This window comes from Taudactylus pleione, unplaced genomic scaffold (genome assembly GCF_031769625.1).
Source record: "Taudactylus pleione unplaced genomic scaffold, aTauple2 ptg000117l, whole genome shotgun sequence".
NCBI classification, from domain to species: domain Eukaryota; kingdom Metazoa; phylum Chordata; class Amphibia; order Anura; family Myobatrachidae; genus Taudactylus; species Taudactylus pleione.
In genome coordinates, this window is record NW_028284519.1 from 21450337 (window position 1) to 21522425 (window position 72089).

At 44.7% G+C, this 72089-nt stretch overlaps 1 protein-coding gene across 3 annotated transcripts; it reads right to left on the reverse strand.

The window, feature by feature from the left end:
• Nucleotides 1-17475: 17475 nt before the first annotated feature.
• CBFB (core-binding factor subunit beta) lies at nt 17476-56836 on the reverse strand. Of its 3 annotated transcripts, none has more exons than XM_088471982.1 (6): nt 56637-56836; nt 51253-51339; nt 40613-40729; nt 24399-24515; nt 24047-24142; nt 17476-19636 (listed from the first exon to the last, which is right to left on the reverse strand). In XM_088471982.1, the coding sequence occupies exons 1-6, from the start codon at nt 56712-56714 to the stop codon at nt 19574-19576; spliced, it is 558 nt and encodes a 185-aa protein (XP_088328108.1). In that variant the 5' UTR covers nt 56715-56836; the 3' UTR covers nt 17476-19573. The 3 variants fall into 3 exon arrangements, with proteins under 3 accessions (XP_088328108.1, XP_088328110.1, XP_088328111.1); XM_088471984.1 differs by having other exon boundaries at nt 24014-24142; XM_088471985.1 differs by having other exon boundaries at nt 19601-19654.
• Between the last annotated feature and the right edge of the window lie 15253 nt (nt 56837-72089).

Sequence of the window (72089 nt, forward strand, 5' to 3'; positions counted from 1 at the left end):
TTAAATAGCTCCAGGAGCTCATTTCCGGTGCTATTGAATTTGCGTTGAATTGAATCGAGTCCAATGTCTTTCCCGTCTCCCTCAATTCCTTCTCTCTCTTTCCCAGGTCCCCCTCTTTCTCCTATGTATGCCCCTCCCATCTCCCCCTCCCTCCCCCTCTCCTATCTCTGACTCCCTCTCCCCCTCCCCCTTTCCTATCTCTGTCCACCTCTCCTATCTGTCTCCCCCTCCCCCTCACTCTCCCCCCTCTAGTATCTCTGTCTCCCTCTCTCCCTTCCATCTCCCTCTCCCATCTCTGTCTCCCTCTCCCCCTCCTGTTTTCCTCCCCGCCTCTCCCCCCTTCCTGTCTCTGTCTCCCCCTCCCGTCTCTGTCTTCCCCTCTCCCGCCTCCCCCATCTCCCCCTCTTCCGTCTCCTGTCTCACTCTCCCCCTCCCGTCTCTCTCTCTCTTCCCCCCTCTCCTGTCTGTCTCCCCCCCTTCCTCTCCCCCCTTCCTGTCTCTGTCTCCCCCTCCCGTCTCTCTTCCCCTCTCCCGCCTCCCCCATCTCCCCCTCTTCCGTCTCCCGTCTCACTCTCCCCCTCTCGTCTCTCTCTCTCTCTTCCCCCCTCTCCCGTCTGTCTCCCCCCCTTCCTCTCTCCCTTTCCCCCTCCCTCTCCCCCCCCTCTCTCTCCCCCCCTCTCTCCCCATCTGTCTCCCCCTCTCCCGTCTCTGTCTCCCTCTCCATCTCTCCCGTCTCCCCCTCTACCGTCCCCCTCTCCCCCTCCATCTCTCCCGTCTCCCCCTCTCCTATGTCTCCCCCTATTCCTCTTCTCTCTCCCAGCTTCCCCTTTCTTCTATGTCTCTCCTGTCTCCCCCTATTCCTTCTCGCTCTCTCGTCTTTCCCTATTCCTTCCTACTCTCACCCAGCTCCCTTCTCCTATGTCTTGCCCGGCCTCCCCAATTCCTTCTCTCTCTCCCAGCTTCCCCTATTCCTTCTCTCTCTCCCAGCTCACCCTATTTCTCCTATGTCTCTCTAGCTTCCCCAGTTCCTCCTCCCTTTCTCTCGGCTCAACCTGTTCTTTCACTCTCTTGCGGCTCTCCATTTTTCTGCTCTCTCCCTGTTCAACCTATACCTTCTCTTTCTCTCCTGGCTCTCCCTATTTCTTCTCTCTCTTCCCACTCCCCATATTTCTCCTATGTCTCTCCTGGCTCCCCATATTCTCTCTCTCTCTCTCTACCCCAGTTCCTCCTCTCTCTCTCCTGGCTCTCCCTAATTCTCCTATGTTGGGTCGCCCCTTTCCTTCTCTCTCCTGGCTCCCCCTTTCCTCCTCTCTTTTTCCTGTCTCTCTATTCCTTTTAGTATGTTCCTATTCCAAACCTGCAGATCCATGTAGTATTAATATTAATTGTATACAATATATTGTTTATTATATTTCTATTTTATAATATTTGTTATGTGCAAATATTCGTATATGTGTATGTGAATAAGGGACACTATTGTGTGACATAACGTGAAAAAGGGACACTACTGTGTGACGTAACGTGACTATGGGGCACTACTGTGTGACATAATGTGAAAAGAAACACTATTGTGTGTCTTAACGTGAAAAGGGACACTACTGTCTGACAAAAGGTGAAAAAGGGCACTACTGTTTGATGTAACATGAATAAGGGACATTACTGTGCAGTGTAGTGTGATGAAGGAACATTACCGTGTGGCGTAACGTGACTATGGGGCACTACCGTGTGACGTAATGTGAAAAAGGGACACTACTGTGTGACGTAATGTGAAAGAGACACTACTGTGTGACGTAAGGTGAAAAATTAGGTGGCTACGCACCTTCCCAGCAAAACTACACCTGAATTTTTTTGCGTGTGCCTTCGGCACGCGCTCTCCCTGCTTCCCCTATAGTTGGCGACACAAACGCTCTTTTGTTAAAATGTGTAGTTGTGGCTCTGCTTTGGTGTGCACAGAGGTGTCCTCTGCATTCTAAGAAGTGGGAGGGGTCAGGAATAGTTAGGGGAGGAGTCTATGCCAGGAGACAGATGCTGACGCGAGGTGGGCCTGTGTGCTCTTTAAATGCCAGGGCCTATTTTTAGTCCCAGTCTGGCCCTGGGTACGCCCCTTCAAGTAAGTAATCTCATGGAGCATATACTTGTTGCTTGTAAGAGAAGCAGTGTATATGTACAGACAGTATAGCTAATACATTGATAACCCATTGAAATGTAAATCACCTTCCTCCTAACTGGAGCAAACGTTAGAATATAGAGCTCCAACAGGACTGGGAAGAATATAACGCTCCCAGCTGAGCTATTCCCTGCTGCTGATATCCAGCATGGCCATGCTTAATGATCATAAGCTCCCTATGTAGAGCTTTCATGCGCTATCAAAGCTAGACAAAAATTAGATGGGGTACAGTATCCATATACATCTGCACAACCCACAAAGGCCAATCCCAATACACACACACTTTATTAAATGTATCACCATAGTGTTCTGCACAAGTAACTATATTGCAATGAATAAAACACTGGTGTGTACTAAGGGCCTGATTCAGAGCCGGACGCTCTGAAAGAGCACTTGCTCTGAATCAGGGCGTTTTTTTTTTTTGTGCGGCCTCCTGGCCACTCGCATAGCTATAGCGAGCGGCCAGGTTGATGGGCTTGCGACGAGACCCTTGTGGTAGGGTCTCGTGGCCGCAAGCCCCAGAGAGATTTCGGCTCTAATAGAGCCGGAATCTCTCCACTGACATCACTGGTGATGTCAGTGGGGCCGCCCCCAAAAGGCAGGCGTTCTCATGGGAACGCCTCCGTTTGGGCAGCCACCCCCCCTCAGCCCGCCCACCAAAGGAGGCGAGCTGTCACTCAACATCGACAGCTTGCCCCCTTTGGTGCGAGACCCGGAGCGACGGATTGCCAGTCGCTAGCCGGGTCTCGCGCATGCGCACGACAGAGCCGGCTCTGTCGTGCGCATGCACTGTGGGCCACCATCGACCCGGTTGCGAGCCTCAAGCGCTTGCAACCGGGTCTGAATCAGGCCCTAAATGTGAACTGGTACAGAGAAGTTCAGCAGCAATTACCATCCACTCCCATTTCCTATTGTAGTCTCATTGCTGAGCAGGACATAATCCCAGGACGTCAGGCTCAGTAATCATTGCAGGCACAGTGGAGACAATATGGAGGATAGAGACAGTTGGGTTTTCCATATAAATTACAGGGACTAATACTTTCACCTCTCATCCACATTGCTGCTATACATACTGAGAAATATGACATCCAGGTAAGCTGTGAGAGAGAATTGGAGCTGCTTAGATTAGCTGTCATTTCCGTAACTGATACCATGTGATAAAATCCCTAAATACCATCAAGGCCAACGTTCATATTCACAGGATCATTTCCCAGCTAGAGAGTGAGTGGCAGAGGGAGCCATATAGCCAGTGACATAGCAGCAATATGTTCCTCTGCAGTGCTATGTTACTGTTACACAGGGCTTCCTTACCATAATAACTTACCAGGCAGCTGGACGCGGACCGCTCTACCTCTGACATATGTGGCACAGTTCTGTCTGGGTGGGGACTGGTCAAAGGAGCTCTGTCTCGGGAGAGGACTGCAGTGCCAGGCTGCCAGCCTCTTCTGTGTGTATAGGAGGCATGCATATTAATACAACAATACATACATATATAGATCTGCCACCTGCATTGGTATTCATCTATGCTTTAGCTATTCCTTATGAATACATGACTGGACCAACTTTTATTTACAAAGTTAAACCAATATGTTAACCACCCATAATAAACCCTATAAAACTATCTTTATTGGAAAACCATCTTGGGGGGCTGACAACCTCATTACCAAAATAAAGACTAATAATTGCTCATTGTGATTGTGCAGGGTAAGCGCTGTACCCATACTCCTATACAATGATACAGGATTTGTAGACTCTTCATAAATGAATATTGTCAAAAAGACGAATTACAGAAGAAAACCATGTACAAATAAATAGGAGAATTACAGTATTATAATCAAAAACCACACAAAAGAAACGCACTGACCTGACTATAGAAAAAAATTTGCCAAAAGCAGGCTACTTCCAAAATACATATATGAGAATGGCAATGCATCCCAGAATAAATCAGGCTATTAAAGGATATTTACTTAGGGCCCGATTCCGAGATTTACGCTAATGTAATCACAACTGCGATCTCTTGCGTATCGCAATTGCGAAAATATGCAAATATCTTCTGAAGCTTACCCGACCATAGGGACGCCCACTGCTGTCTTCTCATATCTGTCCAACGACATACATCAGCGCAAACATCGGGAACATCAATGCAGATTGGGCAGCCACGCAGCTTCTAAGTGAAGTCTGACCAATCTCAAACACTACGTCTCTCCTGACACACTGAGAGCTCTCAGGCTACGAAGGAGATCACAATAGCTAATTTATGCACGCGCATGAAATGGCGCTAACATTCCCGACACACCTGCGTTTCCTTAGCCACCCCCCGTTACCTCCCCCAAAAGCTGACTACCTTTTACTCACTTAGTGAGTGAATCCTGTGTGCGAGTGTAATCGAAAATCAATTAATCTATGTAAATATCAGCATTGCTTAAATCTTCAATTAGGCCCTTAGTCCAGATCTTATGAAACAAATGCATCCTACTATATGACCTATCTGCAATATCCTGACCAGGAAAACTCTCAGACAACTCCTGGTTATACCCTCTGGTTTCTCACAAATCAGCATAATTCCAGGTTATAAACAGGCAAATCAGAAATGTAAATTAATCTGACAACTAAACATAGAACTAAAACTGTGGTCACCGGCCTGGAAATATCCTGCCTTGTAACTGCTCCAATTCTTAGATAGTAAACTCAGTTTGGCTGGGCCATATGTTCTTCCTGTATTATGTCATTATAGGTTTGCGTCACGTTCCTTGACTTGTACAGCACTTGGTAATATTTAAGCGTTCTCTTGGGCTGATTCAGGTTTGCACGCAAGTGCAATGCTGAACGCAGATTCCCAATGATCAGAAATCTGCGCGTGCCCATTCTGGTCCTGTGTAATCATAACCAGCCCATTCGATGCCTCTGCCTGATTGACAGGCAGAGGCATTTAAGGGGCGGTGCGGGGTCGGCCGGCATTGTCTGCTCCGCTTTCCAGGAGTGGCAACTCAAGGCCAGGGACTGCATCGCCGGATGCAGTTTCCTGGCCTCACAAGCCCTGCAGCCTTAGTAAGCTAAGGCTTACTCAGCTGGCCGGGGAGCCGGCGTCGTCCACCATCACCACCATTGATGGTCGCAATGGTGATCCCAGCCTGCGATCTGTGTCATACACCTCTTGCAGCATTTGCATAAAAGCAAGGACGTAATTGCAAAGCTGCCTGCATGCAGTTTTGCAATTCTGTCCGATGCTGAATCATCCCCTCTGTCATTACCCATTCTCATTTTATTCAGTCAGTGGTACACCATCAGCAGCAGCACGCAGTCAGCGTTACACCATCAGCAGCAGTGTGCAGTCAGTGGTACACCATCAGCAGCAGTGTGCAGTCAGTGGTACACCATCAGCAGCAGTGTGCAGTCAGCGGTACACCATTAGTAGCAGCACACAGTCAGCGGTTCAACATCAGCAGCAGCACACAGTCAGGGGCACACCATCAGCAGCAGCACACAGTCAGGGGAACACCATCAGCAGCAGCACACAGTCAGGGGCACACCATCAGCAGCAGCACACAGTCAGGGGAACACCATCAGCAGCAGCACACAGTCAGCGGTACACCATCAGTAGCGGCACACAGTCAGCGGTACACCATCAGCAGCAGCACACAGTCAGGGGCACACCATCAGCAGCAGCACACAGTCAGGGGCACACCATCAGCAGCAGCACACAGTCAGGGGCACACCATCAGCAGCGGCACACAGTCAGGGGCACACCATCAGTAGCGGCACACAGTCAGCGGTACACCATCATCAGCAGCACACAGTCAGGGGCACACCATCAGTAGCAGCGCACAGTCAGGGGCACATCATCAGCAGCAGCACACAGTCAGGGGCACACCATCAGCAGCAGCACACTATCAGTAGCAGCACACAGTCAGCGGTACACCATCAGTAGCAGCACACAGTCAGCGGTACACCATTAGTAGCAGCGCACAGTCAGGGGCACATCATCATCAGCAGCAGCAGCACACACTCAGGGGCACATCATCATCATCATCAGCAGCACACAGTCAGGGGCACATCATTAGAAGCAGCACACAGTCAGGGGCACATCATTAGAAGCAGCACACAGTCAGGGGCACATCATCATCATCAGCAGCACACAGCCAGGGCAGGGGTGTCTTTAGAGAGGAGGGGGCCCTTGTGCCTTCCCCTTCCGGGGCCCCTTCCTCTCTTCCCGGCAGAGAGTAGTGCTCCTTATTCACATGACATCACATAGTAGTGCTCCTTATTCACATTACATCACATAGTAGTGCTCCTTATTCACATGACATCACATAGCAGTGCTCCTTATTCACGTGACATCACATAGTAGTGCTCCTTATTCACATTACATCACATAGTTGTGCTCCTTATTCACATGACATCACATAGCAGTGCTCCTTATTCACGTGACATCACATAGTAGTGCTCCTTATTCACATTACATCACATAGTAGTACTCCTTATTCACGTGACATCACATAGTGGTGCTCCTTATTCACATTACATCACATAGTAGTACTCCTTATTCACGTGACATCACATAGTGGTGCTCCTTATTCACATTACATCACATAGTAGTGCTCCTTATTCACATTACATCACATAGTAGTACTCCTTATTCACGTGACATCACATAGTAGTACTCCTTATTCACGTGACATCACATAGTAGTGCTCCTTATTCACATTACATCACATAGTAGTACTCCTTATTCACATGACATCACATAGCAGTGCCCCTTATTCACATTACATCACATAGTTGTGCTCCTTATTCACGTGACATCACATAGTGGTGCTCCTTATTCACATTACATCACATAGTGGTGCTCCTTATTCACGTGACATCACATAGTGGTGCTCCTTATTCACATTACATCACATAGTAGTGCTCCTTATTCACGTGACATCACATAGTGGTGCTCCTTATTCACATTACATCACATAGTGGTGCTCCTTATTCACGTGACATCACATAGTGGTGCTCCTTATTCACATTACACCACATAGTAGTACCCCCTATACATGTTACACCACACAGTTTAAAGTTTATAAAGAGTTTGCCGAAGAAATAAGTAACAAAAACAATCAAGCTAGGAAAGTAGAAGGCAACCAATGTTATATGGTATGGCCTAGCATAGTACTACAATGGCATTCTGGGCTCACTGCTATTAGTTGCGAGTTCCCTCGCAGTGTAAGTGCGTCTGTATTCCTTACTTACGGTACCTCCGGACTCTCCGATTTTTGTTTGCAGCCTCATAGGACTGCCTACAAAAATCTGTGAGTCCGGGGTGAGACTGGGCTGGGAGGGGGGAAGTTGCTGTGCCGTTACTGGCCTTTCTTTGCAGTTGCAATGATAACTTGCCCCCTTTACAGCTGATAGGTTTGTGGCCTCTGTGTGAAACTTTTGCAGATTAAGTATTTTCTGAAGTGATAGATGAGACAACTGATGTGTCTGACAAAAAGCTTCTTACAGCCTGTGTTTTGTTTGGTAACAATAAGAGTGACTTGGAAAGTGATGTGTTAGATCTTGTGGGAATTGCTCTCTCTAGCTCAAAATCTGTATTTTTGGCAATGAAGAACAGTCTCTTCTTAGTGCCTAAGTTACACAGGGAAATTTGCTTGGTTTCTGCAGTGACACTACAAATTCAATGATGGGTTCCCATTAAAGTGTAGCCACATATATTGCAACTGAATTTCCTGTTTATTGTGTTTATTATCAAATGTGCATGTGACATAAGGCATCTTACAGGCTCCTATGCTTGTAAACAACTTCCAAAATCATTGGAGGATTTAGGTAGGTTTGTGTGCCGTAATTTCGGACGGAGTTTTAAAAGCCAAGAGAACTTGTGTGTATTTCAAGTTTTTTAAATGCACCAGTCCACAAAGTGTTGATAAGTGGTCAGGCTCGATGGCTCCTACTGAAATAATGTGTAGACCAGTGGTACCCAAACTTTTTTGAACCACGACGCCCTAGAGTATCAGCATTGTTTTCATGGCACCCATAAGCCAAAAGTTTGTTATTGAAAAATCAGAAAAAAATTAGTAAAGTGCAGTAAATTGTGCTGACTTGTCATCCTTAGGGTCAGTTATGTGGTGGTGGACAGGTTTGTGCTTCTGTTTGTCCACATATTTATATTACATTGACCATAAATAATATGATTTGGTGCTGGACCACCAACCTGAGTCACCGATTTAAGTGTTCCGAGGCACCCCAGGCTGCCACAGCGCAGTTTGGGAACCACTGGTGTAGACAGAGTATTGGAACAGTGGGCCGCATTACAACTGTATTTTACTGGACTTGTACCTGAGGATACTAACCATACACCAGAGCAGACCTTGAGAACTTTGTCATATCTGTACTTTTGGAGTTTGTGTCTTATGCTCTTGGTTTGATCACAGATTACAATTTGAAGTTTCAAGTAAATGAACCAATGTTTCACAGGCTGCAAAGAGAAACTGAGGGGGCGATTCAGTTGTTTTATTGCGGATGTGGTATAACAGATAGATCGTTAAAAGGTAGACAATGTCTAGATAGACACCAGATGTTAACCAGGCAATAGGTCAACAGGGACAAAATGTCGACACACTAAAGTTTGACATGAAAGAAGGTCGACAGGTACAAACAGTTGACATTTTTTTTCTAGCCCTAATCTTCACCCTAACCCTCCCTCTCCTTGTGCCTAACCCTAACCGTCGGGGTTAAATGCGTAACCCTAACTCTAAAAAACAAACAAGCAAAAAAACATGTCGACCATTTTACTGTCAACCCTTTGACCTTGTTGGCTTTCTTCCATGTCGACCTTTAGTGTGTCGACCTCTTGCCTGTCTAACATTTGGTGTCTATATAGACATTGTTGACCTTTTAACTGTCTATCTATAATCAGGATACCTTTTATCACACACTACCTCCCTTCAAAAATGACGGGAGATCAGGGTGCGATATTCAATAGCTAGTTTGGGTGCCTATGTATATCGCACATAAATAGACAGGGTTTAGCCGAGTAAAACTGCTAAACCCATCTAAAGTCTTGCTTTGGACGCCCGCGGCTGTACGCTTTGTGTTCCCGCGGCTGTATGCTCCCGAACAGAGCAACAATTGAATTGCTCTGTCGGGCACCTGGCACCATCAGCCATGGGCGAAAACAACTGAATCCCCCCCCACAAAAAAAAAGTCTGATCAAAACTTGGCAGTCAATTGAATGAAGCATGATTATGTTACGACAAAGTGTATTAAGGTCCCGCTGCACAGGCCTCACTTGCTGCTCTGATAGATAATGATGATGTCGGTCATGTAGCACCTGATGAAGATGTTAAGAACCTGCACTATTGGCCGACCAGTTTTTATGCTGAGACTGTTTCACAATTTCAGCGATCCCGGGATTCTGTGATTAGGAAGAAGTGGGTGCATTGCGGGCAGTCACAGTGTTGCTGAATTGTTCTGACCCTGGCAGCGGTGAGCTATTCCGACAGCTCAGTTGCGGCTCGGGCCGTGACCTATAAAAGACAAAATGTCGGTATGACATCATAGGTCACGCAACTGTACGGTGTCAGTCCAACCAGCCCACACAGTGCACTGCAGTATGAAGTGAGTGAATGTAATGGTGGCTGAGGGAGGCGGAGCTCCTTCTCTTCTTCCACACCGCGTGACACGTTGAAATGACTGGACGGAGACGTCTCTCAGGTGAGGTCAAGTCATTCTTCAGTAGTGGGCTGAGGCAATGAATCACAAATGTTTTTTTTTTTTTCCTGTGGAAGCAAATGTGTGCGTTTTGTTTTTTTCCAATGGGGGCCAATGTGTGCGTTTTGTTTTATTCCCTGTGAGGGACAATGGGGGCCAATGTGTGTGTTTTGTTTTATTCCCTGTGAGGGACAATGGGGGCCAATGTGTGCGTTTTGTTTTATTCCCTGTGAGGGACAATGGGGGCCAACGTGTGCGTTTTGTTTTATTCCCTGTGAGGGACAATGGGGGCCAATGTGTGTGTTTTGTTTTATTCCCTGTGAGGGAAAATGGGGGCCAATGTGTGTGTTTTGTTTTATTCCCTGTGAGGGACAAGGGGGACACTTCAATCCCAGGGTTGAGCTTTTTTTTTTCAATCCCAAATTCTGAGATTACAATAATGGGGCGGGATTGGCTTTCCAGTTCTGCAATATTGGCAACATATATATGGAATGCAGAATTCTGCACAGAAACCTGCATTTCCTAACTTGAGAAAAGTGGTAGTGTATTTACTGGCAGGTAGTCAAAATACCGATGGCCGTGATGCAGTCTGTTGGAATCCCGACCTGGGACTAAACATAGGGCGCTAAATCCTGAAGCCAGCCTACACACTGACACCAGAATCCTGACAGATGTCATCCAGATCGAATGTAAGCGGGCTGCCCTTAGCTGTTAGCCACGGGGGGGTGGGGGGGGGAGGGTTAGCATTAGGTACCATGGGGGGGGGGGGGTGGTCAGGTTTAGGCACCAAGGGGGGATGGTTGGGGTTAGGCACTAACGGGGAGAGTTAGGTTGCAAGAAGTGAGGGTTAGGAAGAGAAGTGTTAATAAATTTACCCGACCCCTGTCGAGATTCTGAGCATCGGGATGCCACTGTCGTCATTTTCTCAGCAGGCATCCCCATTGCCGGGATATCATACCCAACCCGTATTTACTAAGTTTGCCCTTTTGTAAAGCACATGTTAAACTGCTATTTATAATAATAATAATTTAGTAATTTGAATGGTGCGAAAACCAAAAAGAGAAACAGATTGTAAACGACATATTTTAAGGGTATATAGCAAGCTAAGATGGGCATGGAGCATTTGCACATTATTGCATCAGGTCTCGGTTTGGATAGTAAACTAAACTTTGTACTGCACATTGTCAGAGCACCTGATTCTTCTGAACACTTGAGTCTGATTGAGAAGGGGGTTCTCCGCTGTGTGTCCTCACACAATGTGACATGCACTGCTGCTATATGCTGCTGGCGGTGTATTATTGGAATCAGATAATAGCTGCTGCACAATGGTGCTGTAGTAAGTCTGATATTACTGTTCTGTTGGCTCAGAGTCTTTAAGCCATAATGTTGAAACCAAAATTTACATATCAATATTAATATTATCAATGTACCTAGCATTTACCTAGAGTGAGTTCAGATGTTTATGGGAGATTTTTCAATTATATCCTGTTCAATTTTTAGAACATATATATCACACAACAAGGAATTGAATCCGCACTAGAAAAAATATATTGGTCTATACAGATGAGCCTATAATCGGCACATAAATATTTGTTACACAAAAACCAACTCAAAGTATTCCATATACAGAAAACCTGTATTAAATCACAAGTGTTGGTGGTGCTCCCTCTGAGTCAGAATACACAAAACTGTACAAAGAGGAGAGAAAGCAGACTCTTTTTTTATGGGGCACTCATTGATTTGTATGATTCAGCTAAAATATAACCTTTATTAATGTATTAGTTAAAATGAATGAGTCAAAAAATGATTTAGACAGACTATGTTAATAATTATGCTTGGGGAATGCACAGCAAAATTTTTTTGTTCAAAAAACATCAGATCCACAAATATCACATGACATGAGTTTAGTTTCTCTCATAAATAATGTGCTACCCAATTCTGCCACTCCTACTAATCATCAAATATATAGGTAGGACATGCAAGCAACAGCGAAAGTCACTGGTGAGGAATGGAGCAAGCTGTTCAGGCGAAACGATCGTCTTCCATTTACCTTAGCCGGGACCAGCAGAGACGGGAACCAGCCCTACAGACACTGCGACTTATTAGACGGTGATATGCATTTGTTCCCATACCTACACCCACTAAACGAGCATTCATTACATGTCATACAGGAACTGAGAGTCCTATCTAAATTACAGCACTCATTAGCATGTGTGGTTTGATGTATTATATTCTGACATTAGGTTTATATATACGGGCATACTGAGATTAGATCAGATGTCATGAGAGTGGAGGTTGTTATTTCCTTTTCCCTTTATTCACCTACTAATAATATTGTGGCAATTGATATACGGACAGTAGTTGGAGGATGTAACACTAACGCACAAACACATGCTTTCTCTGTATAAATTGATACATATCACACCAGTACTCAGAACTAACACCGTAGCTCAGGTTTATAACGGATATATGGATGTGGTAATTGCATTACTATAAACAGGATTTAATCCTATGATAATGTACTGAGAACACTAGTTATTCAATTAACCAGCAAAAGTGATACATGTCACAAGTATAAAAAGTCACAGGGTATATTTAATGAATGTGATAAATCGGGTTGGAACTATGTGTCCATTACATGGTTTTGTGATATGATATAAATCAGACCTGCTCTGTCGGCCTATATGACTTAGTGCTGAACTGAAGGGTTTTGCACTAAAGGTTTTTTCTTTTGAGTTTCTTATTTTGTAATGAATACGCAAATTAATTACATGTGGGTGCATTTATGCAGAACTCGAAATTCGCTGTTGCTTGCATGTCCTACCTATATATTTGGTGATTAGTAGGAGTGGCAGAATTGGGTAGCACATTATTTATGAGAGAAACTAAACTCATGTCATGTGATATTTGCGGATCTGATGTTTTTTGAACAATAAAATGTTGCTGTGTATTCCCTGAGCATAATTATTAACATAGTCTGTCTAAATCATTTTTTGACTCATTCATTTTAACTAATACATTAATAAAGGTTATATTTTAGCTGAATCATACAAATCAATAAGAGTGTCCCATAAAAAAAAGTCTGCTTTCTCTCCTCTTTGTACAATTTTTAGAACATGTCAATATTTATTGTTGAACTTCTATGTATATTATCTGTTATTTAGCTATCTTAATGGTGCATACACACGATCAGATTTTTCCTTCAGATATGAACGATAACGATTTAAAAATCGTTCAATCGTTCATATCTGAAGGAAAATCGTTCATATCTGACATGCCTGAACGATGGACGATCAACGATGCGCGTTCCCGATGGTCAGATAACGATTTCTGACATCTGATGTGTTTGCAGTCAGACTTGGACGATTCCATTCATTTTAATGCAGTCAAAAATCGTTCAATCGTTCAAATCGTTCAAAACTTTGGTAAAATCGTTCAAATCGTTTAATCGTTCAATCGTTCATCTGACAAGTCTGACAAATCTGACCGTGTGTATGCTCCATAAGAACTGTTTTTTTGCTGTTGGGGTTGGAATGAGAGGGAGGGATTAAGTCCAGCAATAATGTATGTATAACAACTAGACAGCAGCTAGGATTTTCTTGCAATTAGCATTTGTGCTGAGTTCTAAAAATTGTTTGCAGTTATATCTAAATCTTGTTGTATTATATTTCCTACAATACTATGATGACTGAACTGTTCAGTAAAATTTGCAGGAAACAACTATGGTAGAGTGGCCAGACAGAAGCCACTCCTAAGTAAAAAGCACATGGCAGCCCACCTGGAGGACTCTGTCCATGAGAGACAAAGATTGAACTCTTTGGCATGAATGCCAGGCATTATGTTTGGAGGAAACCAGGCACCGCTCATCACCAAGCCCATACCATCCCTACAGTAATGAATGGTGGTGGCAGCATCATGCTGTGGGGATGTTTTTCAGCGGCAGGAACTGGGAGACTAGTCAGGATAGAGGGAAAGATGAATGCAGCAATGTACAGAGACATCCTGGATGAAAGCCTGCTCCAGAGCGCTCTTGAGCTCAGACTGGGGTGAGGATTCATCTTTCAGCAGGACAACGACTCTAAGCACACAGCCAAGATATCAAAGGAGTGGCTTCAGGACAAGTCTGTGAATGTCCTTGAGTGGCCCAGCCAGAGCCCAGACTTGAATCCGATTTGAGCATCTCTGGAGAGATCAGAAAATGGCTGTGCACCGACGCGTCCCATCCAACCTGATGGAGCTTGAGAGGTGCTGCAAAGAGGAATGGGCTAAGCTTGTGGCATCATATTCAAAAAAACTTGAGGCTGTAATTGCTGCCAAAGGAGCATCAACAAAGTATTGAGCAAAGGTTGTGAATACTTATGTACATGTGATTGCTTAAGGTGGCCATACACGGTGAGATTCAAAAGTTGGTCAGATCAGTTGTACGATTTCCCTTGAAAAAGACCATACGATTTGATCAATCACATCACATAATGTGTGTCAATTCCTACACGATCAGTTGAGATCTCTCTGCAAAACCATCTGATCTGCGATCCAATGAGACGACGTTAGGGACGCGCATCGGGGTCGCAGAAGACTCAAAATACAACTATTTTCAAATGATTGGTCTGTCCAACCTGTAGAAACTGCCCAAATCGTGTGATCAATCATCCTGTGTTTGGCCAGCATTAGTTTTTTTTTTCTTATTAAATTTGAAAAAATCTCAAAAAACTTTTTACATGTTGTCATTATGGGGTATTGTGTGTAGAATTTTGAGTACAAACTGAATTTATTCCATTTTGGAACAAGGCTGTAACATAACAAAATGTGGAAAAAGTTAAGCATTGTGAATACTTTCCGGATGCACTGTAAATAAAGAAACTGATGGGGGCTGTGTGCTTATCCACATTTGAAGTATAGTCTTGCAGGATACCGCTGAAATTATCAGCAACAATTTCTTACTGTCAATTGGTGCAGGGGCAAAATGCCTAATATTGCCCACTCTGCCAACAACGGGAGATAATTAACTAGATAAGAGGAAGCTAACCTATTAACAGATGTCCAAAATTGTCGTATTAAGGGGCATTCCCACATACAGTGTACAAACGTTGCATTAGCCGCTCCACATTTAGAACAATCACTAGTGTCAGACATACCCATCACGAACCTGCGGTGGGGGGGAAAGATTTTTAAAACTATGTTAAATCCTATACAGAATGTGGGGAGTCCAAAGGTTCCAGAACAAAACACTTGACTCTAAAGTTCATCACAAGTCATTGGGATAGATTTACTAAAGTGCATATTTTTTAGAAGTGGAGTTGTTACCCAAAGCAACCAGATTAAAGATGATATCTTCTAGAAGGTGCTAGATAAATAAGTAGAATCTGATTGGTTGCTATGGGCAACATCTCCACTTCTATAACCCCCCCCCCTTTAGTAAATATACCCCATTGTCTCTACTGTGGACCTACTTCTGAAAGCTACAATATCAGTCTTGTAAAAGTTAACCTGCTGAAAATGGAGCACATTATTCCTACCTTCTGATTCTGAGACAGTAAATGTCTTTAGTGAGAGAGGTGGTGAAAAAGATACCAAAAAGACATGTAGTTTTTGTCAAAGTTCTACAAGACTGCATTTATCTATACAGGTTGAGTCTCCCATATCCAAATATTCCAAAATACGGAATATTTTTAGCATGACTGAAAAAGTGAAATCTTTGCTTTCTGGTGGTTCAATGTACACAAACTTTGTTTAAAGCACAAATTATTAAAAATATAGTATAAAATAACCTTCAGGCTGTGTGTATAAGGTGTATTTGAAACATAAATGAGTTTCATGTATGTACACAAATTTTTTTTGCTGCACAAAATTATTAAAAATATAGTATAAAATTACATTCAGGCGGTGTGCATAATGTGTATATAACACATAAATGCATTCTGTGTTTAGATTTGGGTCCCATTCCCAAGATATTTCATTATTTTATGCAAATATTCCAAAATACGGAATATTCCGATATCCAAAATACCCCTAGTCCCAAGCATTTTGGATATGGGAGACTCAACCTGTATATCCAGATGTTCGTGTCCTCAGCATACAACTCTTAGACCAGGGGTGGGAACCTTTTTTTCTGCTGAGGGCCATATATATATATATCTCATTATTTGCAGGCCACGCCCCTCCGTGTGATGTTACAAGGGGTTGGGCCACAATCGCCGGTGATTACAGCAATGCCCGGAGCATCCTGAGGATGCTCCAGGGAGCTGTAAGGGCAGAGGTGTGACCATCTGAAGCATCCTAAGGACACTCCAGGCGGCACTGCTGCATAGATTTTGGCTGCAGGGTGCCATTCTAGGCACAGTGCTAGCCAGATGAGGCTAGCATAAAAAAGCTCAGAGGGCCAGACCAAATGATTCTGGGGGCCCTGAGGTTCCCCATCGCTACTTTAGACTAATTGTCAAATGGAAAGAGCTAAACCCTTGTTTGCCTTCCTGCCAATCACTTACAAACCGTTATTATACTTCCTGCACTTCCGAACCATTGTTGCAAGTAACTTAAAATGTTAATTGTAACAAACCATATCCAGCACCCACGGAAAGTTGAAGAGACTCAGACATGGGAAAAGATTCTAAATGTAAAATAGGAGATGACACCTGGCCAGCTACAGCTAATCTAAAGTTTTCCTGTCAATTTAGGAAGCGGATTCAAGATTCCCAGGTCCTTCTTCACGTTAGCACATTGTTTTACAATCTGACGCTCCGTCACATGGTGGCGCTGCATCACAATGGTACTTGCTTCATGCAAAATTCTCCATGCGCTTTCAGTTTTGCAAAAGCAGTCAAGATCATCACGCTGCTTCTAATTCATAACTCATTTATGAATGGCACGTTTATTAAATACAACTGGGCATACACTATACAATTATCTGTCAGCTATCTGTCCAATCTGGTTGGTTGGAATGAAAACCTGGTAATGTATGGGAGCAAATGACAGTCGATCATATGGTTTTAACACTGGAAAACGGACAAAAACAATTGTTCAAATTGGTTTAATTCGTGTGTTTTAACCAATCTGTCTGAACGACCATTTTTGTCTGTTTCCAGTGTTTGTGAGCAAATGGTCGTGTGTCATTTGCTCCTATACATTACCAGATTTTCATTCCAACCAGCCATATTGGACAGATATCTGACAGATAATTTTATAGTGTATGCCCAGCATAAGTCGTGATACACCCTAAGGCACTATGCATTTAAAGTGCATTCATTGGCAGTCATGGATCATGGAAAACGCAGTGTCTATCTATATAGAGATCTATGAGGTTCAGTCTCTTAGTAATTCTCAAGACAGAAACATAATGTAGGAGACGGAGTTTAATAATAACATGTGTACAGCTGCTTACATTGTGCAGTCCGTTTTCCCATGTATGGAGCAGAGTGCTGCACACATTGTTTTCTGAAAGTATATACATAAATAGAGGGGGAATTCAATGCGATGGACACTATTTGACATCCCAAAACAGCACAATTCCCACTCCGGCATCGCAAGTCTTCCATCATACCCTATAATAGATAGATCTATCTATCTATCTATCTATCTATATCCTGTAAATATAAAATATAGAAACGTGTATGTCCACATTAGTCTAGTTATTTTAGACAACACCAGATGTTTATTAAAACCAAATCAGGTGATCGATACATATTCAAGGCATACAGTATACACTGTGACAACATACAAACATACACGATTTAAAGCAATTAACCGTTCAGGTTCTGGGTGGCCTGCAGAGGACAGCAAAGATACAGTAGAGCCAGTTTTTTGTTATCCATTTGTGTTAGGCACACAGTTTCTGAAAACAAAGGAGATGCTGCTTTATTTTATAGAAATGTAACAGACAACCAATAGTGTATGCGTAAAGGCGGTATAAAAATATCAAAACCAATGTGACAAAATAAAAAAAACAAGCTGCCGATAAAATTAGCAAGTACATAAAAAGATAAAAAGGCTTAAAAAGTGTCCACTCAATTTCTGTTTAAATTCAAATTCTTTTCTTTCAGTTAATATGATTTGCAATTATTATTATTCATTTTCCTGCTCACTTATTTTTAAAAACAAGATTTTAAATGCAGCGGATCTGAGGTTTTACAGAGAGCGGCATTTAAGAGAAAAAAAAAATACAAAAAAAAAATCCCACCCCACCGAAAAACAGTAGTCTTGATTGTCTGTCTGGTTCTCTTGTAGTGAATAGTGAAGGGAGCTGTACATGTCAGCTTACAATTTTAATACATATATTTTTCACCAGAAAGCAGAAGAATTAATAAAAAATAATTTGCAATCCGCGTCTGAATTAGAGGCATTAAAGAGAAACGTGTGGATTTCCCCTCGGATTCTGTAGCTGCATAAACTTTGCTTGATGATATATGCTGGACATTCCAAATTCCTGGTGCCCTTTCCTAAGATTACCGTAAAGAAATGTCTCATCTACAATAAATCATGTAATCACGACCTCATGGAGTGTGTCCAGGGCTTAAACCAGCATGTGCTACCAATGATTATACTCGCACATTCTAAATATTGAAGAACTTTGCGATAGGCCACCCTCATTGTGGTGGTCTCACATTTAGGTGTGCTCGTTAGATGCCACTTCCAGTAGAACGCTGATTATCCAAGCTAATTGGGACTGAGGTTAGTTCAAATAATTGGCTATGTATTCAACTATATATGAATGTTCTTATTTTGCAATTATACAATACAATTCAATTGTAATGGACAGAGGCAAAGCCGGAACAGCGGCTAAGCTCACCTCTTGCTCGAAGTGACACTGCAAATAGTCAACAGTAGATATCCAGCAGCTGGCTTGGCACCAGTGGATCTCATAGGCTCCAGGGGCCAAAGGAAGGGGCGGTAGGCAGCTACACAAGCTAACCATACCAAAACCGTGCAGCCGACAGGTAGCCAAATACGTGTTCACAGGTACCAACTGAACCCCCAAGAGATGAGGAGAGCAATGACCTCCAAAACTCAGCCAGTGGCACGGAATTTAGCGGATTGGGTTGCTAGGGCATCTAAAGTTCAGCATCTAGAGCCACCGGCACCTTCCCCCACCCCTCCCCGTGCATTACAAACACAGACCAAACATTTTTGTTGGTACCCGTAGATCGTGCTTGGATAATTGCCATTCTACTGTCATTTTAAACACAAAGAAAACATGCAAAAGTATACAAGTAAAAGAATGTAAAAAAAATGCATTACTGTAATTGCAGGGAGCTTTGGTTATCCAAGCACAGCATTAACTGTTTCTGCAGAAATTGATCCTGTCAGAGACCCCCTGATTACCGTGGTGCTTTTTCAATTGACCCAACACCAACAGTCTCATACCGTTTGTCACTGGGTAGATTTCAGATCTAACAGCAACTAAAAGCAGGTAGCACAGGATAAACCGCAACAACAAAAATTCTTTAGAAAAACAAATTGACCTATATTATAATCATCAAAACGTAACAAAAAAACAGGACATCGCCTGTGTGCACATCACATGAGGCTAAGAGCTTGCATAGAGGGGCTTGAGGTGAACCGTTTGTTTAGGGCGCAGACAGCATGCATGCAGACAGAAGGCTCAGAGGTTGATGAGCGGAGTTTGCCACAGGCTTCTCTTCTCCTGGTCTTGCAGATTGCCGGCTCTAGAAGCTGGAGGAGACGGGGAAGGAAGCGGGAGGAGTAGGTTCAGAATTAGCGCAACTTCAGGTCATCCCCGCTGCCCAAACCGGAGTTGGGATCCTGCTGCCGGCGAACCTACACCAGACAGAAATTCTGTTTAAAGTTAGAACAGAGAGGTCGGCATATGCAACGGTTTAAAAAAAATCAGTGATTGACAGGGATAAAAGCTGCTGAATGAGCTACAGACATATATGAGCAAATAGAACAGGATAGGGGCAACAGATATACAAGCAGGTGACAATTGAAAGACAAGGTATAGAAATCATAATATATATAAAAAATATATATAGCCATTGCGCTAAAAAATGGAGCGCTATACAAATCTTAATAGAATTAATATGGGTGTTACCACGCAGCTGCTGAATTTCTTTTGGCTTGCAACCACAAGAAAAAGTGACCAACTGCGCTGATTTTGACAAATTATTTTTCACAGTGTCACATTGGTTATATATTTTTATAATTATTTGATATCAGGTGTATTCATATCATGGTATGTTACATCGGCCACTGTTATTTGTTTTTATTATTGTATTGTTTCTGTAATATTAAATTGTTACTTATTATATGATTTCTATCATTTATCTTATTCTGTTATAGTTTTATTAATATTGTGCTTTATTTCATATCATCATTTATTGATTTACATTGCAATTATAAATGTGGGTATTTCCACAGCGCTGTTGGTCACTTTTTCTTGTAGAAATCATCATGTCTAAAACTGTAAATAAGATTTTAAATATAAATACTGTTATTAGACTCATTTATACAGCTGTCAATGTTAGCTGTGTCACTACAAAGGGATGGGCATGCAATATAAACAATATCCCAAACATCCCCGCTGATCTCTATGCATTGTATACAACTGTGTTCAGGCAACTGTGTGTCGTAACCCAACGAAAATACACAAAAGACAAGAAGAAAACAAAAAAGCATGAAAAAAAATATATAAATCATGTATTTAGTAAGAGTTACAAGAAAGAAACTACTAGGCAATGCAGTGATCTGCAATGGCAGTAAACTCAATTAAACAAATTGCTAGATGGTTATGTGACGAGGTTAGCAACTGTGTGTGTAAATGCTGAATGTCCCTTTACATCTCATATAGTGTATAAACCTATACAGCTGAGCTACTACAGCCTTCTACAGGTGCTAAAAACAAAATACCACAATATCACTTCAAATGTTGGGTGCATGAATGTATAATTACAGTGCATCCGGAAAGTATTCACAGCACTTCACTTTTTCCACATTTTGTTATGTTACAGCCTTATTCCAAAATGGAATAAATTAATTTTTGTCCTCAAAATTCTACACACAATACCCCATAATGACAACGTGTCAAAAGTTTGAGATTTTTGCAACTTTAATAAAAAACAAACACTAAGAAATCACATGTACATAAGTATTCACAGCCTTTGCTCAATACTTTGTTGATGTACCTTTGGCAGCAATTACAGCCTCAAGTCTTTTTGAATATGATGCCACAAGCTTGGCACACCTATCTTTGGGCAGTTTCGCCCATTCCTCTTTGCAGCACCTCTCAAGCTCCATCAGGTTGGATGGGAAGTGTCAGTGCATAGCCATTTTCTGATCTCTCCAGAGATGTTCAAATCGGATTCAAGTCTGGGCTCTGGCTGGGCCACTCAAGGACATTCACAGAGTTGTTCTGAAGCCACTCCTTTGATATCTTGGCTGTGTGCTTAGGGTCATTGTCCTGCTGAACGATGAACCGTCGCCCCAGTCTGAAGTCAAGAGTGCTCTGAAGAAGGTTTTCATACAGGATGTCTCTGTACATTGCTGCATTCATCTTTCCCCTCTATCCTGAATAGTCTCCCAAGCTCCTGGCACTGAAAAACATCCCCACAGCATGATGCTGCCACCACCATGCTTCACTGTAGGGATGGTATTGGCCTGGTGATGAGCGGTGCCTAGTTTCCTCCAAACATAACGCCATTGACGCCAAAGAGTTATTATTATCACCAATTATTTATATAGCGCACACATATTCCGCAGCACTTTACAGAGAATATATGGCAAGTCACATCAGTCCCTGCTCCAGTGGAGCTTACAATCTATATTCCCTACCACATGCTCACACATACTAGGGTAGTTAAATCTTTGTCTCATCATACCAGAGAATTTTGTTTCTCATGGGCTGAGAATAATTCAGGTGCATTTTGGCAAACTCCAGGCAGGCTGCCATGTGCTTTGTACTAAGGAGTGGCTTCCGTCTGGCCACTCTACCATACAGGCCTATTTGGTGGATTGCTGCAGAGATGGTTGTCCTTCTGGAAGGTTCTCCTCTCGCCACAGAGGAATGCTGTAGCTCTGACAGAGGGACCATCGGGTTCTTGGTCACCTCCTTGACTAGGGCCCTTCTCCCCTGTTCGCTCAGTTTAGACGGCCGTCCAACGCTAGGAAGAGTCCTGGTGGTTCCGAACTTCTTCCATTTACGGATGATGGAGGCCACTGTGCTCATTGAGACCTTCAAAGCAGCAGATAGTTTTCTGTACCCTTCCCCAGAGTTGTGCCTCGAGACAATGCTGTCTCGGAGGTCTACAGACAATTCCTTGGACTTAATGATTGGTTTGTGCTCTGACATGTACTGTCAATTGTGGGACCTTATATAGAGGTGTATGCCTTTCAAAATCATGTCCAATCAACTGAATTTACCACAGGTGGACTCCAAGTAAGCTGTAGGAACAACTCAAGGATGATCAGTGGAAACAGGATGCACCTGAGCTCAATTTTGAGCTTCATGGCAAAGGATGTGAATACTTATGTACATGTGATTTCTTAGGGTTTTTTAAAATAAATTTGTGTAAAATCTCAAAAAAAACTTTTTACACATTGTCATTATGGGGTATTGTGCGTAGAATTTTGAGGACAAAAATTAATTTATTCCATTTTGGAATAAGGCTGTAACATAAAAATTGAAGCACTGTGAATAATTTCCGGATGCACTGTATATATACACTCGTATATAGCCAAGCTGAGCAATCAAAGAAACATTACATATACAATACAGTGCCGGAGCATAAATACAAAACACCATGTCACACTACAGCATGAGTGCATAGCACAAGTAGCAAACATTAATATCACCCCACAAATTGGGTAGGACAGAAAACAGGTACGAGGGTAGGGAAACTTGTTGAAGCCAGCAGTAGTCGCAGGTGGGGATAAATTCAGTACTCGGTGATCCTGTACCCAATGTATGGAGGAGCACACAGTCACTGAAGGGGTAAAGGGGACAAGCAGTCAGAGCACTGGTGACACAAAATGTATTAGGGAAGAACACGAGGGAACAGGGCCCTGCCTGTAAGAGCCTACGTCATACGCACTCCAACCTGACTACACCGTGACATCAAACCCAATTACAATACATGCTCAAAGCTCAGTGTTAGAAGCTTCATATTATTTCTAGATAACCAGTGAAAGGCAAGGCTTACTGCTTACTCATAACATTGTTGTTACATGTAGGTTGATATTAGTTTGTTATTGCATCAGTTGTTTACGTGTTAGTGGGGTTTAACTTCAAGCACAAAACATATTGTTATTTTATATCGTATAACACTTCCAACTCCAAAGGAGCCAATAGGCGTTTCTTTTACCTATAGAGGCTAAATTATGATCTTTGCATTGCCCATCCACATCTCTGAACAATTATCAAAGTGGAGTAGGAGTTAAGTCTACTGAGAAAACTTTATTTTGTAGCTTATGGTGAGATCTAGGCAGTATGAGAATAGAAAGAAAGCAAAAAGTGCCTGCAGGCCGCCACTACAGAATCTTCAGGACAAAATCTGCAATCAGATTCGACCAGCAGAGGGAGCTGCAATCTACGTCCTACCAATTGTTTATGTTCCAAAGTGAAATCCCAAATTGGCACATTATAGTATGAAAAAGGGCTGAACATGCAGGCGTGTGGTAAAGGGTGGTTGTCCACACAGGAGCTTTCAAGAGGAAGGTGGCAGAATTTTGTTAATATGCCAAAAAAAAAAAAAAGTATTGGGTGCAAGCATGGCATGTTCCAAGAAACAAAAAACCCGTAAGTCTTTAATTTTTTTATTAGGAGGGTAACAAAAATAAAAAGATAAAACAAGGTCATAGTGTTTGAATGTGAAAAAAAAATAAAAAATTTGGGTGGACACTACAGATAAACAATAACAGCTCTCGTCTTACAAAGCATTCTGGGAACTGTGGTCCAACAATGGCTGGGGAGCAACAAGCCCGTGTGGTTAATAGGCCTAAAAGCAGGCCTCCGATTTAAATGTGCTTTATAATAGAAATGGTTGAATGAGGTTCTTCCTAATTCACGGAGAACCTAGATACTATTGTGTAGTGTCACCTCCTATGAGGATGTCTCTTACATGCATGCCGCCCCAGGATAGACGTAGACAAGCACTGCTCATGCTCACAATTAGTCATTATTATTTTCTATGGGGTACTGACCAGTTACAGGCAGCGTGGTCGTAAAACTCTCACCTCCATTTCCTCCCGGTGAGAGCGGTCTCTGTCCTCAAACTCACGGGTCCTCCTGCGAGCGTCCTCAAAGGCCTGCTGCGCCAGGGAATCCTCGTGCTGCAAGAAGAGAAGAACAGTATGCAGTCTGTCAACGTTCCAGGCTCAGACTTCTGAGCTGACTTTCCAAGTGTTCCGTCCAAAAATAACATTAAGTAATGGTGAGGCTCCATCCAGCTCCCAGGACGTCAGCAGTGCTCTTTGTTATCTCTTACAGAACTGAATCCACCCTCATGTAATAGTACAATGTATTAGTGTGTCTGCCACCCGGAGATTTGTCCTGTAAGGAGTTCCTCCGTGACTGATCTGCACTGACCTGCGCTCGGTCTTCATCGAATTCTAGGCATCCCATCCCGTCCAACCTCTGAAGGTCAATCCATCCCTTCCACATGACACAGACACCATTGAGGATCATTGGAGCCTTTAAGTAAACCTGAAAAAGAACCAGGGACAGTATAAAGTAAAATGTAATTTCATTAAAACGTGATGACTCAGAGGAGCCATTTCCTTAGTCGTCAGTTTCTTTCTTTTGTTTTACCACAATAAGGCTATTACAGCACATGGAACACACTATGGTCAACAATATATTGACTTAAGCAGCCATACATCAGCAATCACCAAAAAAACCAAAACTATTCTGCGTTTTTTCACCGATTTAACAATTCTCCAACCCACCAATGTGCGCCCATACATTGCCGATATTTTACAGTGATTTGCAGATTTTTTTTTTATCCCAAGATCGAATCTGCAAATCCTGAAATTGTCCATGCATCATCTCAATCTGTGAACCCCATACATTGCCCTTTTTGTTTTACAAAATCATCTGCAAAATGCAGAATTGGCCCAACTGATTGCTGATGTATGGGCCCCATTACACAAAACAACAGAGAGGGGAGGGTTACCTGCATGGGTCAGGCAAAGTCACAAAGCCGAAATCTACCTATAATTCAGTTAGTTATTGGCAGATATCAAAACATGTTGTAAAGTTTGACTGGCTCTTAGATTCTAAAGAACTGTGTGAAGTCTAGCACTACAGAACATCACAAAGCACCAGAAACAATGGAAACATCAGGAATGTCCACCATTACATAGAGCACGCAGTTCAAGAAACATTTATTACCAGTTATTTATATAGCGCACACATATTCCACAGCGCTTTACATCTGTCCCTGCCCCAGCTTACAATCTATATTCCCTACCACATGCTCACATGCATACACAATAGGGTTCATTTTTGTTGGGAGCCAATTGACTTGACAGTATATTTTTGGAGTGTGGGAGCACACTTACGCAAGCACAGTGAGACTATACAAACCCCACACAATTAGGGCCATGGTGGGAATCGAACCCACGACCGCAGTGCTGTGAGGCAGTAATGCTAACCATTACACCGTCTGTGCTGCCGGCTGTGGATACTTAAATGATGAACATTTTCAATTTGGTTTACATGTTCTACTCAGTCCATAAAAAATACATTGTTATTTTCAGACCTGGACTTAAGTTACACTGGCTAAACCCTCGTCTTACACCCCTCTTATTATAAAAAATTTTGCCACTTGGTTCTTGTGAGCAGTTTGCATCAGATACATATTTTTTTTTTTAATTATTGATTTAAGTTTTCCAAGATAAGTCACAATGATCAAAATATATTGCTTAGGACACTAATGCAGTGACCACGCTAGATTATCGTATGCAGTACTGACATGATGAGCTGGATAAGTATGGGTGTATCCAGGTGCACAGCATGAAGGCCATAAGCCAGGGGCTTCGTAAGCACTGAAAACGTCTGACACTATGGGCCAAATGTAATAGGGTGAGAGTTTAGAAAATGTGAGAGTTTAGCAGTAATCTCTCACACAGGTTGAGTTTTATCTTCAAAGTGGGAAAACTTCTGAATGAGATTTTAAATCGTGAGAGTTTTTTAAGTCTGAAAAAACATGCACGTTCACTCTGTTACTTTGTTTTTGGACTCTATTACATTGGCAAAGTTTAAAAAGTGTCAGAAACTCTCACTTTTCTAAACTCTCACCCTATTACATTTGGCCCTATGAGTGAAGAGGGAAATACGTAGAGCAGGTGAAGACAACGTGTGTCATTAAAGCTGCTGTGGGACTATACATCCCAGCATGCCCTCTCACAATTTTGCTGTTAGTGCATGCTAAAACTGTGACTGGGCATGCTGGGATGTGTAGCTCCACAGTAGCTGGAGTGCCATACATTGCCTATCCCTGACTTAGAGCTTGAGAAATAAAGGGAAGTTTACTGTAATAGGGTGACAGGGTGTCTGAACTGACTTAGGAAGACTTCCCTACCTATTGGTGTGCAGGGCAGAAGAGAGAGAGGAGAGCTGCATGTTGATTGAAAAGGGAGGGGTGGTGAAAGAACACAGAAAGAGGCTGCACGGATCAAGTGACTGTGGGAGGTTTCCATTCACAGGAAAAGGATGCTGTGTGCTCAAGTCTTCAGACCATGGTTTTAGGACTGCTTGCTCTGCAGCAATGTGAAGGAGACTGCTCCCAGTCAGGGCCCTGTGTGATCACACACATACAATACCAGCACTAAGAACTGCCACACAGTGTAACACACGCACTCCACTCTGCAATTAAAATCCACCAAAATCTTATTGTTACTTATTGCAGGGTTCAAAAATAACCACAAAAAACAGTGACCGCCTTCAGCATGGCAGACCTGACCCATCAGCTTTGACATGGCAGCAGCCATCTTTATAAAGCCAGCTTGAAGCACAGGCTAAAATTGGTGTTAATAAGAGAGTGACATATAATGGAATACATCTTAATGCACATATTGCAGAGAATATAGCAGACGAGAGCGATGTTAGTATGGTATATAGGAGGAGACCTGTAATAACATTTGTGATCCATCTTTGATTTGGATGTACAGGAATATGATGGGGTGAGTGGTTTGGCGCCAGGCCTAAGATTAGAGTGGCAGTGTTGGCAGGGTGGATATGAGGTTTTGGGCTGAGGGTGAGGAGTTTTTCTAAAGACAGATTAAAGGCTTGTCTGGGGGATCACAGAGGAAAGAATAAAGAATTCATGTATTTACTACTTAAAGTGGATGGTACTGAAGGTGGTAATGGTACTTTCAAAAATAACTAATAACATTGTGATAACAGATTAGAAAAACAATATTTTTTCATCGACTTTTCTTGTGGTGTTGGAAGTGGCATTAGTGGAATTACTTACTCAACACATATAATCTGTAATAGAGGATTCTGGGCAGCACAGACAGTGTAATGGTTAGCATTATTGCCTCACAGCACTGAGGTTGTGGGTTCAATTCCCACCACGGCCCACTGTGCAGAGTTTGTATATTCTCCCTGTGCTTGCGTGGGTTTCCTCCGGGGTGCTCCTCCCACACTCCAAAAATATACTGGTAGGTTAATTGGGTTCTGACAAAATTAACCCTAGTGTGTATGTGTGTGTGCATGTAGTAGGGAATTTCGATTGTAAGCTCCACTGGGGTAGGGACTGATGTGAATGGACAAATAGTCTCTGTAAAGCGCTGCGGAATATGCGTGCGCTATATAAATAACTGGTAATAAATAAATAATAATTCTGCATTTGTTCCTGTGTTATTCTCCCGAGAAGCCTTTAATGAATGATCAGTATATAATCTTTACAAGTGAGCACTGAAATATATATTATTACCATTACAGGCCACTCTATATAACGTCAGCGTGGGCTTGTGCTCCCAGCTGATTAAAGTGCACAGTTGCTCCTAGAGGTTTCACATTCACAATAACAGCACTTACAGCTGATAAAGGCAGAATGCTGACTAACTTGCTGGACAGGTGGCATCCTATCACAGTGCCACACTGCAAGTCACTGAGTTCTTTAGTATGAACCAATCTACAGCCGTTTAGCAAATATGGAGAGCATGGTCGTGTGCTAGATTTAATGCACCTATTAGAAGACACTAATTAGAAGGAGTGTCCTTGTACTATTCATTGCATTTTCAACTGAACCAATGCTCATGAGAATGCAGATTACTGATTAAGTAGAAAGTGGTGACATGAGGCTCGTAGTGCCTCACACCTCAATGTCATTGTTTTGTTCTAATGAATCAGTAAGCTAAATATTGCAGCAGCCTATATAGGGGTATTCAATATGGAGAGAAAACTCAGTTTTTGCGATGTTTTCGCACCAATGATGTCATTTTCGGAGGTTTTGGTTTTACACCGTATTCAATTTCAAAGACTTTTCACAGGTTCGAAAAGTCTTTGAAAAAAAAAAAACGGGGATAACTTTTCACCACTGAATTGGTGGCGAAAAAGTGTGCAGAATTGGGGTTTAGGGGTGCAGGCTTAAAAAAAATAACCTGCACCCCTGGGAATGACATTTTAAAAATAACCGTGTCAAAAAAGTTAAAAAAAAAAAAAAAAAATAGGGACACCCCAAAAAATGAATTTCAAAATTAGGGTAAAAAAAAATAAATGGGAAAAAAAGTGTTTAAAAATAGGGAAATAGGTTCAGGGCTATTCTGCAAGTATGCGGCAGGTGTATTCTAGAATAGGCTATTAGCGGCAGGTGCATAGTTGCAGAATTTTTTAAAACTTACTTTAGGGACATAAAAATATGCTAGTACCCATTTTCATGTACCTCAAATTTGATGTGACCACTTAACAAAACGAAAAGAATAACCTAAGTGCTCTTCTGCAACACTTCTTCAATGTCAGGAAAAAAACACCTGCTGCGGCTATTTAAATCCCCATGTTTTTACAACTTTAGGGGGTCCTACAATTTATTCCAGGAAAAATTCATTTTTTTACGCAGATCCCACTTCGCACCTTCCCGTTTTCGTAGGTTTCATATTGAATACGGGGATAAAGTGGGTGCGCGCCCGATACTTTATCCCAGGAAAATCTCCGATGTGGAACAAAAAGTCCAGCACGGCTGGCCATATTGAATATCCCTCTATGTGTTTTATGCCTCCACTGCTTGGAGGTGACTGGTATACTTTAAGGGCTTGTTAGACGTGCCAAAGACTGCAGGATCAGAGAGGACTTTAATGGGTGCAGGAGTAGGGGGAAATGTGAACCAGGGAGAGAGGTTTCATCAATTACCCAAGTGGCACACAGTTCTGCAAGGAGCCAAATCTGCGTCATGGCCCCTGCAGACTGTTCCAACTAGTATTGATATTCAGGCAAAGCACTGCACTCAGCACAATGTGATCAAAAGGCACATGCTGTATATTATTAATCTATTCATTTTCTATATTATAAGGACTTTTAAATGTCACTGTATTGATCCCCTAACTTCATTTTAAAGGTTAATAGGGCTATTTTGAGTTTGCTTTCTTCACTATCCACTAAGGTTTGGCAACATCACTAAAGAAATTCATCACTGTAACAGTTTAAAAATAAAGATTCTATGTGGAAGTTTTTAAATACAAATAGGCTATTTCTAGGCTTCTAATGCTTCTACACTGTGCTCTGTAATAAGTGGCATAGACAACAGCACCCTAAGGCAAAATCTGAGCCTTGCTTACCAGACACCTCACAATAGTAAGGGGGGGGGGGAATCTCTGAAATCTGTCTCCTAGCAGAGCTTCCTCACACATGTGCCGGCCCTAGTCTGCAGCACCTTGCTTGTAACCCCTTGTGTGCTCCATCCATGTCTATCGCCCCATGTCTGCTTCCACTTCCTCTTCCTCCCTCCTTGTGGCCATCGAAACAGCAGCACAGGCTGTTAGTAACATGTGCTTCTGTGGTTTCAAGGAGAGCAATAAACAGCCCTAAGCCTGGATGGTATATGGGCTCACAGCTTCGCCCTGCCTGTAACACCATGATTGGAAAAAACACAATGTGTGATAAGTATGCGGCAATCTTGATTTATCAGTTATAGTAAATAAAGAATTATTATTGCGTGTCCCCATTACAAGCTCCTGGCATTATTTGCCAATGCAACTAATTGATGATACAATGACCAACACCAACAGGAAAGATAAACCAGTGGCAACGGGGAAATAGTGAACTTGTGTCTAAACCTTGCTGTACAGGAGGGACTGCTTTTTCCCAATACGTTCTTTTTCCAACCTGTAACATTGATTAACCGGGGATCTCTCAGAAACTTAATTTGTTATCGCTCCGGCTGACTGATTAAGTTCCACCTCCTCCGACATCAGCCAAAAAATGATCATCTCAGGGATGACAGTGATTAATAGGATCCAGGACAGCAGCCTGGTGATAGATGGGGTCTCTGTGCTCAGCATATTAATAACCCAACAATAGAGATTTCTGTACAAGTCCCCTGACGATGAGGTGATGAGCTCACATAACATGACGTATGGACTGGACGGAGTATATAAAGATAAAATCTCAAAGGCTGGCAAGATTCAGACGTTCAGGTTATAGTACACATAAAAACTTGATGAAGCAAACATAACTCCAGCTGTTTAACTTTAAGGAATGCTAGTAAATCAAAATAAAATGATTTAGTGAATGTACATCAGTAGTGTTGGACTCAAACAGCCATGTACTTTCTTAAAGCAGAGATGTCAGAAAGATTACGAAGCTAAACTAGGATAATGCAGAACAGTCTGTCACTGGGTACTGAAGTAGTGAATGCAGTATGCCGAGTAATACATAGTAGCAGCTATCACACTGTTTCTGCACTGGTACTCTGGGTGGGAGGGAGAGAGTATACAAGGCACAGTAAGCAGGGGGGGGTGAAATCTCTATCCATTCAGCACCTGTCCACAACCGGATCTGACTAAGCTTCCATACACTGGAAAAATCCTGCAGATGTAAGGAGGCTGGGTGTTATGTTGGCAATACGTTGTCAGATAGGTATATCGCCCGTTCCACACACATTTTATCAGTGTGTACCCAGCTTTATTACCACACTATCACCACCCACTCCTACTTTATTATCAGCATCTATAAAGGCTCTACAAACGTGTCTGCAGCACCGTACATGGTAACAAAGAAACAATCCACAATACCAAAAGCATAAGTACAATACACAGTAGCTGACCACAGCATAAATACAAAACATTACTGAGGGGTCTATCTAGCAATAGTGACGATGTTGCCCAGAATATTATCGGGCAACATCGTCACGATTTTTTATCAATTATTAAAATTTATGGAAGCTATTCAGCAATATTTTATGCAGGGACAGTGGTTGCGGTAACACGCTGTCCCTGCGATGTTACAGAAGGCGTTGTTTTCGGTTTCCAAAAATAATACCTTCTGTTTCTGCTTCTGCACATGCTCAGTCATGCCCTTGGGAACAGTCTCCGTCCCTGCTTTGAGGTGACCGCCGACGGGTAAGTCCAAATACAGTATTTTCTTCATATAACGTCATTCTGGGATTGCGTTATATAAAGTAATGATTTTTCGAGTAATGTAACGCTTTTTGCTTTGCTGAATAACAAAGAGCGTTAAAGCACTGTAGAGATCAATGGCTGATCCCTACAGCGGTACTCTGCGAGATGGGAATTAATGGAGAAGATGATTGCGTTATCGTCTCCATTAACCCATTGCTGAATAGTGGATTTACATAATTTTTTTTGTGAAATTATGTATTCCGCATTTTTTATGTAAAAAAATCATTGCTGAATAGACCCCAAAACCACCATACAGGGAAGGAGGTAACGGAAGGGGGGGGGGGGGGGGGGTCATAGGTGAAAATTGATACAGTACCGAACAATCCTGTGCTCTACATTTGGACGAACATTTGAACAGTGAAAAAAGTTACTGAAGGGGAGAGAAGCACTGGTGACATGAAGGAGGGGAGTACCTACCTTAGAAAGATCTATAAAGCATTTCCCATAATCAGTAACACAGTGGTACAGTATATACTACCAAACATGACAATAAATCGTCAAAAGAACATTGAGGGCAGTTCTCTCACTAAGGGAATGGCACACTGCTACACTGGCTTCACAGGTTATAGTAAAACATCTCTATGGCAGCCCAGAATATTAAATTGCAGAAAAATGAAACGCAGTATTGTAGGATGGCTTGTGTCTGTATGCACGTGTATAATACAAATAGACGGCTCATAAAATAAGCAAAGAATGAACACATTGAAAAGTTTAAAACTGAATGGCTTAAAGCTATCGCTATTGTATCCACTTAACAAGCTATAGGCTTCCCTTGGGCAAAACTGCAGCCTGTGGTAATGCATATTCAAGTGCTAATGTGATCACCTGCTGCACATCACCGCAACAGCACAGATAGAACACAGTATGACAATATTACAGTCACCGGAAGAGTGACAGCAGCCTTAGGGGAGAGCAAGACAGAGTCACATTTCTGTCCATATGTAATGCTGAGTGACTGAGACCATGTCAGTAGCAGAGGGGAAATCCCTATTGCATCAAATGTAAATGACCTCCCTAACCAACAGCTTGGATCAATGGTCGTATTTTATGCTATTTTTTTTATTCTCCATCTGTCCAATGACCTGTATAGAAGCTTATAGGAAAAATAATCAGCATTGTCCATTTTCAAGTGCTACCTGCGACAGGTAAGGCCCAGGCCCCAGCATGCACGATATTCTGTCCATCAGTCCTCCATTTTGTAATAACCCAAGAGCATTAAAGAGTAATTTTGTAAAGATCCTGAAGATTGGATGCCATACTGATAATATGAGGAATTAGCACCAATGTATCCAGGTGCATAAGACCTAAAAGAGCGGTGTAAGCCTAATGCAGCTTTACAGAGCTAAAATGGCTATTTGTCTTTGGCACTGTGTGCTGGGATTTGTAGTTTCACAGCTGTTGGAGCACGACAGGTTGCATAAGTCTATGAGCCATAGAAGAACATATGTGTGGTGGTCTGGGAAAAAAATGGCCATTTACAGATGCATACATGCTGCCCCCCACCTCTCTTTATACTGCCAGCATCCCACCGTTACCATTTATAATGTGCCACAAGGGTTCCTTACCTCCATACCAGGGTACAGAAGTTCAGAGAGATACATTATGTCATTGTGCAGTTAGCATAATTATGTAAAGAAGATGAAGGAGAAAGGATCCTACTCATATAATCTTACAATCTATAGGAGATATGGGTGGACACAATGGGGAGTTAAGATGGGGATAAGCTACAATAAAAGGTGACAAAGGAGGGGACATTTGGGTATCTTAGGCATAAAGGGCGCAATTCAATTGTTTTCGGCCCCCTTCGCGTCCGACAGAGCTATTCAATTTGTTGCTCCTGTTGGGAGCGATCAGCTGCTGGTGCCAGCATTTCAGCTCGCACCCCCGGGGGTGGCGAGCTGAAATGTGCAAAAAATTACCCATGTGCCCAAGCTGCTCTTTTTCACGTTCGCGCCCACCACTTTGGTCGGGTGTAGCCGTTTTACGCAGCTAAAGCTGAACTCTTTGGGCGCGATCAACGCGAAGATCGGCATCAAGTGAATAGCACCCGCAATCTCCCGTCACTTTAGACGGGAGATCTTGCGAGCTAAAGCAATTGAATTGAGCCCATTGATAGCAGAGAAGTCCGAAGGAACTGATAAGATCACCAAGGGAAGACATAGTAAGATAAGAACCAGGAAATACCACCTGAGTTGGTCACTACATGTAAAACTGTCACTGAAATGCATGGGTCATAGAAAAGTATGGCCCAAACGCATCAATTCAGTTATAGGACAAGAGTAATTATTTTTTTTACCCCCATTTAAGCAAAAAATAAATTAGTCTATGTGTCATTAAAGTAGGGGGTCCCTGGTATGGGATGTAGTTATCAGACCGGTGGACGGAATGCTGCCGGTCTGAATCCCGACACAAAGTCTGACACAGGATAGATAAGATAAGCATTGAAATACCAACGCCCATCTCAATCCCGATGCCAGAATCCAGAAGGCTGGCAGCCCAAACAAGGTAAGGCAACCCTAGGGGGGAGGGTTTTGCACCACTGGGAGGGGATAGGCCCGTGGGGGGTGGGGGGGGGGGAGTGGCTAGGTTAGGTATGAAGGGGGGAGGCTTAGGTTTAGGCACTAACGGGGAGGGTTAGGCTACCAGAAGGGAGGGTTAGGGGGAGAAGGTAACCCCTGTCGGAATACCAGCCATCGGGATGCCTCTGTCGGCATCCTGACAGCCGGCATTACATACCGATTCCCCTGGTACTACCAGCTACATCAAAGGCTAGTGTAGGACAACTACAATCACAAGTGATGTGCCCACACTGAATGATAGGTCGTTCAGTGCAGGCACCCTCCCTCATCCCCGAACATGCACAACCTGGCCTGCATGTTCAGGCGATGACAAATGCCGACAACGACCAGCGGGACCGCGCAGCGCTGGTTGTTGCTGGCATTTTCCTGCACGATTAATGAATGATTAATGAGTGATTACGATGTCGTAATCGTTTGTTTTTCTTGTGTAGTGGATACGCGCCTTAAAAGGCATCCTGATCGGAATCGGTATTTAATGCCGGTGGCTGAATAGCTGCCGGATCAAATACCAACAGCGGAACCCCGACGGACCTAATTCCCGACTGGGGCTGGTAAGTAACCTAACCCTCCCCTCTCCCCAAAAAACCCTCCTTTAGTGGTGCCTAACCCTACCCCCCCTAGTGCCTAGCCCTAAACTCTCCCCCATTAGTGCCTAAATGTAACCCCCCCTCCCCGCACCCCAAACCTCCCGGGAGATGCCTAACCCTAACCCCCCATAGTGGTATCTAACCATAAGTTCCCCCAGGGATCCCTAAATCCTTTAGATCACAAGGTTTTGCCTTTGGGATGAAAGGTAATCTGGTTGGAATTTCCCTCTGTATTACAAATTAAGACGTTAGCTGACTTTTTTTTTTTTTTTTAATTATTTGTTTACTAGTGAAACGGAACGTGTTTCTGCTTTGGCTCCTGCATATAAAATAACACAGCAGCTGTGGGAAATGCAGCCTAAATACTGCAGAAAATGTCACAATATTCATTCATTGTAGCTTACTGTAGTTCACTTTACAGAAGAAGTTAGATATTTCTTGTGATAAGGCTGGCCTCCGCCACGTCCCCAATACTTAAAGGCACAAGGAAAGTGATTGGATAAGTCTAAAGACCCTCTGACCGGTTATTCCCCAACCCCCCCAGGAAGGAGATTGTGTTCTCTGCCTGTGTGGAGGAAGCCATGAAGACCACAAGATGGGGGGAGTCTCCGGACTTATCATCAGAGCAAGGAGGAAGTAGAACAGAGAAAGTGTCAACATGTGTGCGAAAGACAATGCTGGGGACTTGCATCATTTTATAACAAATTTACCTAAATGTATGCTCTGTGTATGGATACACTGACAAGACTGATCCACCAGTATACACAATTTTGTATCCAAGGTTAAATAGTTATTAAAGTTTAGTAAAAAAAAAAAAAAAGAGGCCATTCCACCAAACCCCACTGTAGACCACCAGAGAGTTAGAAGACTATCTTAAGAAAATGTACACACTGGGCCTCACTCAGCGTTGGACGTAAATGCAAATTGTGTCTTAACCTCCAACACACTTGCTCTTTTATAAGTGCTCATGTGCGTCAATTTGCTATACTCTTCTTTTGCACAGTGATACAGCTGCATGTAGCAGTGCAACTTTTTGTACCAATTGACAAGGCAACACATACCGATCTGCACACGATCCCACGATTTCTGCGATTTCCCCTGAACTCTCCCCCGGCAGCTTCCCGGCAGCTCCTACACACGATTTGGAGTAAAAAGCATTAAGATCTATCGTGCATCTTAACTTTTTTTTCCCCAGTGCATTTTTTCCCAGATTGTCAGATCTGCCCTACTGCACGGCAGATCTGACGATGCGATGTGCGACCAGCGGGGACGCGCATCGCAACGTGATCGTGAGTGGGGACTCACGATTTTCTCACGATTAGGCCATATTTTACACGATCTGCCGTCACGATTCGTCGAAATCGTCCAGATCGTGTAAAATGTCGCTTTATGTGTGGGCACCTTTAAGCAACTCATATCAATGCATGCAGTCTTCACCCTTCCTCCCAAAGACTCATCACTACTCAATCCCTGTCACTACACAAAGGTATCCTTGTAATATTATGCCCTGTCAGCTACTCCAGTAAGATGTTCTTCATGACCGAGACAGACTGCGTGTATCACCAGTTACTCATCCGTCTCTCAGCTCACACTTGTGTAATGAAGCAGCATCAGCCATGACAACTGCACTCTCAGAATCTCATATTGCTGTTACAAGTTGAACAGAGTTTCCAACAGATTCATGCAAGCCCTCCTACAACTTTTATTAAAAAGATGTTGTTTTATTTCCAAATTCCATTCCTGCGATATCTCTCAATCACCAGGCACGGGTTTATAGGTTTTGCTCTGAGATACGGCACTGAAGCTCTCAACTGTGTTTAATAAAGCTGCCCATTTATCAAGGCAAATCTGCCTGATCATATAAAAACATGGGTGAAAGACATAGAAGCTAGGAGCGAATAACCCACAAATTAAGTTATGAAAAAAAGTAAAAACCAAAATAATTCCAATAATCTGAAGGGCAGAAAACAAAGCAAAATAAAAGTGATGCAGATAGAAAACAAGAAATGATTCATTGATCACAGAATAATTCATATACAATGTGACTTGTCCATCACACCATTCTGCGGGCAGTAGCATAAGCTAAAAATAGCCACTATGTTCCTATTACTCAAATGTGTGATTAATTCATGTGGCACCAGTCGGTCTTAAGAAGTAAATACATATTATATAGCCTGGCCTTGTGATATACAGGGGAAAACATGGACTGTCTTTAAGAGAAAAACTGTGCTTGTTAGTTCCACCACCATAAACATTTTTCTTTCATACATATGTGCAGTACAGCGATTGTCCTATCACACATCTCTATCATAGACAAGTCAATAACACAAGTTGCAGTATAATAGATTCATTAAAAAAGTTTTCAGTTGAAAAGCCTTTAAACACTGGACCTTGGTATATAGGGCCTGATTCAGAGCCGGAGGCTCTTTGAGAGCGCTTGCTCTGAATCAGGGCGTCCCTGTTTTTTTTAAAGACGGCCTCCTGGCCGCTCACTAAGCTGTTGGCGACCACCCACAGCTTTAGCGAGCGGCCATGTGATGGTCGTGATGGTCACGACCATCAGGGCTTGCAACAAGACACTTGTGGTAGGGTCTCGTTCCCGTAAGCCCCAGTGAGCTTTTGGCTCTAATAGAGCCGGATGCTCACCCACTGACATCACTCGTGATTTCAGTGGGGCCGCCCCCAAACGGCAGGTGTTCCTTCGGGAATGCCTCCGTTTGGCCAGCCACCCCCCCCGTCCGCCTCCAAAACATGGCAAGCTGTCAATCACAATCAGCAGCTGCCCCGCGTTGGTGCGAGACTCGTAGCGACAGAGCGCCCGGCTCCAGCGTGCGCATGCATAATGGGGGACCATCGACCCACTTGCGAGCGCTGTGCGCTCACGAGCGGGTCTGAATCAAGCCCATAGTGTCGCCAGCTCATAAGGGATCATAATGGCGAAAGTGGCTAAGGTTAATGCAACTGCGCTGCGTTCACCAAGTGGTGAATAGGTCAAACATACCACCGATGCAGGAACAGAACATTTATGACAGCCAACATACAATGTTTTTTTTTTTTTTTTTTTTTTTTAACACCAACAGTTATGGTATAGTTTATTTTATGTTAAAATAAAAAAAAAAAAGTTTTACATCTCAATATGCTCCCAAAGGAAAGCCCTGTGTGTACTAGACCAATGATGAAACAAAAAAAAAAAAAGACCTTGATGTGAGAAATAAAGAATAACTATTAGTAGAAAAATCTGTCGCATGATAAAATGAAAATCTGATCTCTGTAGTTCAAAACATCGCCAGTAATAGAACGGTTAAGGGAAATGAAAGCAGATTCATTGCTATTCGTATGTATAACCTTTAACCCTTTCACTGCTGAGGGCTTTCGCTCCTGTTCTGAGCCCATTTTTCCATGTCTGAGCTTGTCCCATCCTGACATAAACATCACTCACTTATCTACGCAGTACCCACACAATGACACCTTGTTTTCTTCCGGAAGACATCGCATTTGCAGAAAATACCATTATCCTTTTTGCTCCTTCTAAAACAGCAAATAAAATTTGACCACAAAGACCAAAAAAAAGTGTTTGCCTATTCAAGAAAGTGAACTAAAAGCAAATGTGTATAGTTTTCTTATTTTGATAAAAACCACAAGGAAATGTTTTATGTTTCTTTGCTTTTGAAGTAATCCAACTTTCCAAAACAGAAAAAGCCAAATTCTATGCTGAGGTCTTCAGAATAAAACTTGCACTTAAAATTATTATTTTTTCTGACAATCATAACCTAAATGCATTCACGATGTGTGGGTATAACAGGACTTGACAAATCCCAGGGGCCAGGTCGCCATGGCTACCAGATTATGCAGTGCGGGAGGAAGCAGATCCTCATCAGCCCCCGTTGAGATTCGTGCCTATAGTATTGTGGTGTTCATTTCATGCACAGAAGTGGATGTGCTGAGTGTCGTCTGCTGTGACTGCTGTGCCTGTGTCCGTCCTGGCCTGCGTTGACTCCTCCTGTCCGTCCCATCCTGCGTTGACTCCTCCTGTCCTGCTCTGATCCCTGCTGTCTATCTCAGTCTACACTGATCCTCCTGTATGTCCTGGCTGTCTACTGTCACCTATATCTGGCTGCATAGAGCTCCCCGATTAAGGGTCTGTGCGTGGCCAGGTTTTGCAGTGCAGGCTTCAAAGGGATAGTGTTGTGACCATGAGGGGAGGGGGGGTTTTGTTGTACTTTCTGGCACCATTGTTTTATATGAAATGTGGTCCGTTATTACTGGAGGGTGGGAGGTGGAGCAAGGGAGCTGTGCAGAGCAGTGAGGGGGCCTCCATGTTACTATATCCATTCAACTGCGACCATTTTGTGGACTAGTATAGTGTGTATAACAGTTGCATAACACACAGAGCTGTGCTCCTCAATCACTCCTGTAATTTTTTTTGGGGGGGCAGTGATCTGGCTCCTACACTTTCATCCTGGCTCCTATATTTTAGAAAAATTTGTCAAACCCTGGGGTATAATATGATTACCCAACAAGGCATACCGTTTTTTAAACTAGTCAACCAACCTATTAAATGAGGAGACAAAAAAATGAGGGAGATCTGGGAATTAAATACTTCCCATATGTTGATTTCTTTTTTTGTGTGTGTACGGTTTTAGTCATTGTCTTGTGATCACTCAACATTATCTACTAAGGGGGATCCTGTCTTTCAAACAAGTATGCCCCCACTTGTTTGGGCCATATGGGGGGACATAGAACACATTCAGTGGCCTCCCCATCTATAGAAAGCTTAATTTGTCCATAGGGCAGGGTGATATTGTCCGCTGATCACAAGACAACATAGTTACTAGTAGGCGGCATCACTTGAAAGGGGGAACTCCCCTCTTTTTAAACAGATGCCATTATGGGTACAGGTATCATTATGAGGGTGATATGGCACATAGTGGCTTCCTGCTGGCTGGACTGTTTGATGATGTGACACAAAACACACTGTAATTCAATGCTTTACACCTTTTCCCAGGAGCCGGATCCGGCTCTTCTGCTGCCTCAGTGGCTATTTTGAATACATTGGAGAGGAGAAGATTAACCAGCCGCAATATCAATCTGCATTATGGGTAAGACATTCAATAAAAGACAATAAAAGTATCACTAATCAAGCACACCCGTTAGGACAAAAATATGTACAATATAAGTCCACATTAAAGTCCACAATTGAATGCAGGCTTTAAGTGATCTTCATGTAGGTGGTCCAATCAACCTCAAACAAAAATAAGAAATCCACATTCTCGTAGCGCATTAACTTTAATAACACAGTGAAGAGTCTTTACATAAAAATCTACCAAAAGCAAGTGTAACCGTGAAACAGGTAGAAGAAATTCCAGAGAGCCTGCCAATAGTGAAGTTCCACCAAACACAGGTACGAGGGTTACTACAGCTCATGCACTAGGAGAAGCACTTTTGTCTTGCTTTGAGGACATTGGATGTCCATTTAAAGAGAGGAATGGATGATTGGGGATGTAACATCAAGTGACACATGCCCATACCACAAGGAATTTGATTGTAAGTAGATCTAAGGGAATTATTGAATTCCTCAGCTTTACTTTCTACACATGTGGATTTCTTCTTTTTGTTTGAGGCTGATTGGATAACAACGTGAAGATCACTTAAAACCTGGATTCAATTGGGGACTTCACTGTATACTTGTATTATGGCATATGTTTATCCCAGCAGGGAGGCGCTTTATAATTCTTACTGTATTTGCAGTTGGTGGATTGGCGATTCCACCACTGATCAAACTGCACAGTGGGTATTGCTCAGGGGATTATTAGTATACATGAGAAATGTAATAAATACAAAATGAATCCATGCTAAACTACAAAGCCATAACGCACAGGCAGCAGCTAAGCATCATTGGAAAAGTACACTATTTCCACTGCTTTGCAGAATTACATCTTAAGCATCTTTGTCGAAGTAACATAACAAAACTCATCCAATTAATGGGATATCATCAACGTCCCACTTCTTACCTTTCCAGACTCTCTCTCAAAGTCCACATAATCACGGGTGGGTGCTTGACGTGGCTCTCCTTGCCAACTGGCTGGAAAAAACTGCAGCGATAGATTGGTTCCCGTAGCCACGAATGCCTCAAATAGAGAATTAATAGGTAGCAAGTCAGCGGCACTGTAATTATTATACTGACAAGTCATTCCCCATTCCTTGCTCCTCGATCATTAAGATATTGGGAGTTATGGAATAGAGTACAAGAAACACGATTCCAGTGATCTCCGCTACAGATTTAACTTGGCAATAATTAAAAAAGGCAAGACCAGGCTGGTATTAGTGGAGATCGATACCACTAATGCAATGGTTCCTAAACAGTGTCTTCAGGGCATCCTAACAGTCCAGGTTTTATGGATATCCATGTGACTTAATTAATACCTCACTCAGTTTGATTATACTATCTATGCACAAGCATGGATATCCTTAAAACCAGGACCATAATGGTGTTGAGGACAGAGTTCGGGAAACCCTGCACTAATGTGTGGATGTAAACTACAGCTCAGGCTTCCAAAGCCCACTAGGGATTGTTGGGCATCTCAAAATATCATAAAATGTGGCATTTCTGTAAGCATGGGCCAATTCATCAGAAGCTAGGTTCCCTCTATACTTCACCTAACGCTCACAGAATAGCATCTCATGGTTAGTATGGGCCAATTCATCAGAAGCTAGGTTCCCTCTATACTTCACCTAACGCTCACAGGATACCATTTCATGGTCAGCATAGGCCAATTCATCAGAAGCTAGGTTCCCTCTATACTTCACCTAACCCTCACAGGATACCATCTCATGGTCAGCTGCATGAACATACGTAGCCCACAAATGCACTGCCCCATATTTATCAGTTACTCAAGCTTTACAGAAAATTACTCATACACAATTACTCAATACTAAGGGGTATATTTACTAAAGAGAGAGTTTTCAGAATTGGAGATGTTGCCAGTAGCAACCAATTACATTCTACTTAACATTTAACTAGCATCTTCTAGAAGATAATAGCAAACTGATTAGGTACTATGGGCAACATCTCCATTTCTAAAACCTCTCACTTTAGTAAAAATACCCCTAAGAGCCATATTCAATTAGAGGCAAAGTTTTCTCCTGTCCGACTTCGCTTCATTCGCCTGTTTCAGAGGCAAATTTATTCCGTGCTCATCCCGCTTTTCGCCTAATTCAATTGCAAAACAGGCGAAAACGGAAATAGGCGAATGCGGAACAGGCGAAAAGTAATGAAAGAATTGGGGAAATCAGTCTGTACCCCAGAAAAAGATTTATTAACATGGGAATCAATATAGATGTGTACTAATAGCCCTAATAAAACTATTTTGCGTACTTAAGTTATGTAAATTGCTTGCTATTAGCGTCTAGGTAAAAGTGGTGAAGAATGGCATAAAGCTGTATTTTTTGGTGAAAATACAATCAGGTGCATAAATATTGGGACATTGACAGAATTTTCATATTTTGGCCTCTATTCACCACCATAATGGCTTTGAAGTGAAACAAACAAGATGTGCTTTAAATGCAGACTTTCAGATTTAATTTGAGGGTAATTACATCCAAATCAGGTGAACGGTGTAGGAATTACAACGGTTTCTATATGTGCCTCCCACTTTTTAAGGGGCCAAAATTAATGGGACTATCAACTCAAAAGCTATTTCATGGACAGGTGTGGGCTATTCCCTCGTTATTCCATTATCAATTAAGCAGGTAAAAGGTCTGGAGTTGATTCTAGGTGTGACAATTGCATTTGGAATCAGTTGCTGCCTACTCTCAATATGAGATCCAAAGAGCTGTCACTATCAGTGAAGCAAGCCATCATTAGGCTGAAAAATCAAAACAAACCCACCAGAGAGATAGCAAAAAATGGGATTTTGGTACCTACCGGTAAATCCTTTTCTCTGATTCCACAGGGGACACTGGAGGTGCTTACGCTGGGGTATAGAGGCGTGGATAGCTGGAGCCGGCACTTTAAATAATTTAGAAGTGTGAAGCTCCTCCCCCTCTATGCCCCACCAGCCCTCAGTTTAGAAAATGAAGACCGAGAGGAGATGGAGAACAAACGGAGTGAAAGGGAGAGAAGAACACACAATAATCAAAACATACAACATACGGAACAAACCGAACAGGCAGGCGTCCAGTGTCCCCTGTGGAATCAGAGAAAAGGATTTACCGGTAGGTACCAAAATCCCATTTTCTCTTTCATCCACTAGGGGACACTGGAGGTGCTTACGCTGGGGACGTCCCAAAGTTTTCCCCACGGGCGGGAGCGCTCTGCGGCGCCTGCAGGACAAGGCGGCCAAAACGTGATGCCGAAGTAGCAAACGTATCAAACTTGTAAAACTTGACAAACGTGTGAACTGAAGACCAAGTAGCCGCACGGCACAACTGTGACGTGGAGGCTCCTCTACCGGCCGCCCATGACGCACCCACAGAACGTGTGGAATGAGCTGAAATGGAGGAAGGAGGACGACGGTCAGCACTATTATAAGCCTGATGAATAGTCAGCCGGATCCAACGTGCCAAAGTCTGCTTAGATGCCGGCCAACCCCTCCGAACAGCATCATAGAGGACAAAAAGCGACTCAGATTTACGGAGAGACGCCGTCCTGGCAACATAGATGCGGAGAGCCCTAACCACATCCAAGGTAGAAGATCCACCAGAGTCCTCCCGCAACGACGGTACGACAATAGGCTGATTGATATGAAAAGCCGACACAACCTTGGGAAGAAAGGAGGCTACCGTCCGGAGTTCCGCCCTATCAGCATGAAACACAAGGTACGGTGGCCGACAGGACAGAGCACCCAATTCCGAAACTCGACGAGCCGAAGCGAGAGCCAGGAGGAGGACAGTCTTCCAAGACAAGTACTTAAGATCAACCTCCTCCAAAGGTTCAAACATGGGCGACTGAAGAAACCGAAGCACTAAGTCTAGGTCCCAGGGAGCTATCGGAGGTACAAAAGGAGGCTGCACCCGCAAGACTCCTTGAAGAAACGTCTGCACCTCAGGAATGAGGGCCAATTTTCGTTGAAAGAAAATGGAAAGGGCAGAAACCTGCACCTTTAGAGTTCCTAGCCGAAGACCAGAATCCAGACCAGTCTGAAGGAAAAGTAGAAACCGGGACAACCGAAAAATTCTACACGGAAGACCCCGACAAGAACACCATGAGATATAAGCACGCCAGATGCGATGATAATGCGCAGCCGAAACTGGTTTCCTGGCGCGTAGCATGGTGGGAATAACCGCATCCGGGATGCCCCTGCGTCTTAGGATATCGGTTTCAAGAGCCACCCCGTTAAACGCAGTTGCGCTAAATTGGGGTGTACGAATGGGCCCTGCTGTAGAAGATCCGGGCGTAGAGGAAGGGGCCACGGATCGTCTGACAATAGGGACCGAAGGTCCGAGAACCAACTTCTCCGAGGCCAGTTCGGAGCTACAAGAATTACAGAGGCTGTTTCTTGTTTTATCCTTTTTAGAAGACGAGGAAGAAGCGGAATCGGAGGGAAAAATGTAAACGAAGTCGTAGATCCACGGACTTGTCAGGGCGTCTACCTCTGCTGCCTGCGGATCCAGAGTTCTTGAAACGTATACTGGGAGCTGACGATTCAATCGCGACGCCATGAGGTCCACCTGAGGACATCCCCATCGACGTATCAGCGCGTTGAACACCTCTGGATGAAGCATCCATTCCCCGGGATGCATATCCTGTCGACTCAGGTAATCCGCTTCCCAGTTGTCCACACCCGGTATGAATACTGCCGACAGGATTACTGACTGTCTTTCGGCCCACCGAAGGATCTGAGTTACTTCCCGCATAGCCATGCGACTCCGAGTCCCTCCTTGGCGGTTGATGTAAGCGACGGCCGTTGCGTTGTCGGACTGAACTCTTACCGGACGAGCCTTTAGCAAGTCTGTTGCCTCTATCAGAGCATTGTAAATCGCTCTGAGTTCCAACACATTTATCGGACACTTCTGTTCTCGATGGGACCATCGACCCTGAAAGTGATGATCGAGGACTACAGCTCCCCAACCTCGAAGGCTGGCATCTGTTGTTATAATGATCCAGTCCCACACTCCAAATCTTCTGCCCGCTAACAGATTGGTGGATTGCATCCACCAAAGAAGGGCCACTCTGGTACCGGGGCTCAGACGGATCTGTCGATGAAGAAGCAGATGAGACCCTGACCCCTGTGATAGCAGTTCCAGCTGAAACTCCCTGGAGTGGAATCGACCGAACTGTAGCGCCTCGAAAGCTGCTACCATCTTCCCCAAGAGGCGCAGACAAAGAAGCAGGGACACCTTTCTTGTTCTGAGGACCAGCTGAACTAACAACCGGATATCCCGGGCCTTGTCTAATGGAAGAAAAACCCGTTGTGAGGTCGTATCCAAGATCATGCCCAGAAAAAGAAGTTTCTGGGACGGAGTGAGATGTGATTTTTTGAAGTTGATTATCCAACCGTGTTGGATTAGGGTCTGATATGTCAGTAAGGCCTGATTTGATAGAAGAGATACCGATGGAGCCTTGATTAACAGGTCGTCCAAATAAGGGATTATGGCCCTCATTCAGAGCCGTACGCTCTGAGCAGAGCGCACGCTCTGAATGAGGGCCGGGCTCCATTTTCATGGAGCGTCCTCCTGGACGCTCGTATAGCTGTGGGTCACCACCCACAGGCTATACGAGCGTGCATTGTGATGGTCGCGATGGTCGAGACCATCGCGACCATCGAATTTGCGAGCCGGAGCCTGCGGTTGAGGTTTTCAACCGCAAGCTCCGGAGTGATTTTGGCTCTATCAGAGCCAAAATCACTCCCACTGACATCACTAGTGATGTCAGTGGGCCGGCTTCTGACGGGAGGCGTTCCCGTGCGAACGCCCCCGTCAGGGAGGCACGCCCCCGGCACGCCCACCAAAGGGGGCGTGCTGTCAATCAACATTGACAGCACGCCCCCTTTGATCGGACACAACGAGCGAAGGACTTTCCTTCGCTCGTCGCGTCTGGCGCATGCGCACGACGGAGCTCCCTCCGTCGTGCGCATGCTCAGTCCATAACATCGACCCACTTGCGAGCGGACAGCCGCTCGCGAGTGGGTCTGAATCAGGCCCTATGTTCACTCCTGCTGACCGAAGGAGAGCGATCATTACTGACATGAGTTTGGTAAAGACGCGGGGAGCCGAGGATAACCCGAACGGCAATGCCCGAAACTGATAATGATCCTTCAATATGGCGAAACGCAGAAAAGCCTGGTGAGGTTCCCAAATGGGGACATGGAGATAGGCATCCTTGATATCCATGGATAATAGGAACTCCCCTGGTTCCAAGCTCGCTATGACTGACTGCAGAGACTCCATTTTGAAGCGATAAATCTTCAGATACAGGTTCAAAGACCTGAGGTTTAAGATAGGCCTGACCGAGCCATCTGGTTTTGGTACTACAAACAGGTTCGAGTAAAACCCCAAACCTCTCTGATGTTCCGGGACCGGAACTAGTACAGATGATACTACTAGAGACTGGATAGCCTCCTGTAAAACCTTGGCCTTGCTTGCAGGCGTTGGCAGACTTGTGGTGAAGAACCGAGGTGGAGGGGGGACTTCGAAGTCTATTCGGTACCCCAGGGAAATTAGTCTGCGGATCCACGGTTCTGTAGAGGTCTGGTTCCAAACCTGTTGAAAATCTTTCAGGCGGGCTCCTACTGCAGGAGGTCCCAGGTGGGACGGAAGACCGTCATGCCACCTGCTTTTCCGCTGGTTTAGGCTGTGGTCTACGTGCAACAGGGTGTGGACGACCTCTACCTCTGCCACCTCTATGTTGCGTGGGAGCACCTCTGGCTCTACCACGAAAGGAATGTGGCGCACGAAAGGACTGAAAGGAAGGTCCATTATAAGATCTCCTGGGAGCTGGAGCAACCGACGGAAGGAAGGAAGACTTACCCCCCGTGGCCTGGGATATCCATTTGTCCAGTTCCGGGCCAAACAGCATATCGCCTGTGAAAGGTAAACCCTCCACCGCACGCTTGGATTCTGCATCTGCTTGCCAAGCGCGCAACCACAGGGCTCTGCGGGCTGAAATAGCAGAAGCAGATATGCGAGAACTAATCTGACTAATATCTTTCGAAGCTTCTCCCAGGAAAACTGCAGACTCACGGATGTGTTCTGCTAGTAGACGTAACTCTGCTCTTGATGTACCAGAGTCCAAACCGGTAATCAACTGGTCAGCCCAGCCGACCACTGCCTTGTTAACCCAAGCGGTAACAAGGGTGGGTCTAAGTTGAGCCCCCGCTGCAGTATAAATTGATTTTAACGTTGTCTCCAACTTACGATCCGAAGGATCTTTTAGTACTGTAGCTCCCGGTACTGGGAGTGCTGTTTTCTTAGAGAGACGTGAGACTGACGCATCGACTGGAGGGGGTGTTTCCCACTTTTCCATCATGGCTGATGGAAAGGGATAACTAGACGTAAACCGGCGCGGAATTTGGAACCGTTTATCCAGTTGCTTCCAGGCCACTGAGAGCTGCTGTTGAAGCTGCTGTGAGAACGGAAAAACCGTAGAGCTCTTTGGTCGTTCATGAAATAATTCACACTCCTGGGATGCAGGTAGTACATCCTCAGGTAGATTCAGAACTTTTCTGACCGCCAAAATTAGAGATTCCACCCCTGGAGAGGTGGACTCTAATTCTTGAGGAGAAGCGTCCTGTAACGCTTCTTCCAATTCCCCTTCTTCTGTTTCCTCCGTAGCGAGGAATTCTTCGTCCGACTCTTCTGATTGGAGAACAGTCGCCAGAGTACGCTTTTGTGTCGGTCTTTGGTAGGAGGTGGAGGGTGCAGGCACCACTGTACCCATCACCTGTACAAGGGTGTCTAGAGACTTAGGGCCTGATTCAGAGCCGTTCGCTATTTGCGGTCGTTCGTTCAAAAGCAAGGGGTGGCTATTCAAATGATCCGTTCGCAAATTGCAGTCTGTTCACACCTCTAAGTCTGAACGAGCGTGCAAAACATACGCTCGTTTATTTATTAAAAACGCCCCCTGGCCGCTCTCACCATACGTCATGTCCGCTATTTATTAGATTAATCGAGTACATCGACCAGCGTATGAACTGCTCGCTATTCTTGTGGTTGGTTTTTGCTACCACAATCTTGCGAGCAGTTCTGGCTATAAAATAACCCAGTGACGTGGTCAATGACGCTGCTGTATTAATTATGCACACCCTTAAAACGCCCGTTTTGACCTTTAAGCACGCCTGCGTTCGGATCTCCACTCCCCATTTTCAAGCACCTTCCCCTGTTACCACCCACATACGCCTCATTCTGTCACTCAAAATAGCAGGCATTCGCTATATTGCGAGCACATGAATTTCGGCCGCACTGACTGGTTCGCGCATGCGTATAACGATCCGTACGCATGCGCAGAAGTGCGAACATCGCTCGGAACGAGCGTACTGCCGCTAGCGAGTGGCTCTGAATGAGGGCCTTAGTTAGCCCTTCCACCCAGGGAGGTTGAGACCTACGTGCCTCAGCTAACTCAGACGCTAAATCCGTCATAACACCTACCATGTCAGCGGCCCATGGGGGAGCAGGTGCGGCCGTAATAGTCATAGGCGGATCTATTGCTATACAAGCCTCACATAAAGTGGACCCAGCAGCATGCGGCTTGGATAGTTTGTTGTTACACTTAGAACAGACAAACATCTTTTGAGCCGCTTTTGTTCTGTTTGACTTGGATACACAACAGTCACCCAGACACAGAGTACAGCAATGAAAAGAGAAATAGAAATAGAACAGAAGGCTGGTATGGGACACAGAGGAAGAGGCACTCCCCACTCTTTCCCACAATTAGATTCCCTGCCAAACACCCCAGTTACTCACAACCTCTTTGCCAGGGATGTAGCCAGGAGAATCAGCCTTCTGTAATCACTGCATACAGTCTGTAGTGGAGAGATGCAGTTCTTTTATGAGTTAAACATGGCAGCCACGCTGTGCACACAGCCCCTGCGGCTTTCTCTAGACAGGGAGCCGCTCTATTAGGACAGTGAGCCCGCGCTGTTAGGCTCCGCCCCCTTTCTCTATGCCCTAAGGGCTAGAAAATGGCTGCCCCCGCCTGCAGGATCCTCTCCCCTCTGTGCAAGCCCCGCTGAGTAGGAGCCGCTAGCCGCGCTCATCAGCGGGGAGAGGGGAGAGAGTTGTATATAGTAAACAGCGCTATCGCGCTCTAACAAGCCAGCGCTGGCCGCAGGACAGGGGACTGGGGATGCGCAGATGATTTATACTCACTGCGCTCCCCTCCGGACGGCTCTTCGTGAACAGCACTCACAGTCTTCTTCCGTGTGTGTGTGTGTGCTGTGTGCGGCAGTAAGGAGCTGTCAGATGCTTTTAGTGAAGCACTGCACACTCCTTCCTGTAACCCATGGAGTTAACAGGGTGCCAGTAACCCGGACCCCACCTTTAGAGAGGTGGGGAAGGGTACTCAGAAAATTTTTTTTTAAAAGATGTAGAAAATAATAAAACAAAAATAAATAAATATATGTTAAATAAAAGAAATAAACTCTTTGACTTGCTGGAGCACAGCAGGTTGTGACCAGCTCCAAGGGCACATTTTCTAAACTGAGGGCTGGTGGGGCATAGAGGGGGAGGAGCTTCACACTTCTAAATTATTTAAAGTGCCAGCTCCAGCTATCCACGCCTCTATACCCCAGCGTAAGCACCTCCAGTGTCCCCTAGAGGATGAAAGAGAAACATTAGGTGTGGCCAAATCAACTGTTTGGAACATTCTTAAAAAGAAAGAACGCACCGGACAGCTCAGCAACACCAAAAGACCCGGAAAGACCATGGAAAACAACAGTGGTGGATGACAGAAGATTCATTTCCCTGGTGAAGAAAAACCCCTTCACAACAGTTGGCCAAATCAAGAACACTCTCCAGGAGGTAGGTGTATATGTGTCAAAGTCAACAATCAAGAGAAGACTTCACAAGAGTGAATATAGAGGGTTCACCACAAGATGTAAATCATTGGTGAGCCACAAAAACAGGAAGACCAGATTAGAGTTTGCCAAACAACATCTAAAAAAGCCATTACAGTTCTGGAACAACATCCTATGGACAGATGAGACAAAGATCAACTTGTACCAGAGTGATGGGAAGAGAAGAGTATGGAGAAAGAAAGGAACTGCTCATAATCCAAAACATACCACCTCATCAGTGAATCATGGTGGTGGTAGTGTCATGGCGTGGGCATGTATGGCTGCCAATGGATCTGGTTCCCTTGTATTTATTGATGATGTGACTGCTGACAAAAGCAGCAGAATGAATTCTGAAGTGTTTCGGGCAATATTATATGCTCATATTCAGTCATATGCTTCAGAACGCATTGGACGGCGCTTCACAGTGCAGATGGACAATGACCCGAAGCATACTGCAAAAGCAACCAAAGAGTTTTTTACGGCTAAAAAGTGGAATGTTATGCAATGGCCAAGCCAATCCCCTGACCTGAATCCGATTGAGCATGCATTTCACTTGATGAAGACAAAACTGAAGGGAAAACGCCCCAAGAACAAGCAGGAACTGAAGACATTTGCAGTAGAGGCCTGGCAGAGCATCACCAGGGATGAAACCCAGCGTCTGGTGATGTCTATGCGTTCCAGACTTCAGGCTGTAATTGCCTGCAAAGGATTTGCAACAAAGTATTAAAAAGTGAAAGTTAGATTTAGGATCGTTTAGTTTGTCCCATTACTTTTGGCCCCTTAAAAAGTGGGAGGCACATATAGAAACCGTTGTAATTCCTACACCGTTCATCTGATTTGGATGTAATTACCCTCAAATTAAATCTGAAAGTCTGCAGTTAAAGCACATCTTGTTTGTTTCACTTCAAAGCCATTGTGGTGGTGAATTCTGTTAATGTCCCCATATTTAAGCACCTTATTGTAAGTAGTCCTGTCAAATTTGGTGTGCTTGAAAATGGGTGCTAGCATATTTTTATGTCTCTAAAGTGAACTTTTAAAAAACATGAAAAATCCACCTGCTGCATGCACCTGCAATTCTAAAAACACCTGACCCATACATGGGGACCTCCAAGAAGGCTATTTCGATACTTTTAATGTTTATCCCCGCACTTTTTAAATTTTCTTTTTTGGGGTGTTCTTAGGTTTTTGTTTCTGTTTTTTTTTTTGCAGATTTGTCCTTTGGGGGGCTGTCCCAAGAGGTCTGAGTTGTTTCCCCACGTTTGTACCCCAAAATAAAAAGATTTTGCATTTCTTTTCACCAGCTATTGATTGGAGAATCTTTTTGGGAGAATTGTTTCCGCTTAGGCGAAACTGTCCTGGAATTGAATTTGGCGAATTTTTTTAGGCAAATTTTTCGCAAAAAAACAGGCGAATATGGCTTTTTGCCTCTAATTAAATTCCCCTCTAAGTGACAACTTGTCCTGGCCATGCACCCCCTTCACAATATCTGTAAGGTGGAATGATCATGACAGAAAAAACCCCGAAATAAATAAATCTATATTTATCTTCTCATGCATAAACAGACACATTTTGTGTACTTAGAAACAATAATAAACAAACATTGGAATATAAAAAGTATAGTTTGTTGTGTAAGTAACACCTGAATCTGTATAGGGACTTACTATTTCAGATCGGCCATCCCTACAGGCATTCTGAAAACGTGCCTGGCGCTCTTCATGTGGTCGGTCACGAAACCCTGTGTATTTGATCTGGAAATAGACCGTAAGAGGTAAACAGGTCAGCAATACATGTAATGCATATACACACTATTTGAGATATGTTGGGCTGAATTTCTAAAAAAAATAAAATAATAATAATCGAAGAGTAACTACAATAGTGACAATACTGTACACCACCTGAATGTAGACTAATCCTATTCACCCAGCACTCACACCAATGTCACTGTGTGCCCTGTGTACAGACTGCTATGTAGCCTATCCTATTCACCCACCACTCACACCAATATCACTGTGTGCCCTGTGTACAGACTGCTATGTAGCCTGTCCTATTCACCCACCACTCACACCAATGTCACTGTGTGCCCTGTACACAGACTGCTATGTAGCCTGTCCTATTCACCTACCACTCACAACAATGTCACTGTGTGCCCTGTGCACAGACTGCTATGTAGCCTATCCTATTCACCCACCACTCACACCAATGTCACTGTGTGCCCTGTGTACAGACTGCTATGTAGCCTATCCTATTCACCCACCACTCACACCAATATCACCGTGTGCCCTGTGTACAGACTGCTATGTAGCATATCCTATTCACCCACCGCTCACACCAACGTCACCGTGTGCCCTGTACACAGACTGCTATGTAGCATATCCTATTCACCCACCACTCACACCAAGGTCACCGTGTGCCCTGGGCACAGGCTGCTATGTAGCCTATCCTATTCACCCACCACTCACACCAATGTCACTGTGTGCCCTGTGCACAGACTGCTATATAGCCTATCCTATTCACCCACCGCTCACACCAATGTCACTGTGTGTCCTGTGCACAGACTGCTATGTAGCCTATCCTATTCACCCACCGCTCACACCAATGTCACTGTGTGTCCTGTGCACAGACTGCTATGTAGCCTATCCTATTCAAGTGAACGGGGGCCCAAAGCACCTCTCCCCCCCACCCCTTACCGACCGCATGGTACCACACTTATCTCTTACACTGATGATGTCAATAATTATTTTTTTTATTGCCCAGCTTTAACGTCATGAATCGAGATGAAACAAAGTGCAGGTTATGTCTAGCAGTCTCCATTACAAAATGATGCAGTTTTCAGGAAAATCGGTTCAGTAGTTTTTGTGCCAATTTGGAACAAACAGACAGACACAATGTTCTTATAATATTAGTATAGATTAAAATCTTAAGGTAATAAGCTACCAGCTGGATATAGGTACCAAGTATTTTATTTATTTGTTGTAACCCAACCAAGTTCATTATATTAAATGCCATCATCATGGGTAACAGTGAGACTGCACTTTATTTGGAGCAACTTTTAATTTATTTAAAGGACTTCTCAGCACACCCTTATACAGCCATATCTAGGATATAAAGAACTTTTAATTATGCTGTCCCTATATACTAAGCTGACCACAGTAACTATTTTTCAGTCACTACCTTATGTTCAAGCCTGTAAAGGGATCTATTTATTATTTATGATTATTTTAGAAGGCCGTGCCCACATATCAAGGCATCTACGCTATAGAGCCGTATGTATACAGGATATTTGGTCTTTATGTTTTCAAGTAGTTAAACGAGTAAAAACTTCCATGCATAAATGGTTGCTTTATACAAGTAAATTAATTTTGAGAGATGGCATATGATTTGCCACATATATCTGATTAACAGATCTCATACTATCAAACAACAATAGATATTATTGATAAAAGTATATTACATATGTATATAGTATATTTTATATAATATACTACAGATTTATTATAGCAATGATTACATATGATGCTAGTACTTTATAAGAAGAATCAGGTGCATAATTACTAGACTCCAAATATTCATTCTCTTATCTATTCTTCTTACTAAAAGTTCATATCCCTAATGCTGGGCATACACTATACAATTATCTGTCAACTATCTGTCCAATCTGTCTGATTTGAATGAAAACCTGGTAATGTATGGGAGCAAATGACAGTCGATCATATGGTCTTAAACACTGGAAAACGGACGAAAAACAATTGCTCAAATTGGTTAAATTTGTGTTTTAACTAATTTGTCTGAACGACCATTTTTGTCTGTTTTCCAGTGTTTGTGAGCAAATGGTTGATTGTCATTTGCTCCCATACATTACCAGGTTTTCATTCCAACCAGCCAGACTGGACAGATATCTGACAGATAATTGTATAGTGTATGCCCAGCATTAGCAAAGGTTCCTCATTCAATATATTTACTCTTCCTAATATACAACCGTGGCCAAAAGTTTTGAGAATGACAAGTATTGGTTTTCACAAAGTTCGCTGCTTCAGTGTTTTTAGACCTTTTTGTCAGACGTTACTATGGTATATTGGTTTCAAAAGTGTCAAAGGCTTTTATTGACAATTACATTAGGTTTATGCAAAGAGTCAATATTTGCAGTGTTGACCCTTCTTTTTCAAGACCTCTGCAATTTGTCCTGGCATGCTGTCAATCAACTTCTGGGCCACATACTGACTGATGGCCGCCCATTCTTACCTAATCAATGCTTGGAGTTTGTCAGAATATGTGGATGTTTTTGTACCATTCTTTATTCATGTATGTGTTCTTAGGCAAAATTGTGAGTGTGTGTCATGCCAACAGTAAAGCATCCGGAGACCATTCATGTGTGGGGTTGCTTCTCAGCCTCGGGAGTGGGCTCACTCACAATTTTGCCCAAGAACACAGCCATGAATAAAGAATGGTACCAAAACATCCTCCAAGAGCAACTTCTCCCAACCATCCAAGAACAGTTTGGTGAAGAACAATGCCTTTTCCAGCATGATGGGGCACCTTGCCATAAGGCAAACGTAATAACTAAGTGGCTGGGGAACAAAACATCGAAATTTTGAGTCCATGGCCATGAAACTCCCCAGACCTTAATCCCATTGAGAACTTGTGGTAAATCCTCAAGAGGCGGGTGGACAAACAAAAACCCACAAACTCTGACAAACTCCAAGCTTGATTAGGGTAGAATGGGCGGCCATCAGTCAGTATGTGGCCCAGAAGTTGATTGACAGCATGCCAGGGCGAATTGCAGAGGTCTTGAAAAAGAAGGGTTAACACTGCAAATATTGACAACTTAATTAAATTGGCAATAAAAGCCTTTGACACTTATGAAATACTTGTAATTTTACTTCAGTATACCATAGTAACATCTGACAAAAAGGTCTAAAACCACTGATGCAACAAACTTTGTAAAAACCAATACTTGTGTCATTCTCAAAACTTTTGGCCACGGCTGTACACAATCTCCACTTCCACTAACTGTCGCCCATATTTGGTCTCTACCCTCCATTTGCAGTCCACTAAACACAGTAACGCCTTCAGTCACTATCCCTAATACTCATGAATCCAAGCCCCCTGCTCTTTGCTCTCTCTCCCCCACTACAAGCCTCATTCTCTTGCTCACTCTCTCCAGTACACAGACCACCCCACTTCACTCATTCTCTCCAATACTCAGCCACCTCAACTCACTTTCCCCGAAACAGTCTCCTTTTTTTGCTCACTGTACCGAAAACATGAGCCCCCTCATTGTTCCCTCTCCCTCTTCGCTATCGCTAAAACATAGGGCCAAATGTAATATGGTAAGAGTTTAGTAAATGTGAGAGTTTAGCAGTTAATTCTCACATTGGTCGAGTTTTATATTCAAAATGGAAAAACATCTGGATGACAGTTTAAATTGTGAGGTTTTTTTAGTCTAAAAACATGGGAGTTTGCATGTTCTCTGACTATTACATTGGACGAGTTTAAAAAGTGAGAGTTCACTGCTAAACTGTCACATTGTCTAAACTTGATCCAAGTGGACAGAAAGACTCCTGATGTCACAACACCTCCCATCACTCACTCCCCCCTCCTCCCATCACTCACTCTTCACAGTACACGCAACCCCCCTCCTCCCATCACTCACTCTACCCAGTACACACAGCCCCCTCCTCCCATCACTCACTCTCCCCAGTACACACAGCCCCCTCCTCCCATCACTCACTCTCCCCAGTACACACAACCCCCCTCCTCCCATCACTCACTCTCCCCAGTACACACAACCCCCCTCCTCCCATCACTCACTCTCCCCAGTACACACAACCCCCCTCCTCCCATCACTCACTCTCCCCAGTACACACAGCCCCCTCCTCCCATCACTCACTCTCCCCAGTACACACAACCCCCCTCCTCCCATCACTCACTCTCCCCAGTACACACAACCCCCCTCCTCCCATCACTCACTCTCCCCAGTACACACAACCCCCCTCCTCCCATCACACACAGCCCCCCTCCTCCCATCACTCTCTCCTCAGTACACACAGCCCTCTCCTCCCATCACACTCTCGTCAATACACACAGCCCCCTCCTCCCATCACTCACTCTCCCCAGTACACACAGCCCCCTCCTCCCATCACTCTCTCCTCAGTACACACAGCCCCCTCCTCCCATCACACTCTCGTCAATACACACAGCCCCCTCCTCCCATCACTCACTCTCCCCAGTACACACAGCCCCCTCCTCCCATCACTCACTCTCCCCAGTACACACAGCCCCCTCCTCCCATCACACTCTCGTCAATACACACAGCCCCCTCCTCCCATCACTCACTCTCCCCAGTACACACAGCCCCCTCCTCCCATCACTCACTCTCCCCAGTACACACAGCCCCCTCCTCCCATCACTCACTCTCCCCAGTACACACAGCCCCCTCCTCCCATCACTCACTCTCCCCAGTACACAAAGCCCTCTCCTCCCATCACACTCTCGTCAATACACACTGCCCCCTCCTCCCATCACTCACTCTCCCCAATACACACAGCCCCCTCCTCCCATCACACTCTCGTCAATACACACAGCCCCCTCCTCCCATCACTCACTCTCCCCAGTACACACAGCCCCCTCCTCCCATCACTCACTCTCCCCAGTACACACAGCCCCCTCCTCCCATCACTCACTCTCCCCAGTACACAGCCCTCTCCTCCCATCACACTCTCGTCAATACACACAGCCCCCTCCTCCCATCACTCACTCTCCCCAGTACACACAGCCCCCTCCTCCCATCACTCACTCTCCTCAGTACAGACAGCCTCCTCCTCCAATCACTCTCCCCAGTACACACAGCCCCCTCCTCCCATCACTATGTCGGTGAACACCTGAGCACCTCCCTTCATCTCCGATCACCCCCCCATCACATACTGTGGTCTCACCCACTCCCGATTCCTCCTCCCGCTTATCACTAGTCTGTAGTCTCTAAAATCCCCGGTGCCTACGCCATCCTCCTCCTCACACCCGGGCCGGGTCTGTTAGTCCCGGTTCTCACCTCACACTCGCGGCTCAGTTTCCGGAAGAACTCTTCATTCTCAAACTTGCTCCTCTGATCTGGAACCACCCGCGGCATGTTCTCACCGGCCGGGTCACCGCGCAGCCTTCCTGTCACCCCCGGGTCACTCTGGGTATCTCCCGCCCGGTGGTCGCTGCTAGTCCAAGCCCCGCCCCTTTCCTGGGCGGATTATAGCTCCGCCCACACACTCACGTCCTGAAATCTTCGCTTTCTGACCCCGCCCACACCCCCTCAGCTGTGCTTTGTGATGTCACGCATCCCCTAGGCACAGAGCGTGAGGTACCACCAGCCGGCCCGGCTGTCACGTGATGTTATGAAGGTCATATTATACACACTCACTGTGTGTGATGATGCCTGGGATCTCTCACACACGCAATGTTGTCCCTTGTTCCATGTCACGATGATGCTGAAGGCATGTGGTGGACATCATATTATTCTACTGCATTTACTTGGATATAGGGACCTATTTATTAAGCCGGATTTTCATAAAATTATGTATCCCAGCTGTACAACATCCTATTGCTGTATAAGACCGCAGTCCCCATTAATATCAATGGGAACTGCTGTATGTACCAAACTCTGAAGCTTTTTGACGTTTGGTCCCTTTGGTATTCTCATAGGAGAGGGATAGTATGAACCTCTGGGGCTGATTCGGCTGTGCAATGCTGAACGCAGATTTCCAATTATAGGGAATGTGCACGAAGCCCCTGCTATGCCTCTGCCTGATTGACAGGCAGACTCATTTACAGGGCGGGGACAGCAAGCATTCCCAGAAATGGCAAGGACAGGATCCGAGGTTTACTCAGCTGGCCGGCATCGTCCACCATCGCGACAGATGGTTGCGATGGCTATTCCAGCCTGCTACCTCTGTCGCAGTGCTGGGATGGCAAATGTAGCAGGGGGTGTCAGACACCTGCTGCCTCCGCATATTAGTAAGGACGGAATTGCAATGCTGCTTGTGTGCGGCTTTGCAATTCCGTCCTATGCTGAATCCGTCCCACTGTGCGCAAGACTAGTGTCGGGTTCTCAGGAGGAGTCTTTTACAAAAGTGAAAGTCTCCCCCAATACCTCGGGAATGTAACTCGCAAGGACAGCGGTTATCCCTACCGCTGTACCTTCGAGTTAACTTCAGTACATAGCAGGAATAATCATGTAAAAAATGATTAATTCCCCCCCCCCCCCCTTGTGATGTACAATGAAAAAAAATCACAACCCTTCCAGGACTTTTAGCACTTTTGCCCCTAAATCAGAGCTTGGTACAGAGTAAGTGGTGGTGTAACTCAGAAACAGGGCCGGCTCTAGAGGTGTTCGGCCAGTGCAGTAGAACAAGGGCACCACCCATAGAGGGCGCACCCCTCCCCAACATTCCGATTTCAGTACTGTCCTGCTGTTCCACCCGTGGGCTGAAGTGGCCCGCGGGTGGTGAAATCGGGAGGTTGGGGACCCCCACTGCCACAGCCGTGCGGCGATGCCGGACCCCCAAAGCGTGAATAGATGCAGCGCGCATGCGCTCGCCATCCATTCACAGATGGGAGAGGGCTGGGGGAAGCCCAGCCGTTACCCCCAGCCTGACGTTACTTGGAGGCGTGCCATGTGGGCACGCCTACAAATATCATCACGTAGGGGGTGTGGCCTATGGTAATGAGGCCACGCCCCAAATTTCGTTTGCGCACGGCTTAGCCGCGAGTGAAAGCAGGGAGCAGCGTACTGGGCCGGCACAGGGTGCTCAGATCCCTGGAGCCGGCCCTGCTCAGAAATGTTACTTTGGCGCTTCATGATGCAAAATAAATGCATTAAATTAGAGTGAAACATTTAAATGTATGCACCAGCAATAAATGAATGTAGTATTCCACACATATCTATATCTAAAACACACTTTTGGACCTGTGATTCTCACCAGCTATTGTTCCTGACATTGCAGGTATTTATTCTCACCCTTGCACTATTGTCCCATCTCTCTTGCTCGTCTTCCCCTCTTTTCGCATCTCTCTCTTCCCCTTCTCCCATGTCTGTCCTCCCCATCTATCTCTGTTCCTCCCACCTGTCTCTGGGGCCTATTCATCATAACTTAAAATTCTTTGGAGGTAATTAGGTTTAGAACACGCATGGAGTTCTACCTAGTTACCGGAGGAATTCATCATTCCTCCTCCCTATAACTATCTATTCCGAAAAGCTGTCATTTTTGCGATGACAGGTTTTCGGGAAATAGATAGTTTTCCCTCTCTACACTAACTTACCGCAGCTGGAATCTGTGCTGCGCGTGAGCTGTTACATTCGTAAAACCAGCACATGCACAGCACTGCCTACAGATGCAGTAACTCTGTGTCCCCCTCACCACCCTCCACATACCTCCCCCCTGTCCTGCACTTACCTGCTCGCTGCAGCGCCTTCGGCTCCGGTTGTTGCTCTGACACGTGGTCTCCCAGCAGCACACTGTACAGTTTAGAAAAAAAAAATGTTTTTTCTTTCTAAACTTTATTGTGTTTTGCTGGGAGAACACAGTGTCTGAGCAGACACCGGAGCCAGAGGAGGGACCAAAGCATCGGAGGAAGACGCCAGGGGACCTGCACACTCTGACACAGGCAGTGGCGGAACTCCCGGAGACAATGCAGTAATTTGCCGCCGGGCTCCAGCCCTTAAGGGGGCACCTGGCTCCATTGTCCCCGGGCCGTTCTGGGCACTGCTATGGAGATGGAGCACCGCTGATTGGCGCTCCACCTCCAGCGCCGTCACTACGGGGGGTGCAGTCGCACCCCCTATTTGCCGGGTGCCCGCTAAATGTGTTACCAGCGGGCGCCCGGCTCCTTCTTTCCCCCCGGCGGTAACCGGAGGGACGGAGCTCAATCCTGAGCTCCGCTTCTGGGTCCCGCAATGCACTATGGGAGTGACATCATGATGTCACTCCCATAGTTCCGAGGAGCGGGTGCCAGGGACGGAAGGCAGCAGCACTGGAGCGGGGTTTCAGGTAAGTATTGTTTGTTTGTTTTTTTTGTATGTGTGTGTGCTCACAGGGGGCATTACTGGGGGCTTACTATAGGGGGCATTACTGGGAGCACTACAGGGGGCATTACGGGGGCTTACTACAGGGGGCTTACTACAGGGAGCTTACTGCAGGGGGCTTAATACTGGGGGCACTACAGGGGGCATTACGGGGGCTTACTACAGGGGGCATTATGGGGGCTTACTATAGGGGGAATTACTGGGAGCTTTCTACAGGTGGCTTACTACAGGGGGCATTACTGGGGGCTTTCTACTGGGGGCATTACTGGGGGCACTACAGGGAGTTTACTACTGGGAACACTACAGGGGGCTTACTACTGGGGGCATTACAGGGGCTTACTAGTGGGAGCACTACAGTATATCAGTGATATCTCCTGTGTTAAGTCTCTTCATGAATACTAAAATAATGGTAATTAAGGAAAATGTTCTTACAAACGTTGTTGCAGTGTTGATGAATAGGCCCCTCTCTCTCTTCCTTACATCTCTCTCTCTGGGGCCTCTTCATCAACACTAAAGTATCGTTTTTTAGGTCCTTTTTCCTTAATTTACCTTTCCCTTGTATTCATTAACACACTTAACGCAGGAGATACCAGTGATATCTCCTGGTTAAGTTCAGCTGTGTTCATTTTCACACTCCCAATACTATAATATGGGGATGTAGAAATGACTTTATAGAAATTGATAGTGTAACTATATGCCAGCTCCAGACGGCGTATAGCCCACGAAAGTGCTCACAAGTTGCCCATATACATGGCACGCAGGGCCGGCGCTTCCACTAGGCAAGCTTAGGCAGCTTCCTAGGGGTGCCGGCCACTAGAGGGCGCCCTGCCCTCCGATCACCCCCCCCCCCATTTGCCGGGTGCCCGCTGAGATTGTGTTACTAGCAGGCACTTGGCTCCTTCTCTACCTAAAGGGGCCTTACTATTGGGGGCACTACAGGGGCCTTACTACTGGGGGCACTACTGGGGCCTTACTACTGGGGGCATCATATGGGGGCACTACAAGGGCCTTGCTACTGGGGGCACTACAGGAGCCTTACTATGGGGGGCATCATATGGGGGCACTACAGTAGCCTTACTATTGGGGACACTACAGGGGCCGTACTACTGGGGCCTTACTACTGGGGGCACTACAGGGGCCTTACTACTGGGGTCACTACAGGGGCCTTACTACTGGGGGCACTACATGGGCCTTACTGCTGGGGGCACTACAGGGGCCTTACTGCTGGGGGCACTACAAGTGGGGGCACTACAGGGGCCCTTACTACTGGGGGCACTTCAAGGGGCATTACTACTGGGGCACTGCAGGGAGCATTACAACTGGGGGCACTACAGGGGCCTTTACTACTGGGGGCACTGCAGGGGGCATTACTACTGGGGGCACTACTACAGGGGGCAATACTTTTAGGGGAATTACTACAGGGGCATTATTACTGCTGGGGGCACTGCATAAGGGGCACCATTACAGTGGGCATTGCATAAGGGGCACCATTACACCATTACTGGGTCAGAATCAGGCCCAGTGTCCTTATAATACACAGATGTAGATAAACGGGTGCTATCCTTCTTGATCAGAACATCCAGAAAATCAATTTGTGCCTGGCTAAGCCTGACAGTCAGCTTGACCGGACAATCACTAGCATTATGGGCATCAATCAAATTGGAAAAGCCAATATCTGTATCTTTCCAAACCACAAAGATATCGTCTATATACCTAGTATATAGTGCTATTTGGCTAGTTTAAAGTATAGGATGATAGATCACGTCCCCGCACCAATGAGGGGTGGTAATCGTGATCTATTACTCCTACGCTGTGAATCCCGCTGGATCCATCGCCTAGATGTAGTGGCACCTATGGGCTTAAATGAGTCCATTTGCTTTTCTGTATTCTGATGTTCGTTTTTCTGGATTTCTTGCCCGCCTTATTAATGTTGATCCTTTGATGCTAAGTGTTTTGTTTCCTTATTGTTATGTTCCTATTTTTCTTGTTTGTGTATAGTTTCCATGGTGATGGTTCACTCGTCGTCAGCACAGTGCGCGGCTGCGTCTGTGCGTGATGACGTCATCGATCGTGGCCGGAGGGGTGTGCGGTCCCGTCTCCAGCGCGAGGTGTGCACTAGGGTGATGCTACTATTTAAGGTAGGATGTATTTAATATTTTTGTATCCTGATGATAGTGTCGTGAACACTGAAACGTTGATTTATCCAGTCGTGTATTTGTCTTATTTATGGAGTTGAGTGCCGCACCTTCTGGCCCCCTATACATATATATATATATATATATATTTATTTATTTTTAACACAAAACTTATCCGCCACTCCACCTGAGGGGCTAGATGAGTATGGGGGGGGCGTGGGCGCATGCAGAAGTTGTGCCTAGAAGACTAGCACCGGCCCTGATGGCACGGCAGCTTGTGTTAGCAGATCTTCAGCTGCAGCCGTGCGCTCCTTCTCGCTCTACCCTCGTGTCCAGCAGCGGCCGCCCCCTCCTCCCGCTACATGACTCTTTACCTCCTCCGCTGCTGCTGGTTTTGTCTGGCCACTCTTCCCCAGGACAGCTCCCCTCTTGTCCATTGTCGGCCGCCTCCTACTCCCGCTGCAAGACTCTTGTCACCCCCGCTGCAGCCTGCTGGTATCATGTGTCCGCTCTCCTCCTCCGGCACTTGTTCCATCTTGTCCTCTCCTCCCGCTGCATTCTTCTTTCTCCCACTGCCGCTGCCTGCTGTTACCATCTGGCCGCTGTCCTCCGGGGCACTCTTAACTTTTACTATTTTAAATAAACGGTAAAATTCGGCTGCTGTTTAGTTGTATAATAAACTTGTTAGGAAGCCTGCGCATGCGCATTCCCCTAAATCATGCAGCCTTAAGCAAAGGAAGGATGAGGAATTATCTCTCTCCGAAAAACTGTCTACGCAGAAATGGCAGTTTTTCGGAAGTGATACTTATGTAGCTAAAGTATGATGAATCTGCCCGAAAATTATATAGAACTCATTGCGAGTTCTAAACTAAATACACACTATATATTTTTTAGTGTTGATAAATAGGTCTCATATGATAAATAGGTCTCTCTCTCTCTCTCTCTACTTTAGTGTTGGTGAACAGGCCCCAGAGAGAGAGATGTAAGGAAGAGAGAGAGGGGCCTATTCATCAACACTACAATAACGTTTTTAAGGACATTTTCCCTAAATACCGTTATTTTAGTATTCATGAAGTATCTTAACACAGGAGATATCACTGATGTCTCCTGGTTAAGTCCCCCTGCGTTAATTTCCACACTCCGCATACATTAGTATGGGGAATTGGAAATTATGGTATTCATCAAATTCCGAAAATTATGTATTTTTGGAATTTGATGGAGGTACTATCAGCCACTGTGAGGTGGCGAATAGCATGTGAGACTTACCTGTGCCAGCGTGTGCAGGTCCCCCGGCGTCTTCCTCCGGCGCTCTGCTCCGTCCTCTGGCTCCAGTTTTTTTCTAAACTGTACTGTGTGCTGCTGGGAGAACACGTGCCAGAGCAGCCTCCAGAGCCGGAGGCGCTGCAGCGGGCAGGTAAGTGCGGGACAGGGGGGAGGTTTTCGGAGGGGGGAGGGGGGGTTGGGGGGGACACACACAAAAGTACCGCAGCTGTAGGTAGTGCTGCGCATGCACTGGTTTTATGAATGTAACAGCGCATGCGCAGCACTGATTACAGCTGCGGTAAGTTAGTGTAGATAGGGAAAATTATCTATTTCCCGAAAAGCTGTCATCGCAAAAATCACAGCTTTTCGGAATAGATAGTTATGGAGAGGAGGAAAGATGAATTCCTCCGGTAATTAGGTAGAACTCCATACAAGCATTAAACCTAATTACCTCCAGGGAATTTTAAGTTATGAGGAATTGATGATGAATGATGAGCCAATTACCTGCCAACTTTTTAACCCTGTCGACCTCGTGACCGTCGACCTTCTGGTGTCGACCTATTGACTGTCTACCTTTTTAGTGTAGACCTACCATCTGTATCCAGTCGAACTACAAGATCTATCTTGGGACATTACAGGGTATCATCATGCCACAGCCATGTCAAAGCCCCAGAAGATCGCTATAGCTATATGCATGTGACCTTATAGCCAGTGCAGCGGCCGCTGCAAACATCAAATAAAATGTATCTGGGAGTGGAAATACATATTTGTGCAGTATTGCTTGTTTTACATTGTAGACACTATGCAGATGTTTGTTGTTCTCTCCAGTTAAAATATTTGTACTATCTGCTAATTGTTAGAGTATACTGATGTAGATACAGAGTAGATGTAGATATAGATGGCTACAGAGAATGGCTCTTTAGTTTGTTTGTGTTTAATTATGTGTTTCTTAACAGTCTGGGAGAAGGTTGCCAGGCTGTTTATATGCTGTTTTGAGTCTTTACCATGTTTACCATGTTGGTTTGTAGTAATGGGCTGCATGAAAAAACAAGGTCATGCAAGGCCTTTTCACAGCCACAGGAATTGTTTAATATGGGGAGTGGTAACTCCTGGGGTTATGAGAGGACAGAATGACATCTACTGATTACTAGATCTATAACAGTACTGTGGAGTCCTCTAGTGGCGCTTCAGTGTTACTACAGGGACTTTCATCAATAGTCGTGCAACACAGAATGAAAATCAAATCAATACAATGCAGAAACGTAAATCTACCATAGTCGCAAATAACAAGTATGGTGGTCGCTCACATCAGCTTAATTATATTGCCCAGGTGCTTGTAAATGGCGAGGTTTACACTGAACCACGGAAAAAAAGGTATATTCCCTCCAGCACACTGCAGCAATATCAACAAAAATACTTGAATCCTACGTGATAATAGAAATTCAGAGGTATTAGTTACACACATTTGCAAATATATGATTAAGCGCCGGGCCAGCGTCAAGGCTTCTCTATACCGGCATCCCTAACATTAAGGGCTTCACGTTCGAGGTGCAGGGCACCCCAAAAGCAGCCAGCCAAGGACCATCCACAGGGCATCACACGAAAAAGGGAAAAAAGGTGATAGTGAAGTGTAAAGTATAGATGTGTAAAGATAATCAATAAGTGTTTTGTTGATATTGCTGCAGTGTGCTGGAGGGAATATCCCTTTTTTCTGTAAATCTACCATAGTTGTCTGGCAATTTGGAGTATGATACAAAGTTACTATTCTCTTTTTTTGGTTCACTCAGCTGGAATGTCCTGTCAGTTATATACAGTATGCCAATTTGGTGAAATATTCATTTATTTGTTGTACATAAATATGCTTACTGATGCCAGGGGCGGATCCAGAAAAAAAATGACGGCATCTAACCAGTGCGTGGAAGAGCCTAGCGTCTCCAGGACCATTAGTGCTGGGCACTCCCCCAGATTGATGAACCCCCCTCCCTCCCCCGCAGCCTAACCCTAACTCCTCCCCACAGACTAGCCCTCCCAGCAGTGCCTATCCCTAACCGTCACCATGTCGACATTTCCCATGGTGACGGTTCCAATGACGACACTGTGAACATGTTGCCAATATGAGGCTGTCGACATTTTGCATGTCGTCATTTTGAGACATGCCAACATACTAATGTCGACATTTTGGCGTTGACGTTCTAAATGTCGACATGGAGCCTGATACACAGTAGTATGCAAACCTGATGGTTTGCATACTACTCTGATTGAGAGAAATCTGCGCATGCACAAGATCTGTACAGCGCAGGTACAGGTTTTCCTCTGCCAGGTCGCTCGCAGCTCCTCCAAGCCGCAGTGCGATTGACAGGCTGCCTCCTTTGGGGGCAGGAAGTGGGCGGGGCTGGCTACCGTTCCCCGTTTCTTCCGATGCAAGCTCCCTGGCCTCGGCTATGGAGCTGCAAGGGGCAATCTGAGTAGCCTCAGGGTTACTGAGAGTGCCGATTGTCTGGCAGAGGATCTGATGCTGTGTCTTAGGGTGCAGCACTCAGATCTTCAATGCAATTTGGAGACGAGTATTTACACCATGTGAGATGTACGGTATTGCACAGACACTTCCCTGCGGCTGTGCAATATCGTACAAACCCAAATTAGGCCCATGGTTACTATCGACCTTCTGACCGGATACCCCTTCTATAATTATGTAGTTGTCTACATAGATGATATTCTTATAATTGGTGCTGGATAATGGCCACATCTATTTGAAGAGTCTAATCAAAAAATTACGATATATACTGACCACAGCAATTTGGAATATCTATAGTCAGTTCATCACCGGACTCCTTGTCACAAGTCGCGGTCACGACTTGTCTCCTTCAAGCAGTTTACCTTGTCAGGACGAGGTTATTCCACTTCCCTCAGTTGCTAGACGATCGGCACGCCTCAGGAGGTGACGTATCATTCACAGCACGGCGTGATTGGTCTCTCCTCCTATTTGTACACTCTGGCCTTTTGCCACCTCGCCGACTATAGCGTTCCTGTAATTCCACTCAACTCAGCAGCACCAAGTAGCTTCCGTGCTGCCATCGGCTCACCTGTCTCTACTACGGCTCTCAGGCTGCACCCAGTGGCGGATCTAGACTTTAACTTTTAGGGGGGTGGTTTAAGAATAATACTAACTCCTCCCCTGGATCCTCCACAATAATAACATGGTCCACAAGCAGGCTCCCCCTAGCCAGACATGTGTGCCAGAGCCCCCGAACCTCTCACATTAATAATATGCACCACAACCAGGCTCCCCCCAGCCCCACATGTGCGCCAGACCCCCCACGTTAATAATATGCTCCACAAGCATGCTCCATCCAGCCACACATATGCACTAGACTCCCCCCACATTAACAATATGCTCCAATGTCCACAAGCAGGCTCCCCCCAGCCCCACATGTGTACCTGACCCACCCACCGACCCCTAATGATATGTTCCACATTCCACAATGACTCACAGCAACAAATAATCTGCATTCACTACAAAATCACCGGTCCGTCACAGCCCAGTCTGCTCCACTGCTCAGGATGGCGCCCGCCTCGACGGATCTTCAGTGTGTCACTCTTTACTGTCTTCACTGTGCATGCGCAAAGTAGAACAGGGGGGGCCAGCCGTGGAAGAGATTGTACTACGTCCCCACAGCCAGTGCCAGATTAAGGTCCACATGGGCCTGGAGCTGAAGTTTAGGAAGGCCTATTGTGTGCCGCTGCAGGGGGTGTGACCAGCATAGGGGAGGGGAGGTGACTAGCGATGTGGGGGTGTAATGAGTGTTGTGGGGGTGGTGTCTATACAGGGGGTGTGCCCTGTGCTTTGGGATGTGTGTGTGTGTATATACATGCACACACAATGTGCCCCGCTGCCCTTTTCAGATGATACAGGGTATGCGTCCTCACGGCAAGCCATCGTCTAAGCATGTTGGCCGAGCAGACAAATAAACAAGCTGGCACTCCTCTATAAAATGTATTACGATCCCGGTGCCCTCCTGGGGCCACTCACATGTCCTGAAGATACAAGTAAAAGTCAGAACTTTGGGCCTGATTCAGACCCACTCGCAAGCGGGCGCACGTACGTTAGACGTACGTACAAAAACATTTAAATTCAAGGGCTCGCTCGTATTTTCGTTCGCATCTAAAAATCCACCCCAAACTCAGACGACCCCTCCTCTAACTAACAAGCGTGCGAAATAGCGAGCGTACATCCCCGAAATGGCTTGAAGGGAACGCACGCACAAGTATAAACAGGAAGTGGCCTTGTCAGATGTCGATTACCTGCTCCTTTATTCTGCCTACCTCCATCAATCGTATCATGCCAATCAATGTATCAATTAGCTTAATTGTTGTTGTTTTTTCAACACAATGCAAGAAACTTTACTCTTGTCCGTGTTTGTGTTTACCCGCAGAATACGTACGGCTTAAACATTCGCTTTTATTGTTCAAAAAACATGTTAGCCACAATGAAACAATTGTACTATTGCTGTGGATCCCCGCATATTTCCCTGGGTTCATTTCTTTATTTAAATTTGCTTACGCATGTCACTGCATCAAGCCTATCATAACTCTCCAGAGATTTCTGGCCCTGTCGAACACATGACTCATACACTAACCAATAAAATTGCTCCTGTTAATTTCCAAGATACATTAGCCAATCAGAATTTTTTTGCACACTTTATCAAAAATGATTTTTATGAAAAACACCATTGCCATCATGAGAGCCTCCGCATTCACCAGGCGCGAGCTGCTGGTGCTAACGGAGGTGATGGATCGGCGTATCACCAGCCAGCCTCCACCCATCACCAACCGGCAGAAGCGTTCCGCGTATGCGGAGGTACGGGCCCGCCTGCGCTCCTTCGGCTCACGCCGCAACATCGGCCAGCTGGAGCGCAGGTGGTCTGACCTGCAACGGCGAACGCCCCGCTTGCTGGCATGCTTTCGCATGCAGATAGTGGAAAGTAAGTGTTATGTATTGTGGTTTTGTGTTTGTCTTTGTGGGGCAAACTGCGTGTGCATGTTTTCATGTCTGTCCTATTTTTTCATTCTCCTCATATCTGCGTGTGCATGTTTTCATGTCTGTCCTATTTATTCATTCTCCTCATATCTGCATGGCCATGTTTTCCCTCTATTTCTGATTTATTCATTCTACTCATATTTGCATGTTTTTTGTTGGTGGGTGATTTTAAAATGTTATTTGGCCAGGATTTGGCCAGAAACTAACCACAGTTTGTTTGACATCTTTTAGGGGGACAGCCGGCGGTCCCGCCCACTCTCACCAACCCCCAGCCAACACTCCACCCCAAATAATTCCCCTATTCCCCCCTCCTCCCAAGCCTTCCAAGACCCTCTCCCGGAACTGTCGGGCCTCCTTCCCCTCCGTCCCCCTTCCCCCTCTCCTCCAACCACCCCTCTTCCAATTACCCCCTCCCCGGAATCCGTGATAACCCCGCCCCGTTCTTTGGGGAATGAAGGCTCCTCCGAGGATGAAGATGGAGGGACTTCCGGATCTGCCATTTTGGCTACCGGTATGTTTTTCTTTCGCGTTTTTTTGAAGCACAAACTGTTTGTATGTAATCATGTGTCGTTCCTTTATTCGTGATTTTTGGGTTGATTTTTGGTGATTTAGCTGTTTGCCTTTACCTCTTCCTGCTGATTTCAACATACACATATCACACCTGTGGGAATTTCTACATAGGCCTTGTAATTTTTGCAGCACCCCTTTTTTTTTTTTTTTTTGGTTTTGGAGTGATTTCGTTGTGTTTTTGTTTTTTTAATGTGGATTCCCTATTGTTTTATTAATCCACACACTTTTCTCACCCACAGAGGAATAGAGGCGTCGGCAAGAGGTCGAAGAATGTGTGGCACACATGCGCCAAAATCTAATTGGGGTGCTTGTGGCCCTTGACCGGCTGTCTGGCATCCTTCGGCAGTAGTTTATTTTTTTTTTTGCTTTTTCAAAATAAATTGTTATTTCTAATATACGTTCTGCCTCATTCGTTTTTTCAAAACCAAAGATAGTTTACCCTGACATAAGTAGACTGTTCCTGCAAGGTTTTGCATTTTTTTAAAATTAGATTGGGTTTTGTATTTGTATGTAAAACACCCTCAAAAAACACATAACAGTAACAATGTCATTTCCCTTTTTGTGTGTAGTGTCAATTAGATATTTCTACATTTTACAGGTTCCTAGTTGGTGTGCGAGCTGCTTAGGCGAATCTTACAAAGCCAAATGATTGGACAGGCTTCCTTTTGGTGTGGGTTGGGAACCTGAAAACATATTTCATTTTTGCTCAACTGGCGTCAGTACTGGATTACCCCTTAGTCAAATGTAAGGTGTGTTAACCTGGTTAAACTTGCTGGTAACGTCCAAAAAAAGGAAGAACATTTAACTCTCCAAACATTTATTCACAACATAACTGAGAAATCAAAGTGGTCACTCACAAAAAAAACACACAGTGATAATCTCAAATACAACACATACCAATAAAAAAAATAAATAAATAAACAAATCAAGAACTGGTTGACGAAGGACCATGCCAAAATGATTCCACAAACATGGCGTTGCGATATGGGTTCCAGAATATATTCCCAAAATGACCAGATCCAGGTTTGGTAAGGGTAGCATGAAGTAGTGAGCGTTGTAGTGCCAAAGATTATGTTAACAAACAGAAGATGGTGAAAAAAAGAAAACAAAATTAGATGTTCGCAAACAAACACAAACACATTAGGTATAAACACTGGTGTTTTGTTAAAACTTACCTAAAAAATCTGGCCACCACATCATCGCGTATGGCCCCCCCACATACTGACCTCCGACCAACCTCGGGGGGGCCATCCTCAGGTAAGGCATCCTCTGGCTGCATTGGGACACCACTCCTTATGGCGATGTTGTGAAATATCCCACACAGGACCACAATTTTCGACACCATATCCGGCAAATACATGAGCTCGCCACCAGAGCGGTAGAGGCATCGGAATCGGCCTTTTAAAAGGCCGATACAGCGCTCCACCACTTGCCTGGTGGCTGTAAGTGCGGAATTAAACGCACTTTGTGGGCCTGGTGTGGGAGCCAAATAAGGAGTGAGCAGCCAGGACATGCAAGGATATCCACTGTCTCCTATGGAAAAGAATAGACAACATCAGGAACACTGTGTATCAAGCTTAACATTGTTATGTACTAAAGGTCTCCACTTACCCAGAAGCCACGCATCACCAGCTTGTAGGTTGGTTAATTTGTGCCATATCCCTGATTGCCGGATGACGAAGGAGTCATGTGCACTTCCGGGTAATTTAGCATTCAGGGACAGGATCTGGAGGGAGGCATCACATACCACCATTACATTCAGGGAGTGATAGTGTTTCCTGTTTCGAAATATGGCCTCCAGCCGTGCTGGAGGCTGAAGTGGTATGTGAGTACCATCCACAACCCCTATGATGTGTGGGAAGGCAGCTATTTGGTAAAAATTGGCCTTGGCCACACTAAGGGCACCCATATCCAAAGGCATTTCAATAAAATGATGGAGGTGCTTGAAAAGTGCCTCCATCACTGCCCTCAGGATCCGGGAAAAGGAGGATTGGGAGATGCCCGCCACTATTCCCACCGTTGTTTGAAACGATCCTGAGGCACAAAAATGTAACACCGCCATAAATTGCGTAAGTGGTGGTATTGCTGTTGGACTGTCAATTTGCCGCTCAAGATCACTTTCTATTAATGAGAGAGTGTCTATGATGATTTTGGGAGGTAGACGGTAGCGTCTTAAAACCTCATCATCGGGCATTCCAAAAAGGGTGACACGTGTTCGAAATATCTGGGGCCTTGCATGCCTACGATGCCTACGCCTGGGACGAGATTGAGGTTGGTCAGCTTCCGGGAGCATGGCCAGAACAATCCGCCCAAGATCAACCTGAAATTCAAAAATTTCAAAGTAAGGCTTTTGACCCACCCCAAAACTATATTAAAACAACTTAGCTTGATGATACCATCCATTGCTGCTTACATGCCGGGGTATTGTCATGATACGTCCAAACTGAAAATAAACACCAAAATTATTTGACACATTTCACTCTGTGCATTTTTGATTATAAATTTTGTGCTAGACCAAAGTTAAAATATGCAAAACACCCATTTAGCAAAACAGCAAAGCGACATTTAACACAGTACATCAAAATGGGTCGAAATGTTGGCACAAAAAGCGAAAGAGAAACCACCAAAAAGTTAGAATGATTATTAAGCAGTTAAAAATGCGCAAATTAGTTCGCTAATACAAGTCACAAGAGTAACTACTAAAAATGCGCTAATTAGTTTGCTAATACAAGTCACAAGAGTAACTACTAAAAATGCGCTAATTAGTTCGCTAATACAAGTCACAAGAGTAACTACTAAAAATGCGCTAATTAGTTCGCTAATACAAGTCACAAGAGTAACTACTAAAAATGCGCTAATTAGTTTGCAAATACAAGATAAAAAATGGACTTACCAAGAGCAAATATATAAGAGTCAAAATCAAAAGGTCTTTTTGTTCGAAAAAAATCAAAATCTAAAATAGAAGAAATTATGGATCCAAAATTTACAAAAAATAAGAAACACAATGAAACAACAATTGAACAAAAGTTAGACTTCACAAAACTTACCAAATCAAGAAACGAGGTCCCAAAAATATAAACCAACAAAGATAACGGAAAATAAAAACGCAAATCTAACCAACAAACGAATCTCCAACCGCCAACTCCTTTCTACGCAATCAATAAACTCCAGCCAAGATAACCTCCAACAATCCAAAACCGCCACCTCGACTTGAGACACACCAGGCCATAAATAGTGTTTCGTTTCCCGCACAAATTAAGGAGGGATCATAGGGCCACACAATCAATGATGCGGCCGCAAAAGAAGGACGCATGTATAAATACGTCACGAAAACACATTAAAATTCTGGTGTATTTCTTGTTTGGACCTCTGACATGGCGACAGACCAGGGAAACAATGCCCAAGAGTCAGGCGGTAAGTCTTTCA

Excerpts from the sequence above, each read along its gene's own strand:
- CBFB (XM_088471982.1), bottom strand. The coding sequence starts at position 56,714 with ATGCCGCGGGTGGTTCCAGATCAGAGGAGCAAGTTTGAGAATGAAGAG. Across the intron at positions 24,516-40,612 it reads TTGAGAGAGAGTCTGGAAAG|GTTTACTTAAAGGCTCCAAT; the intron begins GTAAGAAGTGGG and ends GTTCTTTTTCAG. Across the intron at positions 24,143-24,398 it reads TCGATGAAGACCGAGCGCAG|CACGAGGATTCCCTGGCGCA; the intron begins GTCAGTGCAGAT and ends CTCTTCTTGCAG.